The sequence below is a fragment of the Apus apus genome, chromosome 4 (genome assembly GCF_020740795.1).
Source record: "Apus apus isolate bApuApu2 chromosome 4, bApuApu2.pri.cur, whole genome shotgun sequence".
NCBI lineage: Eukaryota > Metazoa > Chordata > Aves > Apodiformes > Apodidae > Apus > Apus apus.
In genome coordinates, this window is record NC_067285.1 from 104,225,616 (window position 1) to 104,297,704 (window position 72,089).

General features: G+C 39.6%; 2 protein-coding genes across 4 annotated transcripts; one reads left to right on the forward strand and one right to left on the reverse strand.

The window, feature by feature from the left end:
• Nucleotides 1-4,153: 4,153 nt before the first annotated feature.
• Nucleotides 4,154-40,023, reverse strand: ACOX3 (acyl-CoA oxidase 3, pristanoyl). 3 transcript variants are annotated; one of them, XM_051617262.1, is made up of 18 exons: nt 39,925-40,023; nt 35,883-36,061; nt 34,076-34,309; nt 31,374-31,445; nt 30,431-30,520; nt 28,625-28,768; nt 27,708-27,796; nt 17,478-17,574; nt 16,901-17,083; nt 15,414-15,536; nt 13,738-13,858; nt 13,130-13,249; nt 12,382-12,495; nt 11,767-11,882; nt 9,071-9,245; nt 8,537-8,604; nt 7,759-7,845; nt 4,154-5,441 (listed from the first exon to the last, which is right to left on the reverse strand). In XM_051617262.1, the coding sequence occupies exons 2-18, from the start codon at nt 36,048-36,050 to the stop codon at nt 5,322-5,324; spliced, it is 2,121 nt and encodes a 706-aa protein (XP_051473222.1). In that variant the 5' UTR covers nt 36,051-36,061; nt 39,925-40,023; the 3' UTR covers nt 4,154-5,321. The 3 variants fall into 3 exon arrangements, with proteins under 3 accessions (XP_051473222.1, XP_051473223.1, XP_051473224.1); XM_051617263.1 differs by lacking the exon at nt 39,925-40,023 and adding an exon at nt 39,652-39,741; XM_051617264.1 differs by lacking the exon at nt 39,925-40,023 and having other exon boundaries at nt 34,076-34,304; nt 35,883-35,989.
• Nucleotides 40,017-59,133, forward strand: TRMT44 (tRNA methyltransferase 44 homolog). Its single transcript, XM_051617265.1, has 11 exons — nt 40,017-40,458; nt 42,381-42,498; nt 43,199-43,418; nt 44,525-44,593; nt 46,125-46,232; nt 47,798-47,869; nt 50,037-50,143; nt 50,716-50,899; nt 51,588-51,978; nt 53,057-53,173; nt 58,519-59,133. Exons 1-11 carry the CDS (start codon nt 40,017-40,019, stop codon nt 58,749-58,751), a joined length of 2,061 nt encoding a protein of 686 aa, XP_051473225.1. The 3' UTR covers nt 58,752-59,133.
• The last annotated feature ends 12,956 nt before the right edge of the window (nt 59,134-72,089 follow it).

The following is a 72,089-nucleotide window of genomic DNA, read 5'->3' on the forward strand; positions in this document are numbered from 1 at the left end:
CAGTAAAGAAAATCCATTAATAAAGGCAAAAAGAAGAGAAACTTGCTGCCCTGCAGAACTCGTGATGATTTTTTTTATTACAGTGGAAAAGAGGCTTTCAGGCAGAAATGGCAGTGTACAATTTTACTTATCTCTGCAGAAAACAAGCACCTCTGGGAAACCTGTATCCATGAAACTGAAGCTGTAAAGAAGATAGGGCTTCCATCTGGCTCCCTCAACCTTTCTTCTGACACCACTGCCCCTACAAAAGGTTCTGTGAAATAGTTGTGTATTTATCTTGCCACATCAGCATGGGAGATGTGTGCATTCCATGTCCTAATGCATACAAACCATTTATTTTTTTCCTGATAGAAAAGATCTTTTTTTGCTTTAACTGAGTCACATCAGCAGAAATGTCACATCACAGAGGAAACCACTTTGAAATACCCTTGATAGGCAGGTAGTTTGGCAAAGTCAGAAAGAAGGAAAATGCCACTATCTAGGAGAAAAGTCATGGTGGGCACAGTGGAAGCCCTAAGCTGAGGCTTTTTCAGGCCTTCCTGGATTCAGTTTTCTGGTGACAGATTTAGCTGCCTTCACGTGGCAGCTGGACAGATTGCCATGGCCAAATTGTTTTGGACTGAAATTATTTGACAGCCTTTGACCCAGCTCCCCAACCAAGTTAAAATGACACATCCAGCTTTATTTGGCATTTGAACTGTGAGGGAAGTGACTTTTCTGTTCTGCCAAAGGCCTCTTTTACTTAATGTTCTGTAAAGAGGAATGAACTGCATATAATAATGAAATCTTGTGGTAGTTGTTGAATTATTGCCCTATGATTTAGTAGAGAATGAGATGCCAAATTTCATTACATATTTCCCTCTCCATGTTGCAGCTCTGTGAGTTCACATTTACAGTTTCTGCTCCTGTGAGAAGCTGAATGTAGAAAACCTCCTAGAACCTTTGGCTTATTGTTGACTTTAGAGGAAAAGAGTGTTTTGGTAATTTGATTACACAGGTAATGGCCTAACATACAGCTCAGAAAATCAGTCATAACTGATTAAAGAATGGCTATCCAGCTATTAATACAAAAAAATCCTAGAGTTTGGTAACATTTAGTGCAGAGCGGCTCTGGCCCATAGAATGAGCCTGCCTTTGCTGCCCCGTGGCTTTGTACTGGTTGTGAGAGAGCATGGAGATAGAGCCTTTGCTGGCAGCTCATAAAGCCCAGCAACTACTGAACACCTGCACTGAGCTTGCAAACAGCCTTGGTGAGCAACCACCATCACTGTGGCTGAGGGTACAGCGATGTGATGTTACAGAGAGGAAATCCCTAAAGTCTCCTGGCATCCCTTCTTTGCTTTTACTTATTTCAGCTCTGGTGCTCAGGTCTCTGACTCCTGCCACTAACTTTGTGTGTATCCAAGGATCCCATGTGTGACAGTTTGTATTATCATCCATAATCCGGACATTCTGCTGAGTATGCCATTTTTTCTGCCCATAATCATGTTCCTGCTGATGCACTCTCTGCAGTGCTTGCTCCAGTCGAAGGTAGCAGCTTTTTGGAACAACCAGCACACTTTCCTGCCAGTTTGTACAGTCCTTATCGGAACGGAGGGGCTCAGCTTTTATCAGGGAGTTTGGATGCTGACTAAATAGTCATAATATATAAGATTAGCAGGAACAGCTTGGGGTTATACTTCTAGGGAGGTGCCTGTGTATCTGGTCATGTGTTTGGTGGGTATCTTTGGGGCTCGCCGGATCTTCAGTTTGGTTCTGCTGGGACACAGCTGATTTCTCAGGGAGTTTTTTGGATGAAAGTGGCTTGAACTATGTGCCAAACACCTTTGATTTTAGTTCTAGGCTTCAAAGGCCGCATTAATAGACTTACAGTTTATATGCGGGATTTACATACAGCTCTGTTTCCCAGCTGTGAGGAAGGAGGCAGGAAAAGACTCATGAACAGCTCAGAGGTGATGGTGAAATTATATACCTGTAAGACAGTGAAATGATGCTGCTGATCCACTGATAGCACAGAACATGGAGTGACAGCTCAATGCTACTGGTCTCCATATTTTATGTAGCGGGGCATCTCCTTCCCATGTCCCCCTTTCACTGCCAGAGATCCTGGTGTTCCCGCTGGATATTGGGCATAATAACATGCTCTGCCTTCCATCAGGTCTGCACAGACACAAGCAGGAGACACTTGCTGGATTCCTTAGAGATACAGAAATAGATGAAGACAATTGTGAGACTTCATGATTCCATAATACCTAATAATAGGTATTTCACAGAATCATATATCAGAACCGTAGAATGGTTTGGGTTGGAAGGCACCTTAAAGATCCTCTAGTTCCAACCCCTGCCTATGAGCAGGGACACCTTCCACCAGACCAGGCTGCTCAGAGCCCCATCTGTGGAGAACTGGCCTCCAAAAAAGTATGTCTCTCACTGAAATTGACTGTAACAGAGAGACGTAACAGAAAAAGTAAAATGAAAACAAAGGAGAAGCGGTGGCAATACTGTTGGTTGGGGCCGCGGCTGGGACTTCATCCAGAGCTGCACGTGGGCCTGGGAGCGGCCTAAGGCTGCACAGCAAGGGATGCCCATAGACAAGGTCGCTGTGGGTCGTCACCACGCCCATTGCCCCTGCTGCTGGCACAGAGCAGAGAGAAGGAAAGACAAAAGAGAGAGGAGAAGGAAAACCAAGTAAAAGGAGCCGAGCTGAAAGCTGCCCTGGCTGAGACCACCACAGGCTGTGACTTTGCCACCAGACCCAGGTCCAGGGAGGAAAACAGCGTCAGACTCCTCGCCTCTCCAGCGCTCCTGAGAGCATTGGCAGAAAGCTCTTCAGGGCGATAGCGGCGAGTGGCCCTGCCCCCCGTGCCCAGACTCCAAAAGAGCCATCCCCTGTGCCCAGGCACACAGCAGCCTGGCTGCCAGAGGCACCAGAAGGACGAAGGCAGCAGCTGCTGCAGCCGCCCCTGCTGTCCCTGCCGCTGGTGCCACCTACGCTGGATCTGCCACGGCTGCCACAACTCGCCTCACCCCCCGGCTCCAGCAGGACGTGAGCACATCACCATCCAAACCTTTGAAAACTTTTACAGTAAAGTGGTAAAACACATAATCTGTGTGTGTGTGTGCTTCCAGGAGGAGCTTACCAATCGGTTATATGTGCGGTGGAAGCAAACAGGCTCCCAGCCAAGGATGGTCCCACCGAAATAAATCAAAGGCTATCCTGAATATATATATAATTGGTGTCAGAAAATCCTGATAAATAAACAGGGCAATTTTGCCCTGAGATGAGGTAGCTTCGACCCAAAAGCGGGTTCAGACCGCGACACCATCCAACCTTAAATACTTCCACAACGTCCCTGGGCAACCTGTTCCAGTCTCACCACCCTCACACTAAAGAATTTCCTCCTAATGTCTAACCTAAATCTCCTCTCTTCCAGTTTTAATCCATTACCCCTCATCCTCTCACTACAAGCCTTGGAAAAAGCCCCTCCCCACCTTTACTGTAGGTCCCTTTCAAGTACTGGAAGGCTGCTATAAGGTGTCCCCAGAGCCTTCTCTTCTCCAGGCTGAACAGCCCCAACTCTCTCAGCCTTTCTTCATAGCAGAGTTGCTCCAGCCCTCTGATCATCTTCATGGCCCTCCTCTGGACTTTCTCCAGGAGCTCCATGTCCTTCTTATGTTGGGGATTCCAGGATACAGTACGCCAGGTGGGGTCTCATGAGAGCTGAGTAAAGGGGGAGAATCACCTCCTTTGACCTGCTGGCCACCTTCTTTTGGTGCAGCTCAGAACACGATTGGTTTTTGGGCTGCAAGCACACATTGCTGGCTCATGTTGACCTTCTCCTTCACCAACACCCCCAAGTCCTTCAACTCTAGACTGTTTTCAATCCGTTCTCCTCCCAGCCTGTATTTGTGCTTGGGATTGCCCCAACCCAGGTGCAGTATTTAGCTGTATTTATCTTTTTTTTTTCCCATGGGATGATGCCATCTATTGGACATTATTAAAAGAGGCAAAACAATGACAAGAAAGGCTTCTGTGTGGCAGCCTGTAAAGACTTACAGACTTTCATATATTTACACTGCAACAACAGGTGAAACGATAAAACCCCACAAGGACAAGGGTCTGATTCTGCTCAAGGAAAATGCAATACACAGGTATTGAAATTACATTTATTTAATAGTCCAAACCATAATTCATGCCTGATTAGCCATAAGCAATACTAACATTTTAAATTTATAATCTCTTTGGCTTGATAGGATTGCTCATAACAGTAAGGGCAACAGGAATTAGCTGTTAACAGTGCTTCAGTTCATACATACAAGAAAGGAAAAAAATTATTTTTCATAGCATATCTAAAACATAAAATACTCTACATTTTCAAAACTTTATTAGTGTCTTCTCTATCACTGAATAAAAATATTTGACTTAACATTGCTGCGAGAAATATCCTAATATGTTCAATAATGTATATCACTGTTGTATGTTCTTATAAGACCATATTTATAATAATTCAGTCTATATACAATGATGCAGCTTCTGTATATACATGTATATTTCAGGCTTGATCTGGTTTTGGAGCACTGAAAAAGTTATAAACAATCAAGAACATACAGAAGACTTACAAGTTTGCATTACCACCCATTTTATTATTTAAAGATGTATGAATGAGTCTTTTTCAATTAATTTTATCTACAGAGTTATACACAATTTAAAGACAGATTATCTACAATCCCAATCCTCTCCTGATTTGAAAGAACAATCAAGAAGTTTAACACAGGAGCATATGATGAAAATCAGAATAGTTTCACAGACATCAAAGGGGCTGTTGGAAATTATTCCCATCCCTTAATACAGTTTATCACTGTTGGTGTTCTTGATGTCTTTTTTTTTCTGGTTTTGTTTTGGTTTTTTGTCGTGTTTTTTTTTTTTTCTTTTCTTTAAATTCTCTTTTATTTTGCTTTTGTTCAATTTTATTCAAAACCCCTGGTGGGATTTTTTTTTTAAAATTATTGACCTGTAATATGACAGTTAAGTCATATATATATATATTCCTTTATAGAAACTTTGCAAAGCAGTGATCATAATGGATCTTAATTTTTTTATTAAATTAAGTAGATATGAATAGTGTGCAGATGTGTTGCTCTTGCTCCTGTTGTTATTATGCCAACAGCCCCTGACACCAAGTTGGACTTGATTTCAAAGCTATTTTGAAACTTGGCACTTCTCCACAAAAATCTCTTTCATTTTCAGTGTTTGACATATGGTCTCCCTTCCTCTTGATGTTTGAGTCTCAGGCCATCCAGCCTCCCCCAAGTTGTTTGGTTTACAGTCTTGACCTCAATCTGCCTGTAACAGGTTTACTAATACAAAATTCTGCCCACCATGAAGGTCTGTTCAGAGCTTTGCTGCCTTGAAGCATCTCTCCCCATATATTTTTATATAACTGCAAAATAGTAATTAAAAAAAGATTAATTCACACAGAAAGTAAAACAAAGAAAACTTCTGCAAGATAAAATATCTCACTTAGTGGTTGAAATGAGATCGTGATTGAATTTCTATATAAGAAATGGCAATAATTATGTACAGGCAAGAATAAATACAAAGTACAAAATTTCCAAGTACTGTAAACATGAGGTATATGTATAAATCATCTAGACCATCCTTGGCATAAGAGTGGAAACCCAGTAACATCTATAAGTTCTTGTTTTTAACTTGACATGAGTCATGTTATTAAAGGTAGAAATCTGGAACCAGGTTCTATTAAGCTAATCATTGTTCTGTCCAAACCAGAAGACTGTGTCTGAAAGCACGTGTGCATGTCTGTTTCACCTTTATTTCAACACATTTCTGGAAAGTAACATAACTTCTCTCCCAGATGTGAAGTGTTCAATCTGGGCATGAGAAATTCCTCTCTGATAAGCAGACTGTTAATGCATTATCTTCATCAAGGTGCAGTTTTATGTGGAATGGTTAAAAAAAAAGTACATGGGAAGTAAATTCTGCAAAAGTATAATTTCAGCAACATTCAGCAGTTCATAATCAACTGAAGCTTAAGACTTTAAATAACGTTATAAAAGATGAGGAAAGGAATATTCCAAGCAGTAAGTTGGAGTACACTATAATACAACATGAATGCAGTATAAAAGCATATGGTGATGTAAATAGAAAAGCCTTTCTTTTACATCAAAAGATGGCTCAGTCCTATGTATTTGTGATTTAAATAAGTACTGAAATATAATATATTTAATATTAAGTATATTTTTACCTGGATTATGTGGGCTTGTTTTAACTATATATTACATTCCAAGTTTGATTTAATATTTTATATTTTTTTTTTAATCCTGAAATAAATGTGTTTATTATTTTGCATACTTAAGCTGAGATTGTCAAAACTCCTGTGGGGAACTGTTGTCCACACCATCAAAGTTTCTTTTAAAGAGAATCTGAATTCTTATTTAGTGCTCAAAGCTGCCCATAACAAATTTGGAAACTGCTCTGATTGTGAACAGTGGGGGTTGTGGTGCAAAGCACTGCACTGCAGCACAACATAGGTTATCCTGAATCAAAAGAACCTTCCTGTTATGCTTGGATAATCTATTCTTTACCACACTGTAATTTTTACTAAAATGTTTGTATTGTTTTTTAGAAGTTCCAAAGATAACAACAAATAGAAAATTAAATATAGACAGACAGGAGTCAAGGAGATTCATTATCTTCTTTGAGTGAGGGATGTGCAGCCTTTTCCAAATTTCAGTTAAAAATATTTACACAAGTTGAAAACCACAGACGTAGAGGTAGTTCAGAAAACCTTACAGAGTTCTGCAGAACATGGGTTGGGTATCAGTGCTTGAAATTATTTTCTCAATAAGACTCAATTAATCTGCACAAACATAATGAAAAACTTAGTACAAAAGGAATTCAGTAGTGTTTAGAGTCCCATTTGCATGTCTCACAAATGATATTCCTAATATTAATCTCTAATATTAATAAGCCTCTATGGCTTCTGTATGTGTGTGAGCCAAGAGCTAGCCAAAGAGGAGCCTGTCAAATCCATTACATGCCAGTTTCATCACCTGCTGATAAGAATTCTCCAGCTGACTGTTGAGGGGTAGTATCCTAGGAAGGCTGGATATGCACCATATTTTATAATCCTGCCTACAGCATCTCCTTACAGCTTGTTAGAGACAGAATAATGGGTGAAATTGGATTTTTGGCCAATACAGATATTCTCTGAGATGATGTTCCTTCTCTTTAAGTTACTTTTGGAGTTTCCCTCCCATGAGCTCTTTCATAAACATTTTATAAAGAATTTAAATAAATAATTTCTACACCATTTGTATGCACCTCACATAAAGTGAGTGTACTGCATTTATCAACAAAGACAGAGAAAGTCCTAGGCAGAGAAGAAATATACCTTACTACTTCTCTAAGGTATTCAGTTATATACTAAAGATATGTTAGTCCTTAAGGAATCTTAGGAGATGGTATGTTGGTATGTTTTATTTATTTTTTGTTCCTCAACACTGATGCCCCTAAGAGCAAACTAGAGCAATACTGGATGAGTTTCCCATTAAAGTCTATCTCCAACAAATGCAAAATGTCATTTTCTGTTGACATCAATTTAACTCTACTACTTTTCACTGGAAAAGTGTCCTTCTTTTCCTGGGCGGCTGTGAAGTGTCTTGGATATGTTATGGCTATTTACAGGCAACACCCTTCTTAATCCTTAAACCTACAAATTCTAAAATGGGTTTTCTTACCTCTCCAGTAGCTGCACCAATGGGAGAGTTGAGAATGAAGTCAGGAGGAGCAAAGACATCAACAAGAGCAACTGCATCATCCTTTAACTGTTTAAAAAAAAAAAAGTAGTACAGTTGGCAACTTCTGCTGTTGTCTATGGCTACCTGTGAATTACAGAGCAGCATAAAGCTTATTTCCACAAAGTACCAGCTATTGGTACCTTAAGAGAAATCCACAGTAGAGCGTCTTAGTTTATTTTGCTTTTCCTCCCAGGGTAATTTCCAAATGAGACTGTATTTTAAAGGTTTTTGGTTTTTGCTTTTGGATTTTAAAACACATTTTAACCATGGTGGTAGAATCTACACACATATAACCATGTATTTTTGACCTTTAAAAATATAATGTCCTGATTCTTCTTTGAAATTTTGCTGTGAACAATATAATACAGTTTGAAAAGCTTTTGTGTTGAGAAAAAAAATAATAATGAACTAACACAATAATGAAATAATTAGGACTGGACTGCACTATTTCACTGGCTTTCCTATCAAGACTGCCAGTCCATAAATCATAGCATGTTACTTTGTAAGATATACTGTTTTTCATTTTTTGTTAAATAAAAAACTAGGACTAGATTCAGGGTCAATAAGCTACTAAACTTTACGGAAACGTACTCAGAAATTATTAATGTAATATCCTGCTAATTTAGCCCTTGAAGTACAGAATAACTGAAATATCTCCTTTTTAGTATTTGTATACTATATTATTATTTCATCACAACAAACAATATTGAAGGCTTACCCTATAGCAGAGCTCCAGAATAGCATTCTGAATGAATTTACCAGCGTGTTCACCTGAAGCATAGCCACCTGCAGATACATTCACAAAAAAGCTTATACCAGTCAAGATTACACTCATACAATTCTTTGACAAAGGAGTTTATTGGTCCAGTATTCGAGAGGCTCCTGTGTAATTAGATTGACTGACTTTCATTAATGAGCTGACTGCAAAACTGTTAATCTAAGACATTTGGAGCCTTTTGCATTAACAAGCAATGCTACAGCATCTTGCAGTCTGTCCTCCCTTCCGACCCCCAAGCACTGGTTTACTGCAAAACTTGGGAGCCCTCTGTCATCTCTGAGCTAAGAGAGTCTGTTGGGTTAATTTGACGCTCCAGATTCCTGCTCCTGAAAATTCTGTCCAGAATAATTGTTTTACATTTCACAGGCAATAAGAAAATGCTCTAATCTAAATCCTAATGCAGATTCTCTCCCCCTGCCAAGCTAGGACTTCAATGAAGTGACATGCACAATGTATTCAGGGAGCTGATCTCACCTTGGTAGAGCACAGCCAGATGTTTACTTAAAGACCAGAGTCCATACAGAGCACTGAGATTCCTAAGCACTGGCTGCAGAGTAGATGGTATGCTGGGATCATGAGTGTAGTCATGATATCTCTGCAAGACTGTGTGTTCAATAAAAGCAATGGCTAATGATCGGCAGTGGTACACCTTAGGAAACAGAAAAGAAAGACACTGAGAAACAAAACACAAGGAATCAATCCTCAGCTGGTGCAAAATTGCATTGCTCTAGTGAGTTTAGTGGAGATTCGTTGATTTAGATCTGCTGATCTAGTTTGAGATTTAAAAAAGTCTAAGAAGAAACTCTAGGAGAAAACTCCTTCTACAATGTCTTTGAAAAAGTTGGCTGTGAAATGCATGTTGGAAACAACACCAACTTTTCTTTTTCCACAGTTTTCCACTGTGCTCTACTTTGGGTATTCTCCTATAACAATCCAAAGGGGGTGCAGATTTTCTTGCAAGTGTAATTTGAAAGTTGCACCCAGACAGTCTGGGATCAAATGGTGACATCCAAGAGAAGACCATGCAACATCAGGTTTGCTGACTTTAGGTTCATTAATAAACCCATATAACTCTGATAAGATAAAGGCAGTTTTACATTTATTTAGTATTATGCAGAACTTTAAAGGAGGACAAAATCTGCAAAGTAGTTTGGTGACCTATTTAAATCCTACTGCAGTCCCTTCAAGTAATAAATTAAAAATCTGAACATGTTAGCACGAAGGGATTCTGTTTATGGACTGCAATAGATTGCAGTATGTTTTGAAAGAACTATCCAAATAATCCTTGCCAACTATCTGATCAGAAAGGCAAGTCACCAGTTACTTTCAGTAAGGAGCATAAAGCCTTAAGTGATGGTCCTCACACAGGAACACTTGTCCACTTTTATATATTTCACCTTTGCTGTATCATGGCATGTGTCCTACCATGAAATAGACTGCTGACTGAAAACATGCTAGTTGGTGAACAGAAGGGGAATATGAAACCTTTGCTGTTGTGGCTGATTTGTTGGAATGCTGTAAACTGGTGTTTGGTTTTACCCCATTTGTTTGGAGTTGGGTTTTTTTAATTTAGAATTAGTTGATTATTTTTTTTTTTTAAATACTTGCATCACCCTTGCATTTAAATTCACCGTTGCATTTTAAAAAAGCATATTCCAAAGATTACTGTCTCTCTCCTGATAGATATTCTGTGGCATACTTATATCCAAGCTCAGATATGAATGTCAGTTCCCTAGTCAGAATGAATCAATTCTTAACATCACAAATGAAGCATTAAAATTTAATTTCCAATTTTTCTCCCCTATAATTCTATTTCCTCCTTTATTTTTGCTTGCACTTCTATTTTATTTCTACCAAGCTATTTCCATACCAAAATAAGCCAGGGATAGGCTAGGAAACTCTTCCAGGTCTCCCACAGCAAAAACAAATATTACATATTAGTGACCCACTGAGCTGACAGAAATGTTCTTCATGCCCAGAAAGTTTTAAATCAAATATGTACATGTCTGTAAAGCACAGCTTGTAAATAACTTTCAGATGTTTTTTAGGCATGCCATTTAAAAAAAATCCCACGGTCCTGATGATGAATTGCAGGGAAAAAAGAAAACCTGATGACCTAAGGTATATCAACACCTATCTAAAAAGCAGTTGTGTGCCTAAGTTTCTTTAAATTCTATCACATTTGAACATAAAAGAGAACTTTCATCCTTTTGAGCAAACCATTCTCTCTTAACACATTGGCACCAGCCTCCCAAGAGCTGGCCAGCTGACAGGCAATCAGACTTGAATTTCTGACCATTCTCATTCTTAATTTAACTCTTAAGAGCTTCTCTAATAAACTGCTTTTAGGGTAAAACCAGAAAAGATTTCCTCCACTCTACCAGTGGTTGCACACAGACCATCTCCCGTAGAAACTAGGCTGGCTCTTTCTAGGTGTAGAGTTGAATATTCCTTCCTGATTTTTTTAAAGAGCTCCAAGATAAGGTGTACGACACTGACCATCTTCAGGTGACAGATCTCTCTATGCAGTGACAAATGGTAAGTGTTCCTTCCTTGGATGTGAGCCAGCTTTTCTCATGGAGGTAACGGAAGAATTTGGGGAGTTGGTGACATACACTAAAATTTGGAATTATGCCATTCCTAGCTATTACAACTTTCTGGTGGGAGAGTGGATCTGCTCTATGTAGATTGTCAGTGTTTCCTTTCCAGGTTCCAATGCTGTCAGTCTGGTATCTTTCATGAGCACTTTGCACTATAGAAATTAGAGATGGAAAAGACCTATTAGTTTGCCTACCTGCCAGACCAAGATTCTTTCCTACAGTATGTATTTGGCCACAAGAGTAGATGGAGATGTAATAATCAGATGCTGCACTGGATTTAATAGTATTCTTCAGAATTGTGCTATCAAAGTTACAGGCATCACCCAGCACATGTCTGTAACTTTTCTGAAGGGAAATATATTCTGGAAGACTCCTGGTGATGGTAACTGTCCTCTTGCTATCATGTTCAATACAACATATGTGGACAGGAATTACTTTTCATTAGTTATTTGACTTACTCCATTATGCTTGAGGAAACAGTACTTCATTACAGAAGAAGGTAAAATTAACAGGATCTCACAAACTTGGATGAAATAAGTAAATAAAACAAGAAAGCTGAGCAAGTATTACCTGACAGTTGTTTTTTGCCTCAAAATCACTTCGCCCAGACTGCTTCTCTTTGCTCAGCTTTAGGTCACTTTCTTGGAGCAGGTAGCAAACCAGCCATTTATATGCTGCTAAAGGAACTGTGAAAAAGAGAAGAGTAAGCCAGGAAAACTGCAGGGAATTTTCTTTTGCCATTACTAATGTTTCTCTATGCAATCAAAAACAACTGTCAAAAGTAGACAAGCTTAAAGCTTTTATTAATATACTTATAAATCAGCTGCATGGCTTTCTAAACTAAGGTATTTTAGTGATATAAGGTAGTGACAATCAATGCCTCTTACAACAGTTTAACTTGAAAACAATACAGTGGCAAAAAAGCTGGATCACAAATGCTATTTTAGTGGAAAAAAAATGGAAAAAAAATTTCTGAATTGAGACTAGGGACAACAGGACATATTTTAAAATGCAAACTATATTCTTAGTAAACTGAAATGCATACAATACAAATCAAGTCAGTAAATAGCAATAGAACAAATATCTATTAAGTAGCAGAGGCTGAACCTCAAATCTCTGGATGCCTTCCTCTGGAAAGGAATTTAAGAATCTGGAATCAGTTTAACAACAGCAGCAGAAGGCTACCTGAAGAGTCCATGCAGTCTTCAACAGTAATGGCTGTGAATTTCCAGCCAGAGATACGATGATAGTCTTGCAAAAAGTTTATTGTTCCAAAAGGGGATTCCAAAGGAGCTTTATCTGAAATACCAAGGAAAATAAAAATAATTTAAGAGAAATCAGATTCTTTGGAACTAAAAGCCTATGACAAAGCCATGCATGCACTTGATAGGCTGGATGCAATTAGGCCATGATACTAACTTTATTATGGCCTAGGCCAGCCAAATGAGGACTGGCAGACAAGTGCTGAAAAACCTGACAGCACTTTCTACCAGCCTCTTAAGATTCAACCCCTGTTGCTGAGTTTTCCAGTTCTGTAATATGGCAATGAAAGTCACTGCTAGAAAACTGAAACAAAATCATTAGAGAACTATAAAATGTACTGATGTACCGAAGTTAGGTAATATGAAATGTTTTATGTTCAATGAGCAAAGGGTACCCAGACTTAAAGACGATTTTAGGGGTAGTTCCATTGACCTACACAGCACTTCTCAGGGATTAGGCATGGCAAAACATCTAGCTAGCTTCTGCAAGACTTGGGAGGAGTATTTCTTGCAGCAAATATCTGTGTTGTGTGAATATATCAGATGATGGAGTTGTTAGCACATCATTCATGGTCTACAAAATGATTAAATGGCAGTCAATTGCTTTTGGCATGAAATTTCCTCCTTATTCCATTAACTACACACTGTTGGGTCCCACAGTGAAAACTTACCTTTTATGCATTTCATCCAGCTCATTAAGTAGTTGCTGGTTTGCTGAAGCAGGACGTTGTTATCTCCCTCATATGTGCAGTTTGGATCATTGTCATTTCGGATTTCACCCAGACGATTCACTTAATAAGAACAAGTGCACAATTTAATATAATGTGATGCTCTAAGGGAAGCTAAGAGGGATGAGATAATTATTCTATGACAAAATGCGAGTTGTCTGCTCCTGTATGTACAGCTACTGCTACCAACAAATGAGAGCAAAAGCTTGCTGTTTAGCTTATGAAAATTAATATACTGGGAAGATTTTAGAAAAGCGTAGCATTCATCCTACAGGAGGAATTTTCATCTATAAATTCTGCATCTTATTTTTGGAACTGAGACTGAATCGCCTGTACAGTCTATCCAAATGCTAGCGCAGATGCTGCACAGCAGGTTCCTTTCTTTTATGTGGTACCAGGTGTAAAATGAACTGTAAAAAAACTGATATAAGGAAAATACCCTTTTAAAACATATTGATAAAATTCAGACACCAGAACACAACAGCAGCCAAAGGACACATGGACATAATAATTCTGTTTCTGGTCAGTGCATGTAGTACTCTGTAACTTACTGGCAAGGTAACCATGTCCTCCACAAGCTTCTCGGCACTCCTGGGCTGCCTGCTGAGCAGTCCAAGAAGCCAGTGGTTTGCTGGCAGCAGATAAAGCATGAATCTCACGTCCCAGTTCAGCCTTTATGAAAAACAAGTTGCAAGTAAGTAATAACTTCTACACAAAAATAAACACGACCAGTTAAAGTCACAGGTATGTGCACTGCTTAATAATGAAGGGACAAGTAAATGGCAATACATATATAAAATTTCTGAGATCTAAGTAAGGGCAGAGCATATTTTTTCTGCCACAACTGAAAAATCTTCAGCACTAACTATCTTACATGAGACAGCAATAATTTGTGCCAGGTAATGGACACATGGGTACATCTTAGCTCAGATGTGCCAGCTGGCATGGCATTGCAGGGGTTGTTCACTGCTTGCCAACCTCTTCCTTCCAAAGATATCGGGGCAGATGGTTGAAGGTGGCATGTCCACAGAAAGCTTCTTTCCTCTCTGTGACAACAGCAATCCCTCTCTCCCCATTCAGCACAGGCCCGTTTAGAATTATTTACTGCCTTACATGGTTTTCACTGATCTTTTGAGCATTAATTTTACAAAGAGTAGGAAAACTTTAATGTACCTCCTCACTGTCTGTCCTGCACTTAAACTAAATCTGTTGGCCTTCCTTTGAAACGGTGTTTGGAATTCCAGTTTCTGTAAACAGTGTTTACAATACTACCAAAGCTTGTTTAAAAGTAACCCCTTGGTTGGTTTTGTTTGTTTTAAGATCTCACGCAGAATAAAAGGAATTCATAAGGATTGCATTCTTAATACTGTCAACAATCAGATTTTTTCTATCATGATTTTTCTTCTGACAGCCATTCTTTTACCTAAGATTAGTCACTACACTGGAGAGCTCCAGAGATAAAATATCAGACTAAAAAAAATCGAACAGATTATTCTGTGGTTTGTGCAAAGAGAAGAAATTAGAATACCCAGCCATTAGTGCAACAGTCTTTCATGAGCTTTATTTTAGCTGGAAAAAGCCTGACTGTCTAAGTGAAATATGAGCAATAGACAGCCAGTGCGTAAGCCCTAACAATTAACATTGTCAAAAAAATTAAAAATCAATAAAATTTATAGCTGTAAAATTACTTTGGTTGATAATTAGTCCTTGCACAGAGATAGATCAAGCTCTTTCTTCTGTGAAGGGGTAACTTCCAGTGGTCTGACTGGGGATGAGAAATTCAGCATTAAGACTCAAAAGTCTTATTTTTTTCCTCCAAAAATATTTATCCTAATGCATGAATATTAATTGCAAACTCAAGCCAAACTCCTGCCTGTGCAGGAAATAAGAATAGTATAATTTCAGAAGACCTGTGATATATGGCCCCTGCAGCATAATTTTCAAATTATAACCTGACTTTGCATTATCATGATATATTTATGATAAACAGTTCTGCAAAAGAACATAACCTTAAATCCCACAGAAATCGATAAAACTTTAACCACACCATCAAGACTAATTTGCATGTTTGTTTGAATGCAACTTTAATCATTACTTTGTATGTTCCATATTTCTGAGGCATTGCTCTAGTGCCCTTGATTGTAAGGTGGCCTAAGACAATTTATTTAACATTTTCCAGTTCATTATAGTCAGAACTCAGCAAAGAAGAAATATGCAATCATCCCACCTGTCTCTGACTCCTTTGCTTTGTCAATAAGCCTGCATAAAATTCTACGTAGTTCTCAAACAGTGACAGGGAGAAATAATCTAAGGCATATGTAGCAGCCAGGTAAGGAAGAAGACGCCATTGCTGGAATAAAAATGAAATAGATATGATTGCAAATTGATATATATATTTCATATATTTAGCTACATATATGTAACTATCCTATAACATAGAACCAACCCATTTGCTTATACTTTGTTCAAATTTAAAAGCTGTTTTATTGAGAAGAAAACTTAAGAATAACCCCTTATAACTACGTATAACTATTCTATAGACAAGTTACAGTTACACTATTCTACTTAATTCATGTCATGAATTCCTGCTAAAAGTTAAACCAGTGAAAAGTTCACTGAAGCTTTGAGGATCAACGACCTATTTTTTCCTTGTGTTTATACAATGTCTGGCATGTGGTGGCCAGTCATGATTCATGTGTTTCTTCAAGGCAACAGAAGTTGTAACTGTTTCACTTGCTTGTTTATTGCTGTATATATGTTAGTGCTGGTTCCATTCCGTGAACAACAACAGGGCTGGGAGGCAGAGAAAAAGAGCATCTTTGCTTTTCCATGCAACTCAGAGCCCATGATGGAAAACACGTACTTCAGAAAGCTTTTGTGGTAGAGCAAGAAAGGAATGGCAGGTTCAGCAAGCAGAGGTCAGAGAAGAAGTCAAAACTGAGCAAAATTGAGAGGGAATGAGACCCTGGCTTACCCAGCAGAGTCCACCTCTGCTGGAAAGAAGGCCACTTTTGCCAGCTTGTAGAAACCCAAGAAAGCTTTCAAAGTTGCAAGACTATGTGCAAACTTGGAAAAAAACACCCACTTTGCAAGGTTAAACTGGACAGGTTTGTTTTCAGCACCTCTATACTAACCTTTCCCATTCAGAAGATGGGAGTTTTCTCTTTTTCACAGTAACTCCACATACTGTTATTCTATTTTTACAGAGCAAAAGGTGTTTTTTGTCTGCATAATTTGCAGAAAGACACTGGATATTCCTCTCAAAATTAGTGCTAGCTTAAGGCTTCACAACAATGAATTGATTTCTATACTTCTAAAGAATAGAGGCTAAAAAAAGAGAAAATTAGCATAGCAGTAAAAGAAGCACTGACATTTTTAAACAGATACTAGTTTCTACATCTGCAGTACTTTCATGTGTGCATGGAGGACAGTGTTTCTCTGAAAAGTTTACTGTTACAGAAGACAAATGTTTCTTGGTACTTCAGGGCAATATGAATATTTTGGGCTTTGCTATTCCAAGATCTCTCATCAAAAGCCTGGTAATGCTAGTAGAAGATCTTGGGTTGGAATGAACACCTATAGCCGTTCTAGATTGACACTTCAGATGACAGCTCTAATTCCACTAACTTCAGTGTTGCAAAATTGATCTGCAGCAGCTCTGAATCTGAGTTTAATTATATAAATGTCTACAGATGTGAATTCCAAAGTATTTACCTGTGTTTGGTATTCAAGAATAGGTATTTCTTCATCATCAGTTGGTCCAAACTGATGGCGAACTGCAGAGAAGCGAATGGCTATTGATAAGACAAGCTTTAAATTGGTTGAGGACATGGTCGTGATCATAATTCTGCCAGTTGACAAGGATCCCAGAGCTGCACTAAAACGTGCTTTAACATCCTAAATGAATAAAAGGCACAGACTGAACGGTGAGGCTAACATTTCATTTGCATCCCCCATAAAGATAGGACTCAGGTAGCGTGATCAGAAGCACAGAGGATTGGTCAATTTTGTTTCTTGACACATTCAGATAAGGTGTTCATGCAAGACTCACTCTAACTATTGTGTGATCAGTGAGGCAGTGCAAAGAGCAAGAAGTCAGTAAAATCAGTAAGGTGAGTTGAGTCACCTCTAACAGGTAATTAAAAAAAAGCATTCTGACTATCTCATGTGAAATTGTCAACAGTCTTGAAGTCCAGGTACCTAGTACTTCCCAACATGCTCTAGCTCTTAACCTACTTAGACCTTTGTATATTTAATGAATATATTAATGAAACAAAGCCTTGATTCATACCTTGATTGAACTTGAGTACTTCCCCTCAGCTGTGATATCTCCAGCTGTATTCACTATGTTTTCTTTAGGTATCCTGACATTGTGGAACATGGCAAATCTGTTTAAACAAATACAATGTTTAAATGTAAAATCTACCTTGACATACTCTGAGGTGTCAATAATACAAAAAAGGTCACAACAAAGACAAAAGTTATGTATTAACGACCACAGACAGTTTGACAGACACTTTCACCAACAGCCCAGAAACCTGAACCGAATTCAGTGTCTGCATGAGTTCAGGTAAGCCACTTAGCTTGATATCCCAGCTATCAAAAAGCTCAGAAAGATGCACAACTTCCTTCTCCTGCTTATAACCTGACTGGGCCATTCTGACTTCTAGGAATTCCCTGCCACAAACAATTCTGTTGAACTATGTGCTCTGCTGAAGTGTTGTACAGTCCAGTCTGCAGACTGCTTTGGAACAGAGACACTATGTATTTTTATGAGCCTAAACCACAGAACTGTGAGGATCATTCCTCAATACAAATGAGGACACAGCTGAAAATAGTGTCCTGAGAAGGAACACAGTGGAGAATTTTCCTTTGTTTAAACTTAAACTAGGATTTCTGTTCCCTGGAATGTGGCATCTTAAAAAGGAAGAGCAAGATAACCATTTCGAAATTGTGGCACCCTTAGCAGCCATAAAGAAGGAAGTTGTTAGAAAATGTCCTGAGCATTCATATTCTTCAGGAAGAAAGTGTATGAACTGTTTCACGCAAATGGGCAACACAGCTTGGGACAATAGCAATAATATCAGCTCCACTCACAAATACCTTAGTATCTAATAGCACTTGAAAAGCTGTATTTGTAATCAAAGTGAATTCCTTTTTCCTGCCAACACAGGCTGATCTACTTAATAAGGCTCATGAGAGCCAGGTCTTTCACATTAATAAGCTACATAAAGGCTGTGCTGCTGCATGTGCTTTAAAATTATGAGGTGTTTCCAAGGAAACATATCTGCATACTGAATTTATTCAGCCTTAGAGATACACAGAAATGTTGGACTCAGCCACAGAGAAAAGCATGCTATCCTAACCAACAACCAGTGCTTCTTGGTCTAAATGATGCTAAAAAGCGCTTTATTAAGTGCCAGTTCCAGTAAGACAACACTACTCTCTTAACAGAAGCAAATTCAGAATTTCCCAAAATCTCATTTCCATCTTTGTTAATATTTTTTCATATCAGTGAAAATGAAAAAAAACTCATTCAAAAGAAATCTTTTGGTTACATTCTCATTCTCTGTTCAATCACAAAACTAGAAACTCCAATATTTTTAAGCAATCGTATGCATGTTAGACAGAAGTTTAGCTTTTTAAATATTATTATTTATTACTTTAATTACAGGAGGTGTGTGTGGCAAGGTTTAGCACTCTCTTTTACTAGTTACTGTACAGCCATAGAACTACAAGAAGGTGGTTCCTCCTTGGAGTTTGCAATCCAAACATAAGGCAAGCAGTCACAAATGTGTTCAAGCAAACAGTGAGGCAGACACTAACTACAGAAGACTATTTTCTTGGTGTGATACCTTCCTGTCACAGCTGTTGGCAGCTAAGCATTGGCATTTTTTTATAAGCCATTAGAGCAAATGAGAATTTTAAGGAGGAATCTGAGTGATGGAATGAAGGGAGCTTCATGGATGTCTATAGAGGATCCCTCTCAAGTAGGAAAAGATGCATAGAAGTAAGCAATAAAATATTATTTGAAAAGCTATTGAAAGGGTGATAAAACCTGGAATCATAAGCTAGACTAAAGACACATGGAAAACAAAAAGATGATTGGTGACAGCCAACACAGCTTCACCAAGGGCGAATCCTGCCTGACTAATTTGGTGGCCTTCTACAATGGGGTCATGCTATCAGTGGACAAAGGAAGAGCAACTGATGTAATCTACCTGGACCTGTGCAGAGCTTTTGACACTGTCCTACATGACATCTTGGTATCAAAACTGGAACAGTACGGATTCAATGGATGGACCACTCACTGGGTAAGGAATTAGCTGGACAGTTGCACTCAAAGAGTTGTCCAGAGGAACAGCAGTGGTGTTCTCCAAGGGTTGGTACTTGGACTGGTGCTGTTTAACAGATTTGTTGGTGACATGCACAGTGGCACTGAGAACACCCTCAGCAAGTTTGCTAACGACACGACTGTGTGATGAGGTCGACACGCTGAAGGGAACGGATGCCATCCAGAGAGACCTTGACAGGCTTGAGAGGTGGGCTCATGCTAAGTGCAAGGTTCTGCACCTGGGTCAAGGCAATCCCAAGCACAAATACAGTCTCAGAGGAGAATGGATTGAGAACAGCCTTGAGGAGATGGACCTGGGGGTGCTGGTTGAGGAGAGGCTCAACATGAGCCAGCAATGTGTGCTTGCTGCCCAGAAAGCCAACAGCGTTCTGGGCTGCAACAAAAGAAGCATGGCCAGTAGGTCAAGGGAGGTGATTCTCCACATTTACCCGGCTCTCATGAGACCCCACCTGCAGCACTGTGTCTAGTTCTGGAGTCCCCACCATAAGAAGGAAATGGAGCTCCTGGAGACAGTTCAGAGGAGGGCCACTAAGATGACTGGAGGGCTGGAGCACCTCTCCTATGAAGATAGTATACTGAGAGAGTAAAAATGAGAGAGTTCAGGCTGTTCCGCTGAAGAATAGAAGGCTCTGGGGAGACCTCACAGCAGCCTTCCAATGCCTGAATGGGGCCTACAGAAAAGCTGGGGAGGGGCTTTTTACAAGGGCTTGTAATGAGCAGACAGGGGGTAATGGATTAAAACTGGGGAGCATTAGCTTAGAAATTAGGAAGAAATTCTTTAGTGTGAGGGTGGTGAGGCACTGGAACAGGTTGCCCAGGGAGGCTGTGGTTGCCCCATCCCTCAAGTGTTCAAGGCCAGGCTGGATGGGGCTCTGAGCAACCTGATCTAGTGGGAAATGTCCCTGCCCATGCAGAGGGATTCAAACTAGATGATCTTTAAAGTCCATTCCAACTCAAACCATTTTACGATTCTATGATACAATCTTTGGGGCACAGATTAGGAAGAGATTTCAAAGCTCCAGCTCTAAGACATTCTCTTTGCAAATAGGTTTTTGGAGCACATTTAGTCCTGTGTGTAAGATTCATGGTCGTAATGACAATTAACAAGATGGCAAATTGTCCTTTTGTGTTTTACACTGTAATGATCAGTTCATTTAGCAAAGCTGTGCAGTTGTAGAAAATTATTTTTACTGGTACATGCTTGAAACACTAGAGTTCTTAAAAGCAAATTAAAATCTACTCATATATAAACCTATATATTAATAATCTACTTTTAGAAAATTTAAGTCTATTAATATTGAACATGTGGCAGATACGTGCCAAACAAAACAGGTCCCAAAATGACCTAAACAGTTTTAGCCACTTTCACCTGTTGTGATAGAACCCCAAATAGTGAAATCTAGAAGAACTCTTTTGTTGGATAGAGATAAAAATCTTACAGGAAGTTTTATATCTGTCCAACATAAATATAATGTAGGTAATTCTGTACCACATAAAAGATTACCTAGAATTATTTTGATTAAAAACCACTCTTACACTCTTCTCTTAATAACTTCTTTTTGGCATCTAGAGATCCAGAATACTACATTTCCAATCTTATTTAACAATTTATTTTTTTGAAATCAAAATTAGTTCAAGTAAGTTTTTTGGAGTTTAGATTTTTCCCTTGATATTTTCCATTACAGATACATTATCTCCTTTTTTTTTCCCTGTAAGTTGCTATAAAAATAAACACATGTAAGATGTCAAATAATTTAAGAAACAAAAGAGAAAGTCAGAAATATAAATTAAAAATCACATAAATTGTATAAAGAAGTAAGATATATTGCTTGTAAGCACCAGTGTTGAAAATAAAAGCAGAACCTTACAGGATCTGGGGGTTAGGTGATCTTGTGAGATCATTACCAACTGCTGTCACTGTCCTTCTCCAAGAACTTGGCTATTTGAAATTGTTAGACATACTGGCCAATTTGAACTTAATATTTGAACATATTAAAAAATAGTAATTAGATTTAATTAAGTCAGCAATCACATCTCTAATGGTTATTAGCCTAAAAAGCACAATTAATAGTTATGGACCAAATCTGTCAACGCATTTATGGGAAAAGTATTTTTAAAGAATTGAAGAAATATCTTACAATACTGCAACTGTATACTGAGTCCTGGGGATATCATGTACCAGCAAGTCTGGAAAATGGCTAAATTTCATGTGGTGATGACAAGTCCATAGGTTTGAAAGCTACCCTGCTTAGGGCCTCTTCTGCATAGCAAATAGTGTGATTGAATTTAAGACCTCTCAGCAAGAAAGACAAAGAGCTTTAATATATATCATAGGGCTCTACAGCAACAAGCCATTTTGCATCATGTAGCCCACAGGTTTCACATAGATTTCTACCTAGATTCACAGAACAGAATAAAGCACTATTCCAACAGTAGCATTCTTGTTTGGGTTCTTTGGCCAGTAGCTTAGGGAACATTTCAAGCAAAGTTAATCTAAATGACTTTAAATCATACAATAGTAATCCATCTGGTGTGCAGTAAAGCTGATAAAAAAGCAGCAGCTGAAAAAGGTGCTTTTGCCAATACTAAATTAATAAGCTGTTACCTATAGTACAAATAGCTCAAACATACTTTGGTGAATTTCAGACTTACTAAAATGCCTTTCCTGCCAGATTTTGTTATTGACTATGTCAGAGATGGCGCAGTGACAGTTCCTTCCATCCTTCCAGCCAGAAACAGCAGGTGAATAGTATTGGAAGGCTGTGAGTCAAGTGATCTCACGGCTGTTTATGGGATACAATAAACCTTGTGAAGAACAACACTTCAGAGAATTGGTGAAAAACTTGCAGAAGGAAAGAAAACAGCCACATATTCCAGACTGAAACTCACAGAGAGGTTAGAGTTACACAGAAGATGGGGAAAACTGCACAACAGTATTTTAGCTCTAGTTTCTACAATTGAGGCTCTAATCTAAGAATGCAGCTCTGTAACAGTAATGCTCAATAGCAACGATAAAACAACATAGCATTTTATAGGCCTCCTAATCCTATCTTAATGGACTTCATGGACACGCAGAGACCCACTTGCCCTAGTGTTCTTATAGTCTAAGTGCCAGTCTTGCCAGGAGTTCTGGATGTGCAGACTCTTGCAAGTGTTGAGAGCTGACAGAGCTCTGCTAAGGAAGAAAAACGGTTGGTTGAACTTCACTGCAGACACAAGGCTGTATTTCTGTGGATGATAAAACAACCAGGGGACCAGATCTGAATGTACCTCTCCCCATTAGCACCATCAAGTGCCTGTCAGTGTGAACTGGCTATGGCTACATAGGTTTGTGGTACTTGTGAGTGACAAAAGTGAGGGGATAAGGCAGTACTCTTTAGCAATCTGACTACATCTTAGGAATGTGCACAGCATCGTGTGTACCCTTAAGAGTGTCCAACCTGGACTGTAGAAACTAAGCAGAGAAGGCAAAACACAGAAATATCAATGATCCCACTGCAAAAATCTGTCTTGACTTACAGTGCAAATATGCAAGATCTGTGCAAAATACTTGCTCTAACCGTGAAAGAGTTGCTGTTTACAGGACTTAAGGATTGATGGCACTATATTCAGATAATGTAAATACAGGCATTTTTAACATTTATTTTTATTTTACAGCTGCTTCATTACTATTTCAATTGTTTGTGACTCTGGTCAGAGGCTACAAGACAACAAAAACATGAAACAAGCATAAGCTTGTTTATTTTGAGATGCAAGACTGATTTCTACACTTGCTTTCTTATTCACATCCCTGTACAGTCCCTTTCCCTGTACTGAAACAGACTCTTATGTGGCCTTGCAGTGAACTAGACCTGGCTAATGATATGGTTGAAGAAAGTAAAATTTGATGAGTTTTTTGGCAGATTATTTTTCAGGCAGTTCCAGCTCCCTAGCTGAGTCCCCTACACAGCTACACAAATGTTTGTCCCAGCACAAAGAAAAAGGCAGTGTGGCAGCAAACAACCGAAGAAGCTCAGTATGGGAATTACCTTTGGCCTTAAACTAGCAGTAGAAGAATCTTAATGTATTATTTGCACTGATAGTGGAATAGTAACAAAGAAAATAAAGGGAAAAAAAAAGAATTAACCATTTAAAAATAATCTGTAAAATCCTGGAGGCTGTGTGATGTATGCCATCTTTGCCAAGGAATTGTACTGAGAACTTTCAGAACCTGAAGTCTCTTTCCAGAAGGGATTCTTTTGCACCATTTATTGCTTTACTGCCCAATAAGGTCCCTTTTACCCATATCTTCTAGGCTGTTTTGTTTCGTTTTCACTATCCAGAAAACTGCATCTGGCCTCAGTGATTGCTACAGAACATGCAGAATGTGTTAGTGTGTTACTGTGGAGAGACTGATCACATTTTAATTGTACATGAAAGGCTGTTAAACAGCTAATAAAGACCTTCAGTTTTCCAGTCCATCATTATAAGTAGATAGAGCTAACAAGTCTTGCCCCAGAAAGATCCTTTTCTCCCCTACAAACAATCCTTCTAAAATACATAGCTTTCTGCCTGGCAGTGGTTTGCAGTATCTTTGATAGCTTCGTTTCACTAGTTTTTCCTTGATCATAGGTTCTGTCTGTTCAACAAACTGTACACACATTATCAGCAGATACAGTCAATGAGTTCAGAGCATGCTTTACAAAGACAGGTGTGTTAAGCATCACTTCAGAAACACAATGGATTTTCAAACTTTTCCCCACTCAGATTCAGCTGGGCATCATTTGTTTCTGGAGCGGGGAAAGCAGCAATGTGCTGCTAGTTACAATTGGATGTGAAACTAGTTCACCACCAATTCAGTGGCAATCACATACTGATGTGCACCTCAGTAAGGGGTAATTTTGGCAATACTACATTAGCCAGGGCAGACAAAAAAAATAACAACACCAACAAAGGGAAGAAACAGAAATACACATTAGCACTTTCCCAAACTCTTGCTTTATGTCCCTCCACTTATGCTTGCTATGCATTTTATGGAAAAGCCCCTGGATCCCTAACACCCAGTTTTTTCAGTGGTTGTTTTTTTTCCTCAGTTACTTCCATTTTGAGACCTCAATGAACAGTACATTTCCAAGACTGCCAGAGTACTACTAACAGGTGGACATTTTTATATTATAAAAACAAAGACTACAGCTCTTACACCCCCTGGTGGCAGTATGATTTATTTTTTGGTAGGAAAACACTAAACAAGTCTAAACTCGAAATCCTGGAATTCTATTTTCAGCTGGTTTTATAGCGATTACACAAATTACTGTAAAAGACTTGAGAGAAAGGAAAATATTTTAAAATATTTAATCCTTTTTTAATATTTTTCTTTTTTTCAGAGTAACTAAAGTTGTAAAGACTTGCAAAACCCATATGACTTTCAGACATTCCAAGTATGAAGCTATGAGAATTATTAGGAAAGACACACTTAGAAGGAGTAGGCTAGTCAATTGGATTTACTCTGCAAAAATTTCCACATTACTTCTGAAATTCTTTCTCTTACTGAAAACATTACACTCTGCATTGACAGGAAACCAGCCTTCAGCCAAATGACCCAAGAGATGAACTGTTTTCCAAAACCAGAAGGGACAACTACAATCACCTACTCTGTTTTCTTACACAGCATTAATCAAGGACACTTTCCAAGGAAACTCTGGAATTTCTTCCCCATGTCCTACTTAAGTGTCCAGGTGCTTAACTTTCTGTATCCATATTGAAAATTATTAGAATAAAGAAGTAGAGGAAACAAATCTGACATCTCTGTCAGAATTATCAGACTCTGATCTTCACTTTCACCCTTTAACCTGAGTGTAATTCCACAGATCTCTATCTGGTTTACTAGGTGTCTATGGTAGTTGAACAACACATTCAAAAAAACATGGCAAAGCATGCAGCAGAGTCTTAACACTTGTAGTCACAGCATAATGGAATGCTTTCCCATCACTACACACAACAGGTTTCTATCCTGCAGGCTGTGATTTCTCTGGGATAAGCTAGGATTTAAGATTACTAAACTGCTTAGCAGAACACCCTGACAAGGCAGTGCCTGGTGAAATGCCTTCCCGTGAATCTTGGCATTTTGCAGATCATGCAACCAAGAATCCATTATCCAGAGTGGCAAATCTTGTAGTCTCTGCAAACAAATGCAGAGCTATAAACCTACTACCTCTCCAGTCCCCACTCAGGCCTTTTTGTACCTCTGAAAAGCAATGTGTGCAATCCCTGACATTTCTGACAGCTCAGTATGAGCAGGAAGGCTACGAAGAGAAAACTAGTTCTCTACTTCTTATCAACACTGTTGGCACCTAGCCTTAGATCTCTCCACAGAAAATAGTTGAGGTAGATGAGGAAAACACACTCCTAGAGTTTTCAGCTAAATGAAGGGTATCTATTGGTAAGCTTGGGCTCCCTCGTCCCTCTGTCTGAACTCTGCAGCTTTCTAGTGTAGGGACTGTCTTAATCCATACTTAAAGAGATCTAGGTCTCTGATTTGGGCTCCTCAGGCACTGTTGTTTGCAGAAAATAATATTTTTCTTAGGCAACATATACAACATAAACAGAAAGATGCCCAAAGTAAACAGAAGAATGCCCTACAATTGCTTTAAATTACATGGGATGTCATAACTAAGATAAGGGTACTCCATCTGACATCATGATAGGAAGTAATTCGTATCTTTTAATTACAGTGTATTGTGTAGATTACCATTTCAGATTTTTCAGTTATTACCAATATTTTAAGAAATGCTATATTTTCCCAGATCAAAAAATAAATGGATTTTTAAAAGATGTGCATTCTAATCTCACATACTCTCCTCCTTCCTCATGTTGTGCATAAAACCATGCTGCAAGCTAAGAATGAACAGCAGAATTTTAACATTTCTACAGAAATAAGAAGCTGAATTACATTTACTCAGGTCCATGTTGCTGTGCCACCTGGTGGCTACTAGCTTGTAATGCAGACAAAAGCAAAAAACCACCAAAACCCAAATCCCCTTCTTTAGCAGACCTTTTTTCCCCTTTTTCCTTTATAAAACTTAATCTTCTAAGTGTTTGGTGTTGTTTTTTTTCTTTATTTCATCTGTGTCTTCAGGCAATAGAGCATCAATAAGAATAAGATATGTATCATAAAAGTTAGTGCTATTTTTGCCACTACAGGGTATTTGGAACATCAGGAGGAAGCTGGTACAGACAACAAACGACAGAAGACCTATGACCTTCTGGAAAGCCAGTCAAAGCCATTACATTTGAAGGCAGGAAATCTCAGGGTGTCTATCCTTTTTTTACTGCAATGGAATATTATGAAGGACAACATATCTGTGTCACACAGGAAGAGCTAAATTCAAGGCATTTTGTGACTCCTCCCTCCCCATCCCCTTCACCAATTTAGGTCTCTGTCCTTACAAAGCTCTGTATCTAATACAGGGGTTTAAATAATAATTTTTACATAATGGCTGTTTTCCTGCAGAAATCTACCTACATTTCCTCACTGTCTCCCCTCCCCATCAGATGCCTTTAATTAGCACAGTAGAGACCCAGTAAGGCTACTGAAGCCCAGGTACTATTTTATTTCGACTGTACAGAGAGAATACATTAAAAAAGCCAACTAACCTCCTTACCTTCTGCAGTGAACAGAATTAGTGCAGAAAATAAACAAGATACCTAGTTTCTCTACTAGATCTCATTAATCTTACATTTTTACTAACAGTAAGCCTTGTCTGTGGACCCCCATTAGCCTTCCTGTGGGCTGGAAATGGACAGACAAAATAATTAAGGGCTTACACCAAGATGGGTGGATGGGCTGATTAAGTGCTTTCCTCTGAACTTAACTGATTTTGGGGTTGTTTGTTGTTTTTTTTTCATTATTATTGTTGCAGAGTCTATGACTGCAAGAATGCTTGGGGATATTAAAAGAGTATCAGTGGCACTTAATATTCTAAAAAGTGAGAGAAGACTATGGTTATTTGGATTTAAAAGAATGAAATTCAAGATTTTTTCAATCTGGATACTTTTTAGGAGTACCAACAATTAAAAACCACTGAAGAATACCTCAGAAGCAAAGACAGAACTAACACAAGAGGATATTTGCACTTCTACAGTGTGATACAATCTAGAATGTCTCTTCCTTCAAATAGATTGACTTACCCATTATCCAATCCATTCAGGCCAATTTTCTTTCCTATGTCACCTACCATCACACCTGGCATTGGCAGGAGAGTTTTTGTATCTCGAATCTGCATAAAAGTGGAATGAAACATTATTTCAGTTGTGGAACAATGAAAGTTATTGACTTCAACTTCTCAAACAGTGAAGATATTCCCAACTTCTGTTACTAATTCTAAAGAAAGCTCTCTGTTTTTTTCAAGCACATAATCCTGCATATAACTTGTATTCACATATCCTCTCATTCAGGACACAGATCCCTTAATGAAAATTACATTGGCAATACAACACTAACTATGACATCACTGTGTTAAACATGCCTTATCACTGGTGATTGCTGTCATGAGACTAGCATTGAAATCTTGGTCAGGTGCACACAGACATAGTAGGAATCTACATAAAATCAGGTTTGAGATATTCTGATTTTGTAATAATTTCTGTTCAGTCTGCAAATAGTTGATTTTACTTTGTACAACTTCTCCATTGCATTGCCATATTTTCTGATGCCTTTAATCCTATAAGCTGATCTCTGCGGTAGAAGCATGCAGTTTTCATGTAGATCAGCCTGTGGCACTGGCAGACTTAAATAATCTTAAACCTAATTCAAGATTTCGGGACTTCATTTAGCACAGGTTAGTTCTAACTACATAGGTATTGTTACAATTTGGAAGCTTTTCAGTTCTTTTTTGGTTTTCAGAATTTTTTGCAGAACACTGGCTGTTTAACCATGACAAAATGAGTGAACATTTAAAAACAGTACAGTTGTTACAATTGCAATAAATGTTGAAGGCATTAATTAAAGAATCTGCTGGTCAGATAAAAATAACAGCGTAACAGAAAGTCTTGAACCCACTCTGCCCAAAAGGAAAGAAAAAAGATGAGCAATATTTCTACCCTACCTGTACAAGAAAGGAATGCAATCCTTGACATTGTCCATCAGGGGTATAAAGTTGGGCGTACACAACTGCATGAGTGGCATGTTTCCCCATATTACCAACCCAAAATTTTGCAGCTTCAAAGTCAGGAGTATTGATGATAAACTCCTGTAGCCAGAAAAGAAAGTAGCAAACTATATAAATCATAAAAATCAACATACAGCTATTTTATTTTATTTTTTTCATGACCATGGTAATGTTTTGAAAGAATCCAGGGTTTCATTCTGTACTCCACTGCAACAGCTGAGACCTCTCTTAACTGTACTCGACTTTGGAGAGAATACAAGTAGCTAGGAAAAAATTAGAGCTGAAAAAGTTCACTACTTCATTGTAAGCCTGAAATTCAGCCTTAATTGCTTATTTAAGCAGTTAAAAAAGTAAAGCAAAATTACAGACACAGAAGCATTTTCCTAGACCTTAAGTTAAGCTGACCTGTGTTCCCATGTGAGGGACTACGAGGGCTGTTTCAGCTGAGGGGGGGAATCTATGCAGGGACCCCCTTCTCCTTCTGCAGCTCTGTGTGGAAAGGAAGCCTGGTTGACAGTGTGAAAAGTAGCACACTTCTCATTTTGGAAAACTGGGGCACCATGAGTAGTGGGAATTTTGAATAATACACATATCCCTGGAATTTAGATATAGCTTAGATTCCAAACAGTGTGCTTTCTAGACGTAAAAGAAATCTGAACCCAGAGCTTCCCGATCTTAACAAAGATGTAGTGATGTCAGTCACTTTAACTGCCATGCACTCATCTCTAGCATAAAACTTAATGTCTTTAAATGGAACTTTTAATGCTGCTAAACTCACAAGGTTGTTAATTTGTTTGTTGTTGTGTTTGTTTTTTTTCTGGAAAGGGATCTGACTGTCTCTGCTGCATAAATGATCACTGAATTGCTTGTGCGTTAAAAAATGCAGACTGAAATGCTGTCCTACTGAAGTATATAAAACCTTATGTTTCACATCTATCATTCTCATTTCTCATTCTTTTGAAGGTACTTCGTAACTTACAGACATGAGTGACACAGTTAGTTGACAGTATCAGCACCCAGTTCTTTACAAAAAAATGCCACAGTCTTTAGGGGAGATGATGAGCCTACCTTCTTGGGACATTAAATATCACATTTTAATTCAACTTGACATAAATCAAGTATGTAAATGACAAGGTTCTATCAGCCTCATCTCTTAACTTCTATTTTCTTCTCCCTTAATGTAAAACTAAAATGAATTCCATTCATTTACTGAAAATGTTAGGACAATGAATTTATTTCTGCAGCAGTGTTGATTAAGAAAAAATAAATATTAATAGTAAGAAGTATCCTAACACACAATCAGAAGCTAAATAACCTACTTGTTAAAAAAAACCCAGACATTTCTGGATTTATTGTAAATATTGATATACAATAGATAACTTATTTTATTTTATTTCTGCTGGAACGGAATAACTTTCCTCTTCTTTAAAACTATTCTGTGTATTAAGTGCACTGATTTACAGTAGTCAAAAATGCTAATGTAGAAGACTTTTGTTCTGAAAACACTTGAAATTATGTAGGAACGTACTCATCTGTTGAAATCCCCACCATTAACTGTGTAATTTGCAGGAATTCCTTTATTTTCCTTATAAAGAAATGTAGATCTCTTCTTTTTTTTTTAACATTTGGAGTTGAACTTGATTCTTTCTTGTTAATCAAAGAAATCCTTGAACCATTTTGCCCTGTTAGCAAATAACAGTGTCTAATAGTGTCAATCATTATTCCTGTGCATGATGGACTAACCTGAGTGCTAGGATCAAACGTGGCAGTAGTCCGTATGCCTTTGGTGTTAGTTCCATGGCTGAGTTCAGTCAGGGCAAAGCATCCAAATATCTAAATAAGGAGATATAAGGCATGGTTGAAGAGGACTTTACTACCGCAATCAGAGTAGTAACATTTTCAAATGACTGCAAATATAGCTATTGGAAAGCAACCTGTAATCGCAATAAACCAATCAAACACAGCCCTAAGGCTACGAAGGACATCATGGCTGCAGTAGGGTAACAGGTACTTTTTTCCTTCTCTGATGGCTGTCTCATCCCAGCAGGTACAGATTACTACATCCACCAACTAAGTTTTCAGCTGTCTAGGTTGGAAGAACTGTTGTGTGGTGAAAATGGGCAAGTTTGCTTGCATTACAAGCAGCTCTGGGAACTTCCAAAGTCAGGAGAAAAACTGAAGGAGGCTGTTCATTTTAAAAATAAGGAGTAGCCTCCATTATTGAAGGGGGTACCTTTATATCAGATCAATGTATGCATACTTTTGGTGTGGAGAACTGGCCTCCAAAAAAGTATGTCTCTCACTGAAATTGACTGTAATACAGAGACGTAGAAGAAAAAGTAAAATGAAAACAAAGGAGAAGCGGTGGCAATACTGCGGGTTGGGGCCGTGGCCGGGACTTCATCCCGAGCTGCATGTGGGCCTGGGAGCGGCCTAAGGCTGCACAGCAATGGATGCCCATAGAGACGGTCGCTGTGGGTCCTCACCGCGCCCATTGCCCCTGCTGCTGGCACAGAGCAGAGAGAAGGAAAGACAAAAGAGAGAGGAGAAGGAAAACCAAGTAGAAGGAGCTGAGCTGAAAGCTGCCCTGGCTGAGACCACCACAGGAACAAAGCAAGGCTGCAGGTAGTGCCACAGGTCTGAAAATAGCCAGTTCTCACAAGGTATTAAAAAAACCATAAATTACCTCCATGTTATGAACCTGTTTCAGAATGTCTGCAAACCTCATATAAGCACTCAAAACTGAACCTCCGAACACCTGTAAAAATTGAAAATTATGAATGAAATCAGTGACCCCATGATGGAAAGCATAAACTGCACAAGCATAATAATTTTTAATAGTGATGTTCATTCAGGATGCTTGGGAAAGTAGGCTGCATAGTAAACTACTACTTACACTACAGCTGAAGGAGGTAACTCGGGATGTGATCTGTCAAACATACACGGCCAGCTCATGCTGAGCTTCTCGTCCACCATCACCCCCCCCCCCCCGCCGCAAGTCCTTCTGTTCTGGTTTGCTAATTTGCTGATGTGCTGGTTTGGTGGGGTTTTTGGTAGCAGGGTAAGGGCCACAGGAGGGGCTCCGGTAAGAAGCTGAGAAGCTCCCCCAGCTCCAAAACCGGCCAAGGAGGCATCAGAGAGACAACAGATGTGCCTCAGTGATTAACAAAGAAAAGAACTCGTATAACATCTGAGCAGAGAAGGAGGGGGGAGAAGTGTGCTGGAGGAGAAGAGCAGTGCTGATGGTTGGTGAGGAAGAAGGGCAGAAGGTGCCCTAGCAGAAGTTTTCCTGCAACCCACGGCGAGATGGCAGCTGTGCCCCTGCACTCCTGGAGGAACCTGGTGGAACTTTCCCTGAAGGCACCAAGACGGGTGAACTTGGCCACTGGACTTGGATTTTGTGGCCAGTGGATTTGCTGCCAGTGGGCTCTGATTGCACAGCTTTGGAAGACTCCGCGTCAGGGAGGTGGCTGATCCCGAAGCAGCCTGTGACTCTGTGGGAAGCCCAGGCTGGAGTAGCTCCGGACCTCGTGGGGAGGACTCATGGAGAGGTTCATGGAGGACTCTCTCCCATGGGAGGGACCCCCTGGGGAAGCAGGGACAGACTGTAAGGAATCCTTCTTCCTGAAGAGGAAAGAGCAGCAGGAACCACCAGTCTGTGAACTGACTCTAAACCCCATCCCCTGTCCCCCCGTGCTGCTTGGGGGAAGGAGGGAGAGAAACCAGGAACAAAGTGATTTCGGCCCGGGATGAAGGGAGGGGTGGGGTAACATATGCAAGCACTGCTCTTTGTGTTGTCTGTGTACTGTGTGTGTTTGATTAGTGTGAAATTAAATTATTTTTTCCCCAAGTTGAGTCTGTTTTGCCCAGGACCTTAATCAGTGAAGAACCCTCCTTGTCCTTTGCCTCAACCCATGAGCTTTATCCTCCTCATCCCAGAGTGTGTGTGTGTGGGGAGTTGAGTGAGCAGCCATGTGGCTGTTCCTTTTGTTGTCGTGTTGTCCCAAGCCACGACACCTTCTCCTCAAGGCTGTTCTCAATCCATTCTTCACTCAGCCTCTATTTGTGCTCGGGATTGCCCCAACTCAGGTACAGAACCTTACACTTGACCTTGTTGAACTTAATGAGATTGGCATTGGCCCACCTCTCAAACCTGTCAAGGTCCCTCTGGATGGCATCCCTTCCTTCCAGTGTGTCAACCTCACCACACAATTTGTTGTCAGCAAACTTGCTGAGGGTGCATTCACTGCCACTGTCAATGTTGCTGACAACGACGTTGAACAGCACCGGTCCAAGTACCGACTCTTGGGGAACAACACTTTGAAGGCTTTGCACAGGTCCAGGAAGGTGACATCAGTTGCTCTTCCTTTGTCGACTGATGCCATGACCCCATTGTAGAAGGACACCAAATTAGTCAGGCAGGATTTGCCCTTTGTGAAGCTGTGTTGGCTGTCACCAATCACCCCTTTGTTTTCCACATGCTTTAGCAAAGCCTTCAGGAGGACCTGCTCCATTATTTTGCCGGGCACAGAGAGAGGTGAGGCTGACTGGTCTGTAGTTCCCTGGGTCTTCCATTTTTTCTGTTCCTGAATATGAGAGTTGTTTCTCATTTCCAGTCAGTGGGAACTTCACCAGACTGCCAAGACTTTTCAAATATGATGGACAGTGGCTTTGCGACTTCATCAGCCAGTTCCTTCAGGAGCTGCGGATAAATCCCATCAGGTCCTATGGACTTGTGCACCTTCAGATGGTCTCAGACCTGCTCTTCTACAGTGGGGTGTAGTTCTTGCCTTTGACATCTATGACTGGGGTGGTGTTACTAGAGGCCTTGTCAGCGAACACTGAGGCAAAATAGTCATTGAGTACCTCAGCCTCCTCTACATCCTGCATGACCAGGTCTCCTGTTTCCTTCTGAATGGGGCCCACTTCTTCCCTTGTCTTCCTCTTATTGCTGACATACCTATAGAAACTCATCTTGTTGTCCTTAACATCTCTGGCCAGATCAAATTCCTTCTGTGCTTTGGCTTTCCTTACCTGATCCCTTGCTACTCTGATTACCTGTCTGTACTTCTTCCAGGATACCCATCCCTGCTTCCAATCTCTGTAAACCTTGTTTCTATATTTAACTGTGTCCAGGAGCTCCTTGCTCGTCCATGAAGGCCTCCTGGCACTCCTGCCTGCCTTCCTCTTTGTTGGGACATACTGCTCCTGGGCATAAAGAAGTTGATCCTTGATTCTTCTAAAGAGTTACACTGAATTCAATTTTTTAAAACAAAGGATTGGGAAAAGGCATAGTTTTAACAAAAGAGGCAGAAAGCAACAGAATTACGGTATTACAAGACACTTAAATTCAACTATACATCAACATACCCTTTGAACTGTACTTACACCACAATGTAAGAAATACTGGAGAGACAGAGACCAATCATACATTCCAATACAGGTTGACAGGTGACAGGTCTTCACCGGGTTCTCTATGATCTCCTGCTGAGTAAGAAACTCATACTCAAAAAGCCTTTTACAGCGCAGGAATGTCAGCTCCTGGTACTTCTCACGACACAAATCTTCTCCAGGATGATGGGCAAAGAGAGGATCACTTTCCAGAGCAGAGAAGATTCTGTTCTTGAGGGAAAAAGAACCTGACATGAGAATATTAATCCAAAAGAATTAATAAAACAAGTGAATGTTCTTCTAGGATAATCAAACTACGATCAGTTGATAGAAGATGTAAATTTAAAAGGCCAAAACTCTAGAGAATTAAAAACTACATTTAAAATGGTCTGCCATTATGTATGCAGTTCATGCAGATAAATTTTATGAAAGCTCCTTGGTCATGAAGTTATAAGTGTAGGACTGATTCACTCTGAATGTAAGAGAACAATATCTAAAACTCACTTTTTTTTTTCATAGCAGCTTTGTTATTTCACTATATGAAGTTATTTCACTATATGAATTTCACTTTCTAAAGTGAAATGGCACTCAATTGAGAATAAGATAAAACTCCAGGGGTTAATTCATAATATGTCATAATGGTAAAGCTATTAAGCTACCACAACTGCTGTTCCCAGATGAAAGCAGAAATATTCTCCATATCTATCATACGCAACTATCATACGCAGCCTTTCAAAATGTGCATCCTTTAATTTGGATTATTTTTTTTCATTAGATGATAATACTATGGCATTTGTGACACAAGATATCTGTGTCTTCAAGATATCCACAGCTTTTTGTCTTTCACGTAATTTAGAAGAAAAAAACAAACAAACAAACAAGAAAAAGCAGTGCCTTGGGCAAAAACTTCTAAAAACTTTTTTTTAAAGTACCTTCCTCCTCTCTGGAGAGAATGACACAGTAAGAAGAAAGAAAACCAGGAGATTTCCTGTTCTTTTCTTTGAAAGGTAGTGTCATTCACTTTCTGCATGAACATCACTATTCACCCATGCAGCTTTGAAACTCCCTCAGACAAAAAGCACTTGTGTTTTTTCTATACTTTTAAGCGTATCAGTCAGATGCAGGACATGGCATTTTTGTTTTCTCTAATTCACATTCTAAGCTTTTAATAAATATGGTGAACATTCAAGATTAGCTTAAATCCATGTAAACCTATACCACTTTCAAAAAAACCAGTTCTTTCTCCTCCTACCTCTTTAAGCTGTGTATTGCCACACCATGGTTTGTGCTGCTATTCGTCTCTTATTTTGGTAGGGATAACTTTCAGCAAGGTAAGCATGCTAGTCTGTTCAACAGCAATGCCACATAAGCATTAATGCAAGTACAGAAGACCGTAGGAAATTATGCCAGGTCAAAGGAAGACAGAAATACTGTGTTTGACAGTAGCATGAACTTAGCTGAGCTTAAGTGCATTGTGAAACCATGGGATGTATGATTTAATGAAAACAGTACAGTAAAGAAATATGGGAGTTCTTTTTCAGTTTGACATGAACACTAAAGTTCTGTAATGTAGCACCTGCTGCTCTCCTCTGTACTGATGTTAGTAATGAAATGAACCTTATGAGAAAGCAAAGCAGGGTGCTAAAATGTTCAGCTCTGTTCTTAAAACTGGATATGCAAACCCCATTTCTTCATGCTCTGTATCTACAGAGTACCATTAAATACTCTCCTTTTGGAAATCCCATACCTTCTTCTACTGCTTTCTCCAAAATTAAAACATGCTTCCAATTCTTGCAAAGTTTACCTTAAAATGGATGATGTCTTCACCATATAAGAACATTGCCATCTCCTTCCAGTTGAAGGAAGCTTTCTGACGATATCTGCAAAGTGGTCCTTTAGGGAAATCTGGTAGCAAAGTATCCCAAGAGCTTTGGTTGCCAGTGCCTTCTTTCACATTCAGTGTGGATGCCATTGTTAGCTAAACTGCACCAAACAAGAAAATACACATCATTAACTGAAGAACCACAAATGTCTATCTTTTAATAACAAAAAGAAATCAAAGGAGCTGTTAATTAAATCCATAGCCTTGTTCCAATGTATGAGTACAGAAGTGCTGAGCTCACTAAAAGCTTGCCTTTCCATTTTTCTTATTCAGTTGGCTTGGCAAAAGCTAAGAAAAAAAAGCGCCTTTGATAAAATGTAAAATGGTATTTGTTATTAACATATGAGCTAAACCTTTTAAAATAAGCAAAATATGAAACAGGTCACCATTGGTTAATACTGCATAATAAGAAAGGGAGGATGAGAGAAAAGATCCAGGCAAGAAAATAACATGTCTTAAAGAGCATAATGGAATAATTGTTAACCTCACTTCTAACTTATATGCAAAATAATAAAGTATGAAAGCACCCAAACATGCATACACTGTCCTGTTCAAGTGCAGGAGACACCTGTATTATCTCCACGTTACTAATTAACATTTAAACAACTTTTAACTAAATGGCATGTTGGTTATAAGTTAAGGTTTGTTTTTATACAAGTGAAGTGATAAGCTACTGTTCATGCATAAACACGAGAGAGAAGACAGCAGGGAAATAGTAGGAGTTCTACTATTATCCTCCACTGGTTGTATATATGAAAGAGTGAGTAATAAAACTTTAATTTCATATACAGCAATTGCAATAAACAAATTTCTATAAAATTCTGAACATTTGCATCTCCTTTGCCCAACTGAATGTTGTCCAGAACTGAGTTAGCTCCCACAGATCCACTTGGCTATGTGAGCACTATGCCACGTCAGTATATCTGCTGAGCCATATAGCTCAGGAACAAGCAGGCTTCTTTACATAGGGGAAACATAAACAACCGTATCACAGAAGCACTGACTGGTTTGTGTTGGGAAGGTCCTTAAAGATCATCTGGTTCCAATCCCCCGGCCACAAGGAGGGATGCCTCCCAGTAGACCAGATTGCTCGAAGCCCCATCCAACCTGGCCTTGAACACTTCTAGGGAAGGGGCATCCACAACTTCCCTAGGCAACTTGTCCCAGCGTCTCACCACCCTCATGAGGGAAGATGTTTTTCATAATGTCTAACCAAGTTCTACCCTCTTCCAGATTAAAGCCATTACCTGTTGTCCTATTACTACATGCACTTATAAAAAGTTTTCATCTTGAAGGCACACTTGAACCTTGCAGAGGAATCTTAATTTTGAATTCCAGCTTCCAATGAGATTAAGGAGAATAACAGTTGTGGTCATATCCCCGAGTATGTTATAGCCTCACAGTTGCATGCCTAAATTAAAACCAAACTGATCTAACTAAGTTTCAACCATTCTTGTAAAAGCTACAGGTCCATACATCTCTTTTCAGAGCCAACAGCTACAACATTGGTTTTATGATAGTAGTTTGCTGACAAATGTCTAAGATGAATCACTCAAGTATTACATATTACATATATATATTATATATATACTCTTCCATTACTTTGATATGATGAACTTTCAGAATTGTGAAACTAAAACAATATCAATGTGTTGTCCATTGCTAATATTGGCTTGAATAGAACAGGCAAATAGGACAGGCAGGAGGCCCTGTCTGCAATGGGTCTGCAAAGGTACAGATTAAACCTGCATAAATAAGGTAAAATAAAACTATCATAGTAGCGACTTCTACAAAACACATAGGACTACAGAGCTTTTCTTCTACATGTATTATGCAGTTCTGGAAAACTGCAAACACATAGGTATGCCCTTTAGTATTGAGAATATTGCCATACTCAAGAATCAATTTAAACCAACATAAAGTATGAACTTTGCAACCGTACTTAAATTCACTTTTCCTTCTTCTTCCCTAAAGCTCAAGTTACCACTTGTTATGTGGTAGCTTATAATGGCTTTTGTTTGTCTTCCTGCTGAATGTTTAATACCCTTCTTTCTGTACTGAGTTGACCTTAGACCCTTGTGTATGTGATCAAAACTGTCAAGGCCTCATGAAGTCCGCTGGCATTTTGTTGTGCCTATCCATGGGTCGTGAAAGTGCATTGCAAAACTTGACAGAACGAGCACGGGTTCATTATCAGCAGGTACAAGCACACAGGTTTTGGAGAGAAGAGGAATCTCGCTTTGTGTTAGAACTTGCCACAAAGAGTGAAGGCTTTCATGCCTCTGCTGCTTCCAGAAGATGCCGGAGTGCCCTCTGCTGCTACCTGCCCATATCGCACCCAGCAGTTTCTCTCCCCTCATGCAGATGGCAGAGGCCCGAGTTATGCCCGTAAGGTGCAAAAATGATCGGGCAGGGAACAGAAGCTGGCCACGCTATGAGAAAGGGGACAGGCTGGAAGAAACAATTCTCAAAGGTACTGGGAGGACATCCAGGCCCAGAGCTGCCCAAGGGGTCAGTACAGACTAAGAACATAATAAAGTACAGAAACTACTAATTTGGCATTTTACTTTTTCCACCACTTCTCCCATCTTGATCTATCTCCTTGCTAAATTACATTCTTTCAACCTAGTCCTTTTATGGATGTCATTCTCTAGTTCTGGACAGTACAGAGGCAGTAGAAGGGGGGTGCAGGTAGTATTTCTCCACGTGACTCCTAAATTGGTTTCTGGGAAGAGGCAGCTCCAGTATTGAGCAAGAGGTTTGGAAAGAAAGGAGGGTTTGGATGGGCAGGAAGCCATTGAGAAAGTGTCTTTCAACCTTAAGTCAAATAAACATACATTACTCTTCTAACTGGAAAACAGGTACATCAGGCATAAGTTCAAGCCTTCTGGCTCAGAACAGAGAAAAATTTACATCAATGCATTTGGTTATTGCATCTAACTTTATTTACATTGCTAATTAATGAGACTGCTGAAAGAAGAAAACTTAAGTGTCTATTAAAAGAGATCCTGTACTTACAACTACAATTTATATACCTAGCTTCACACAGTTATAATGTAATTTGGCTCCAAGCAAACAGTTTGAAACTAATTAGGAAACCCAAATCAGGCAATTACAATAGGAAAGTAACAAAGGACTGCCCTAAAGAATAACCTCAATGTTAACGTCAGCCTCACCCTGACATTTGGAAATGTGCCTGCAGATGCAGCAGTAATAAATAACACACGTTACTTTCAACTTCCTGAGAACTGCTGCGCTTTTACCGGGAACACGCTGAGTTGAAAACCTATTTAAGTAGAAGGTGCTCCTGCTAATAATTCAGATTCAGGCCTGGACAACAATGGTATGTAAAGCACGAGGGAACAGTTCGGTTTGCACTGTAGTAATCAATTATCTTGCGTAACGGCGGCACAGCTCAAACTCTTGGCAGCATCTAAAATGACTTTACCCATACTCTGTCAGAAATACCATTACTTGCATGTGCAGAGCTACTAGAAAATAAAATAAAAAGCTGGTAATAGTAGCTGCCTAGAGAAAGACAACACCGGAGAGGTTAAAGGCAGGGAAGTAAACACCACTTGCTTTCAGAGCCCTTTGTGGTTTCACTGCACAGCCGCTACTCGAACTGCCCAACTTCAGGCGGGGCCTCGCTTGTGCCGGAGTGAGGGAAAAGAAAGACTAGGCAATGTACCGGTTTTTACGCGGAGGTACCGCAGCCGCTGTCACAGCGACACAGACTTTCTTCACACAACAGCTGTAAAAACAGTAAAAAACCCTCCGCCTAAGGTCGCTTCTGGGAGCAGCCGGTATCCGGTATCTTCCAGCAGTTTCTCACACGGCGGCTCCCAGAGGGGGCTGACAGGAGCCCCGCGCCTCCCGCCCGCCCCGCCGTGAGGCCAACACCCCGCGCACCTCGGCCCGGGCTCCAGCGCCACGGCTCGGGGTGGAAGGACGGGGCACCCACCTGCTGCCGCCGCCGTCCCGCCTCAGGAACTGACGAGAGCAGCCTGCGACGCGCTCCTCCTCCTGCTCCTCCTGCTGCGCGGCGGGGCGGCGATGGGGCTGGTGTGCCGGGCGGCTGTGCGGGATGGCGGCGGCGCGCTGCCTGCCGGCTTCTGGGAGGCGGTGCGCGTCTGGCTGGAGAGGCCGCAGGTGGCCAACAGGCGGCTGTGTGGCGCCGCTGTCGAAGCGGAGGGGACGGTGCCGCTCGGGGAGGACGGGGAAGAATCTCCCCTTCCCCCCGCCGTGTGGGGAGGCGGGAGCAGCGAGGGGCAGGTGGGGGGGCGTGCGGCGTCCGTCGGGGCTGCGGAGCTGGGCCGGCTCTGGCGGGAGGTGCGCGCTCAGCTGCCGGCGGGGCACGGGCTCCTGCTGCCGGCCCTCGTGCCCTGCGCTGGGTCGGGCCACCCGTCCCGTCTTCGCGCCTTCTTGAGGACGCTGCTGCCCCGGGGGCGGCCCGGCGGCCCGCCCGGCCCGCCGAGGAGGGAGCTGGCGGTGCAAGGTGAGCGGGAGCCCGGCCCCGAGGCGGCGGGAGGGGGCGGCAGGCCAGGCCCTGGGCCCCGGCTGCTGCGCCGAGGGGCGGGAGCGCCCGCGGGCACGCAGGGCTGGGGCTGGGCCGCCTTTGCTGCTCACCTGTCACACCCGAAACTCTCGCAAATGACATAAACACCGCTTTTTTTTTTTTTTTTTTTTTCCCCTACTTGTAGAAGCGGAGATAGATTTTTGTGCCTTGCCGCGTGCGTAGATTTTGTTTTCTGTTGTGCGAGGAGCTGTCAACAGTTGAAATACATATTAGGTCCAACACCTGTACGGCTCTGGGTTTTAGCAACCCCCGCTTCAGGTATAGAAGGTTGCTCGTCTCTTTGTGTTCCTTGAAAAGAAGAGACGGGGCCTGCCATCCTGGGAGCTCCTGTCATGAGTAAGCTGCCCACACAGAAGTGCTGCTTGTACTGCAGGCCTGACTGTGGGCTTGTAAGCCGTGACCGTAGCCTTTGAAAATGCAGAGTTAATGAGCAAAAGTGAGCAGCTTGGCCAAGCTGAGCTGTTCGTGTCAACTTTCTTATGGTTTAATATTGCTTAAATGTGAAGCTTGACTTGGGTTGGGCTTTTTACATATGGTAAGATGCTGCAGTAAATCCTGCTAATGTAAATATATAGACTGCAGGTTGACACCTTTTTTAAGATAAATTATTGGAAGCAGTGTTGATGTGGATTAAATTCTAACAGTAAAGTTTTTAAAAGAATCAAAATTCCAGAAACACTTAAATTTACAATTCAAAACAACCTATAGTAATCTATGACTTAGGAGGCTCTATCGGCCTATGATTCTTACTCTGATGCCTTAAAAAAAAAGAAAAAAGGATGATGCTTTAAAAAGAACTATATGTTGCAGTTTTGATTTATTTTTTCTTTTGATGTTACGATAAGATGTTCCTGAGAGAACTCCAGAGAGCCTACCTATAGGAAAAAGTCTATGAGAATATATTTTTAATTAATACGTTTGAATTGAAAGTGTTAGAGGGTTGGCTAAGGATGGGCTGAGATTGCAAGACCTGGTGTTTTATTTTCTGAGACAGGAAAGAATAATTAGGAGTAAATTTTTTAGTCCACTGAAATTTATTTACCCAATACAGTGTTCTTAGTTTGGAAATTTGCATTTATTGGAGTGAATTTTTTGATGGCAGCTGAAAAACCATTTTAAAAAATGAGAACTTGAGGTATTCTGAAGAAACTGACCTGGATAAACCATAGCTAAAAAGATTTTATTTATTTTTAATAAAGTAATAATGCATAGATATCATATGCTAAAAGGAATACAGTCAGTGCTTTTAAATCCCTTTATAGTAAGGATATAGGTAATAAATTAACATAATACGATTTTTTAAAAAATCCTTAACATGTGAGTAGTTTGCTTTATTGTGCCATTCACATTGCAGTGCAGTCACCTTTCTTTTTATTTGTAAGTTATTCCAAAAGGACACACACTCTGGGTTTTCACTTGTGTAGGAGTTAATTATGGTAGAATCATTATTGATATTAGCTCATGTGAGAAAAGTTGCAAAATATCTTCTTGAAATATGGGTAGGCACCTAAGGGCTTTGCCAGTGGTTTGTCAACCCTTCTCAGCTTTTCCAAAATCTCTTGTGTTTGGAATCTGTCACTGAGCATAAAGATTTAATTCCACAGGTGATAAACACAGTTAAGATCAGTAGCGTGGTTGGCTTTTATTTTATTAAAATAGTAAGGTTTAAAGCAAATTAATATTCTTACCGTCAGCCTTAGCATTGTGGTTCTTCTTGTGTTGTCCTAGATCTTGCCTCACTACTTTGCACTTAACATAGTAAGGAGACAAAAGTTTATTTTGGTGCTAACCAGGATGGTTTATGCCATGGAATAATATGTCACTGTTTACCTAATTCTCAGATGTTTACAATGGAACTGTGACCTTTCTGCCTTTGGAGGAGAACAGTGAAGGAAAATACCAGATTAAAAAGAGCAATATTTATCAAATTCAACTTACACACGTAAAACATGAGGAATGGTAAGTGCTGGGAGTGAGAGAGGAGGCAAACCCGGAGTTACTGCAGTGATCACACCATATTTCAGTATTGGTGCCTAGGCAATTTGGTTTGTGTGATTTCCTGCTTGACTCGTAAAAGACAGTAGGAGTGTGACCTTGGTGCATAGTTTGCAGTTAAAAGACACATCTACAATACCCCCCCAAAATGAAAAACCACTCTGTTTCACCTGTGAGTGGATACGTTGTACATGTGTGTGGTCTAGAAAAAGTATGTAAGTGTGCTCCAGCGTTCTGATTGTCTTTGTGGCCCTTCTTTGGATTGGCTCCAACACCTTCATGTTGTTTTCCGGGGGGGACTCCCAAACTGGACACAGTACTCAAGGTAGGGTCTTACAAGAGCAGAGTAGAGGGGGACAAGCACCTCCCTCGACCTGCTGGCAACGCTGCTTTTCACGCAGCCTAGGACACAGTTGGCTTTCTGAGCTGCAGGTCCACACTGCCAGCTCACATTGAGCTTTTCATCTGCCTGCGCCCCCAAGTCCTTCTCCTCCAGGCTGTTCTCAGTCCATTCTCCACCCAACATGTATCTGTGCTTGGGATTGCCCCAACCCGTGTGCAACCCTTGTTGTAATCACTTAATTTGTTATTTTTTCTCTCTTTGAAGTAACTGAAATACCGAAATACACTGTATTTATGCTAAGTTTTTCTTTTATTTTTAAAGGTCTTTGTCTATTGTAGCTCCATTTCCAGAAGACTGGTTTTCAGATGGAATTGTATATCCCAAACTAGCATGGCTTGAAAATGAACTTTTGTCCAAACTAGCTAAATGGTGTGTGGAGCAAAAGTCCAGTGAGTTTAAAAGTACACTCTCACTCATTTCTGTAGCAAAATACAGCCGGGTTTATCAAGACCTTAAAGAAAAATACAAGGAGATAGTAAAGGTAAGTTAGCAATAAATGCAGTGATAATATGGCTTCTTATATTTTTTGTTTGTTTACTGAATCTGCTTCTTTAATTGAATTTTTTTTTTAATAAAAGACACAATTTAACCAAAATTTATGTTTTGTGTTTTAATGTTTGGGTTTTTTTTTCTGTGTATGTGAGGGAAAAAAATTATTTAGTATTTGGAAGAGCTGAACTAGAAAAGCAAGATTTGAAGCCAAATTCACACCACATATCCGGAAGAGTTAGGTATTTTTCAGAATGTACCCATTCTGGTAAGAAGTAAGCAGTTGATCCGTAGGTGTAAATGCTAAGTCATCCACACTAGAAGGCAAAAATAAAGCACCATTTGAAAGAGTCTGGAAACAGCAATGGTTAGCAAGTAGTTAAAATGGGTAAATACTTTTGTAAAACATTGTGAAGATGTTGAATGGTTTTACTGTTCTGACATTGGTGTACTGATAAAAAAATATATATGAAAGGAAAATTGGACTTGGGAGTAAGGTAATGGTTCAGTCTTTATCTCTGCAGTAGACTTCATGTAGTGTTGAGCATTTAAATCTTTGTTTCAATACCTCATTTGCAAAGTAAGCATAGTACTTCGACTTGCTGTCTTCCTACTTCAGATTTTGGTTCTCCATGTTCTATTGTGCCAGGATAATTCTATTCCTATTACATTGTGAAAATAAATTTATAAATGCTCATGTTATCAATGTTGCACATGACAGGAGTAATTAAAGTATTTTTCTTCTGAGAGCTGAGCAAAAGGATGCATGCTCTATTCCAGAACAGACACATCAGTTCACTTGTGAGCTTCACATATAGTACCATAATATTATTGGAAACTTCATTGATTAGAGGACAGCAGACATTCTTTATGCCATTATTGTTTTGTATGTCTCACAAAATCAAACTTTCTTTGTGTATATTTTTAAGGAGATTAAAATGCAAAATTTGTGAAGTGCAGAAGCCTATTGAAATGGACGAATGTCCAGATTCCTCTATTTGAGCAGTTTTTGAAGTAATTTCAGATGGAACAAAAAATGTTTTTCCTCTTTTATTTTTGTTTTTCCTCTTTTTTTCTTTTTTTTTTTTTTTCTTGAAGGTGTGGCCTGAAGTAACAGATCCTGAGAAATTTGTTTATGAAGATGTTGCCATTGCCACTTACTTGCTGGTAGGGGGCTGTTGTGCCTAATAATTTTCTATAAAATTCTATTTCCTAATTAAAAACCTCTTTAAAGAAAGTCAATATTTTCATTTCGCAGTTTTTGCATTTTTTAAAATAGAATGTCCTGAAGTTATTAGAGGCTTATAAGGCAAAAGGAAGGGGGTAGGTGAAAGATTGTGAGTTTTTTGGGATGCATTTTTTGTTTTGTTTTGGATTGGTTTGGGGGGATTTTTTGCTTTTGTTCTCAGTTAAGTAGAGAGACTAAATTTTTATTACAATGTTTTCAAGCATAACTTAAAGTGGAATTCATGTCTATAATTCTGTTAATGATGTATTAATTTTCTTTGTTAGTACTCTCAACAGCATTTCAGGCATTCACATATAGTGAGTGCTTACAGATGGCAGGCTTTTTATAACAGAATTGCAAAAAAAATTAGTGTGACAAAACAAAGGGAAAAACAGTTGATTTGGTTTTTTATACAGTGCTATACCACAATGAAAATTGTTTAGAAGGATACTAAAACTTCTTTGAGAAGATACGATGCAGTCTTCTGTCAAAGGAAGTTTCATCTACACAGACAGGATGTATTTTTTTTTAAGTGATTAAATGAAAAAAGCACTGATGTAGCAGAAAAATAGTGATCAGGTGGACTGATTTGGATATCAGAAGCTGTTCTTTTACACGTGTTTCTGCAACTTGTTAATTTTTATGCTAAAGGTTTTTCACTGCTTTGCCTTTGATAAAAGTTCAGCTCAAATCTCATCTTCAAATGCATTAAGGCCAACTCTAGATGCTAGGAATGCAGATAAATGCTTGATGCAGTTTCTGTTTCCGTGAAGATTTTTTAAAGTGTCTGAGGGACCCTGACTGACCTAGGCTACTCTTAAAACCTTCATTGTCACATTGGTGTGACAGAACTCCTGTTTATCATCAGATAAATGAACTTGATGAAGTGGCCAGACAGTTGGACTAGATGATTGCTGTAGGTTCCCACCAGCTGAACTATTCTGATCTATGATACTGGCTTGTGGAAAGAGCTGTATGATAGACTTACCTTTTACCATTTCTGCCATGGTGATAATATTAAATGTTGAAAATCAGAAAGTTAGTTGTAGCCACAACAAAATTCTGTAATGATGCCTTGAAAGTGTTTTGCAAATATTTATGAACGAATGTTAGATTATGATCGTAGTGATAATGTCTTCTAGCTGGTGTAGCTGTAGTTTTCAACAAGTTATTAGTCATCCAATAACTGCCTTATATAAGTGGAACCTTCAAGTACAGTGTTAATAACCTAACCTCCTTGCAAAAGTTTTCAGATACCTCTGTGATGATATATAATAACTCATTATTTATAAGTACATGTAACAGGTGGTTAAGATAAGGTTAGTTATTTTCTCTGTGAGTACAGGGGGTGTCGTCTGTCACATCTGTGTTCTTTCCCAGATTTCTCCCTTCATTTTCAATAACCTTTGCTGCTTTCTTATGAGGAGACTGGAGAGCAGAAGTCTAAAATGTTTTCTTTTCTTGTCTTAGATTCTTTGGGAAGAAGAGAGAAAGGAAAAAGGTTTGACAAAGAAACAGTCATTTGTTGATCTTGGATGTGGAAATGGTCTATTGGTTCATATTCTAAATAATGAAGGGGTAAATACAGTGCTTTTTAAAATAATAACTAAAAAATAGAGAAAGTCAATATTCTTGTTATGCTTCACTTTTACCTGGCATGCAAATAGCCCAAATACAGTTAACTCATTGCTCAAATAGGATTTTATCACTCTAGAAAACTTTTAATTTAATTTTCTATCTTTATTAGTCAAATTAATTTCAATTCAAGGCTATTTTTGTGAGGTAAGAAACTAAGCGGAAAATAAAAAGTAGTGGTGTAATTTAGTTATGCTGGTGCACAAAGCAAAAGGAATGAGGAATCTTAACATAGAGGTTATCTTTCACAAGAGCATTTAAATGAGATATTTTTCATAAACTTAGTACTATTGAAGTTGAGTTCTGTTTGTGATGTCCTGGAAATCACTGAATCATAGAATCACAGAATGGTTTGGGTTAGAAGGGATTTTAAAGGTCCTCTTGTTGCAGCCCTCTGCATGGCCAGGGCACCTCCCACTAGACCAGGTTGCTCAACATTTTTTCTGTTTGTAAAAACAATCCTGGGATTTGTTAATTTTGAAAATGCCTGACAATATGCTGTGGGAATGAGCATGTGGCAACAGCAAAATTCAGTTTATTGAGGTATAGTTTCTAGAACAACAACAACAAAGGTCAGTAATATTAACCAAAACTTCTGTCAGTTTCAGAAAATTGTTATTTTCCACTTTTGGGAGCATATGGTAAAATTTGTAGAGGAAATGAGTATCTCCTGTTCAACAGATGTCATTGGAGGGTGGGGGGAAAGTCCAGGCTCTCCTGACACAATCTCTCCATTCTTGTGTGGCCTGAAAAATTTGATCTGATACAAGATGCTGTTTTCCCTGTAGATGCTTCTTTTAGTACTTAATGAAGTCATCACTGCTGCAGCACTGGCAAAAATTGCTGACTGTCAAAGAATCCTGTGTGTGAGAGTTTTATGAGACTTTTTTAGTATGATTAGTAGTATTATTAGATTTTAGTATGATTTTGGTTAGTTCTGCACAGGGTTCTTGATATTCAAGTACTATGATTTGCATATTATTTATTTCTTGCTTTAGTTTTCAGTCCTATTTCCTCTTCCCATCAGGTCACACAAGGAAAGTGTGTTTGGACTCCAACCACCTAATGACTTGAGTAGTTGAAAGGTGGTTCTCCCAGCAAGGGCTGCTTAGAATAGCACACTTCTCTGAGGCCTGTGGGTTCTACAATAATACCTTATGAAATGGTTTGATTTTTTTTTTTTTTTAAATGAACAAAACCCAATACTCTGCTTTTACTTTTGAAAATACCTAAATTTTCAAGAACAGTCTCAAAAGGTGTGTCCAGGTAAAATTTAAAACCAGACATATTCTTACTATTTCCTAGTCCTTCCCTTCATTTTTAGAAGGCAGAGAAGGGATTAAAAGTGTTCAGCTTCTGCCTGAAATGGTGAAGCTATGTTTCACTGTGTGTCTGAATTTTAATATGAATTAAATAATCAGTGTTATTAAGTAAATGTAGTGAGCCTGTTTGACAATTCCAGCTAAAAGTAGTACCTTAAAATGATGTGGTTTTTGTTCAAATTTCAGCATTCAGGCAGAGGAATTGATGTGAGGAGAAGAAAAATATGGGACATGTATGGACCTGAAACTCATTTAGAGGTATTATGCAAATGTATGTCAATCTGATTGATTTGAAACTACTCATTTGTTCTTTGCTTCACTTGCGTTGGTTCAAATGTAGTCAAACATACTGGGTTAGAGAAAGTAACATCTGATATCCTTTATGTCATATATTCCTTTTTCCATCCCTGTTTCTTTGTTGTGGAAATCTATGAATTTTGTACATTTATTTCGTATTAAAGTCTGGCTATTCTCAGTTTCTTGGATTTCTTTACTCGTGGGTAAATTGAGCATCAGCTGTCCCTCTCTGCAGGGAACAAAATAGAAAAGTATGGGGTTTATTTGTCCTTTTTAAATGGAAAAAAAAAAAGCAACATTCCCAGATAACACTTGGAAAAGCCAGACAGAAACAATAAAAGATCCAAAATATGCATGTAAGGAAGGGACTAATTTATTTGAGAAGGAGTTAATGAACAGGAAGAGTGAAATAATTTTGCAAGGCTCCTGTGGCTTCAGGAGAAAGCAGCTGCTCACAGCCTTTTGTTGTCCTCAAAGCTAATTTTGTTTTGATCTTTACTTAAAGCAGGAGTTGCAAGGTGAATATTGCCATCTGTGACACCCAGTGCCAATGCTAAGAATATAAATGCGTGGAACAGGTGGCACTTTGCATTGCCAAACTGCTGTCAGACATGGTGAATACAAATTTAATTACGGGTGACTGTCAAAATATGGAGTATGGCACTGATAATTCATGTGATGCCTAAACTGAATGATCAAAACTGAAATGTAACGTGGGAGTAACTTGTTTAACAAACCGTAAGAAAACACTTAGCAAACACTTGATTTAACATCTACTAACCTGCCAAAAAGAAATTTGTTATATATATAATCTAGAAATATATAGAAATAACAAAAAATTATCAGTTAATGTGAACAATAATACACCATACTGATACTTGAAACACAGTGGTTTCTGAAGAGGGGTATTGAAATGTAATGGTGGTAGTCAGAGATTCCTGAAATTCCCTGTTAAGTGTTGGTTTTGTGTTTTTTTTTCTAATGCGTATACAGATATTATTTTGCATGTGAATTTTGACCTCATAAAACATGCATTTTATATGTAAAATGAGAGTAGAGGCATAATTTTCAGTGCTTTTCCTGAAGGTATGTGGAGATTCACCTTTACAACTTTTTTCAAATCTGCCCAGTAATTGTTTTGAGATTCATACTTGGAGAAGAGCTGTGTATTTCCATAGTATCAATATCTTTCTTTGCTGAACTTAGTGCTGGGTAAGAAAACTTTCAAGTGTGTGTGTGTGAGAAAAACAAACATTAAAGGCACTCTAGAACTTTTAAAAATTAACCTGTACAAAAAATTAATCCTATTTGGAGGTTAGTTTTTTTAGGTTTTTTGAGTTGTTTTCTTTTTTCAAAGAATATTCGGACAGGATATTTTTGAGGCTAATAAGTATTCTGTGAGTCAATACTGTGGTGGGAAGACTTCTGTGCTGATGTCTCCTCAATCCATATATATTCAATTTCCACAAGGCAAAATGCTACTTTAAAGGCCAACAAAGAAGCCTTCCTTCTCCAACCTATTGTTTTCTAATTTTGCTCCTGATTTTGCAGGTAGTCTTGACACAAGTTAGAAGAGGGTGGAATGGCTACATAGACAGGAGGGAAAGTGTTCAGCTATATTAGGTTTATTATATGGGAATGATAGGGTGTGAAGAGTGGTGTTCTGTATATTGCAATTTGATTTGAGAAAAGTCTGTGAAAGAAGAGAAGATAGTAGTGAAGCTCTGTTGTGTTTAATTGCTGTGCAAGTCTTAGGACTATATCACATAGCAAATTAAGTGGCTTTCTGGAAAATTGAGTCCAGATGTCCATGTGATGGGGAATGGCAAGAAATCATAATCCAATGTATAATGTGTGTTTACAAACACTTTAGGGTGCCAGGTACCTAAATCAGAATTGTTATTCAACTCTTTGACCAATATTTTGGGGGAAACTGTTGCTAAACTACCTATTTGTAACCATAAAAATTTACTATCTGGTAAAACAACACATTGAGGAAAACGTTGTTGTCTGTGGTTCTCATTGCTTGTGTGATTTTATATTATTACGTAGTGCTTTATTAACAAATAAAATGCATTTTAAGAATCCTGTAATAAAATTCACTTAATGAATTGTTTGGTTTTTTTAGGAATCTACAATTGTGCCAGGTGACAGTCATCTCTTTCCAGATGCTGACTGGCTCATAGGAAACCATTCAGATGAACTAACACCATGGATACCTGTAATTGCAGCTAGGTATTTGGGGGAGGGAGAAGGAAGAAATTAAAAGAAGTAACAACCACAAAACATAATAAACTATATGTGCTTGGTGAAAACTGTCACTTTTGTAGCCACTCCTGCTGTCCTTGCAGGACTTGCTGCTTTTGATGCTAAACCTTTACAAAATGTTTCTGTGGGGTAGCAGAGATGTAGTATTTACTCTCTCACGGAATTCATACAGCATTTTGCTTTTGAAGTTCAAAAAACAGAACTGATTTTTATTCTTAACATGTAAATCTGTTGTTAAGGTTTTTTTGAAGTTAAATTTCTATTGGTTCTGCCTGACCTTGAACCATTGTACAACCAGCTGCAGTAGTTTAGTATCTAGAGATGTAGTCCTGCTAACCAAACTGGCACAGTGATTTGTGAAACTGTATTTTTTATTATGCTAATGGATCTACTGAAAGAGAAACATGTAAATATTATTTCATGAAGCACTGTCACTTAATAAAAATTTCCATTATGGCTAGGATTTGATGGGCTGTTTGCTAAATGTGCATGTTCTCTGAAGTAATTTTCCATTCAGCAGTTTGTTATCCCTCTTATAGGTCTTCCTATTCCTGTCGCTACTTTGTGCTGCCATGTTGCTTCTTTGATTTCCATGGCAAGTACAACCGAAGACAAAGCAAGAAGACTCAGTACAGAGAATATCTTGATTTTATTGTTCAAGTGGGATTTGTATGTGGCTTTCATGTGGAGGAAGATTGTCTTAGAATTCCATCAACAAAAAGGGTAATTTTGGACTGGGCAGGACTTTTCTCTTTTTTTTGTTGTTTTTTTTGTGTATTTGTTTTAAAGCTGCTAGCTGTCTGAAACATATGGATGTTTGTGCCTTGTTTTTTGTTTTTTACTACTGTTTTTAAGAGCAGACTCTTGTCAGTTATATCACTTGGGAGAAATGCCTGAAGAGAGACTAAAAATACTCATTGTTTTCTTGGGTAATCTGCACTTAATGGCCTAGGTACAATCCTAAAGACAAGAAAGAGTGGAAGGTTTTATGGTTATATCTTATGCCACCCTATAGGATGGCAAACATAGAAAACACTTTTTTTTTACTCAATTTTTCCAGCTGCCTGTGTTGCTTATTTGTACTTGATTTTGCTGTTTTTCGTGTCCCGTGAAATGTTTTCAGAGTAGGAAGAGATGTACAGTTTCAATTTTTTAAATAACCTGAGGATCAGGAACAGTCTTATTGTTCAGGGATTCTATGGCAGCATGGATTATGGTGTGATTACTGCATTTCTTCTCTGGCACCAGTATTTGAAAACTAAAATAAAAAAACTCTCATATGTTAATGAGCATCGAGTTTGAATGGGTATATCCTGTAGGTATATTTAGATGCATAATACATGCATTTTGAGGGCGTATTTCTAAGTGTTGGACTCTATAAATAGTGATGTACCTTTTTCTGCTAAAATAGGTGTGCCTTATTGGAACAAACAGGACCTCTCCACCTACAGAATGTGCTCTGATTGACAAGCAGATAACACAGTTCATTAATAATCGTCCCTCCTGTGCTGTGGTCACATGTGACAGAAGACTTGGATTTCATCATAAGGATCAGTCTGATGGTGTATGCCAGGAAGCAGGCTCAGAAATTCCTGAAAATGAGTCTGAGACTGCTGGTACAATTTGGATGCCTGGATTTCAACCCAGAGAAAAAGTAGAACAAATCAGAAATTGTGCTTCCCTCCCTCGAGATTTTGTAGATGATGTGGTTCTCGATGTGGCAAACTTGCTGTTAAATGCAACCCCCCAAAAATCATGTTCCAATATGCATGGCGAAAATACAAATACCTGGAATCAAGGAGGTGAGGTTGTCTTTCCTTTGTATTATCTTTTGCTTTTGTTTGCAGAGATTGTCTTCTCTAATCACTTTACAAGTTTGTAAATATAGTATGTCAAATAGATTTTAGGAAGTACCCAGAAAAGTACAGCAGCATTCTAAGGCTTTTTTTCCCCTGCTGTTTTATTGCCTACTGGGACACAAATAAGGCATGCAAGTGTATTTTGAAATTTGTGTGAAGTTTTTTCCCTCTACACTTAAACACTAGGACAGACTCCAGTTTTGGAATGGACTTCGAGGTAAGTGGTGGAGGCACTGTCCCTGGATGTGTTCAAGGAAAGGCTGGATGAGGCACTTAGTGCCATGGTTTAGCCAATGTGGTGTTGCTAGGTCATAGGCTGGACTTGATGATCTTAAAGGTCTTTTCCAGCCTTTGTGATTCTGTGTGATTTATTAAAAAAGGGTAAATCAAAAAAACCCAGAACTTCTCCCCATTTACTGAAATAAAACACTCTACATCTCTTTGGGGATAATATTAAATAACGTTTTGGATAGTCACATAACAATTAGCAGTATTTCTGTAAGAATCTTTGAAGGACTGCTTTGACAGGGCCATTTGGTTTAGTTTAGTCTTAGGAAGAAAAAGAATAGAAATTGCTCTTAATTTAGTAAGCATTCAGTTATTTCTCACTACTATTATCTTTCCATTTTCCTCCTTTTTTATTACTTGCTGTAGTTTTTCATATGTTACTGTTACAGGAAAACCTTTAAGTCATTCTCCCTTCTCTCGGACTACATGTGTGTAAAAAGTACTTATCACAACAAGGGTTATATGCAACTGTAAAAAAATCAGGGAAAATAAAATGTATCTTACTCTGGAAATTCGAACTTAAGTCCTGTAGAATCAAAGCTGCCATTTTACAGACAATATACATATCAAATATATAGCGTGCCTGAAAATTACCAGTACTAAGTTGCTGCAGTAGTGATACTGATTCATATTAATAGATTCTGCTTATAATCATTAATTAATACAGAAGTTAAATTTCCTTAGGATTTATATATATATACATTTTTAAAAGGTACACCTTTATTTATTGCAGAAAGCCTTTCTTTGAAAGAAGTAGCAGAACACCTAAATAAAGAGACTTTAAAAAGGCTAAAGAGTGAATACGGAGGCCTGCAGACACTACTCAAGAACAATCATCAAGTATTTGAAGGTAAAGGAGGAGTGGGTTTTTGTTGGTTTTTTGCTTGTTTTTTTCTAGTAATCTATTTTATCTCTTCTGTATGCAGTTAAAAAGTCAACTGAAAAATTACTATGGTGGTCTGTTTTTTTAACTGCTTTCTATACCTTTGTGGAAAGGTATATGCTATTGTTTGACTTAAAGAATTTTTCTTTTTCTGATTAAGTATTTAGGATTTTGGGGCTGAGAAATGCATAACAAGTTCACTAAAACATGTAAATGATACTTAGTCTGGCCTTATCAAGTCCCACGTTGTAAATGCTAACACAAAATAAAACAGGGCTCTATAAGCACATGTAGCTGTGAGGCTTGGTGTGTTTAAGCAGCCTGTAGTAGCATGGCAGAAAGAATTCAGTACCATGTTTCAGTAGTTATCTGGGTTGGTCAATTGCAGTTTTTTCTTCTCCAGTTGGAATGATGTGGTGGTGGGTTTTGTTTGATTGTTTTTTGGGGTTCTTTTGTCATTGAGTCTTGAAAAAGTAAGGTCTAGCTTTGCAGTAATATAAGGTCTGCAAGGTTTAATCAGTATTTAAGGTTGCTTCAGATTTGGAAGTGTGTTTTACCTTGTATGTCCCAACAGTTTTACATCAACTGTAAAATGTTGATCAACTAATCCATGGCAAAGCATCTTGAATGTGCAGCCTTGCTGCTGCCAGTGATTAACTTAGCCAACTTTAGCATCCACTAAGGAATTCTGTACACTTTTACACAATTTTTACAGAAAGCCATACTGAAATAATTTTTAATTACCATCCATTGAAAAGAGTTGGTCACACTGCATTCATTATGTGCCTGAATTTGATACCCTGTCATTAGGGATAGGTGGAATAGAGTTACAGCCTGTAATATGGAGTAACCATTTTAGTTTGGCATGGATGCTGTCTGCAGATTACCTCTGAAGAAAGACTAGGATTAAGGCCAGATTTTTCTCAGTAGTTTACATCACATGGAAACTCCCTGGGGCTTCAGTAGAGACAATTTGATTCTTTCCTTTAGTAGCGTGTCACCATAACAAGAGACTTCTATCAGCAGGTGGTCTAGAAGGACTTTGCTTATGCCAAAGAGAACAGAAAGGAACATTGCTACAGTTCTGTCATCTTTACTGAAGTGTGGGGTTTTTTTCAGTTAGGGACATTTAAAACAGGTGAATGCACGCACACACACACACACAAAAGAAGGGCCTAAAAGTAACCAATCTGTGGCAGTTTATTTTGATCAGGCATCTTGACCAATACTAATTTTTTAGAAAAAAATGTGCTTCGTCATAAATAGCCCTGTATCTGCTAATTTTTCTTCCATCTTTTGAGAGAGATTTTAAAGCTCTGCTGAACCCACTTCTGGACTGGCTTTGTAGGAACTCAGATCTACTTGTGTATCACAAGGAAACCTGGAGGGGTGAATTCATCCAGAGCTGTCCCAGTGATACTAAGCTTTTACTGGACTCACTGCCTTTTGAGTAGTGATTATCAGAATGTGGGGTGGTACCAGTTAACTATGCTGTCAACGTTTGACTCAGTTTGACAACAATGCTCTTGATCCCCTCCCCCTCCCACCCAGGTAGGGAAGAAAGGAGAGAAAAAAAAGAGAGAGACTTGGCTAGATTGAAAACTGAACCGTGCAACTTTATTTAGAATGCTAATATGTGATATAAGAGTGTGTGTGTATATATATATATATATATATATATATAGTGATTATACAAAGGTGTGGTAGAAGCCTCTCGCCTCCCCCCACCCCCAGCAACTCCCACAGCACTTCCCTCAGACGAGACAATTCCGAGGAATCCCAAAGCTGCTCCTGGAGAAAGGCAGAGAGTTACGAGGGTCAGGAGGGCTTGAGGTCGATGGGTCGACGATGATGGGCAGATGGTGTTTTCCCAGACACCGGCCATGAACAAAAGAAAGAGAAAGAGAGAGAAGAAGGAAGGCAGACAGAGAGGCGAAGCGAAGCGGCGAGAGAGCAAAGCAGGAAGGAAGGAAGTTTTCTTCTGTCATCTCCGACCTTCCCCCGAGCCTACGTAGATATATGGAATGGAATATCTCTGGCCAGTTTTGCTGTTCGTCTAACCCAGCCTCCCACGGGGGGGCCACAAATCCCCCCGTAGTGTCTGAGCTGGCAGAGCAAAGGCACAACCTTGAGGGCCCAGCAATTACAAAAACATTCCAGTGTCTTATCAACCTAGCAGAACACGCAGTTGCTAGTTGAAGAAAGCTCACTGAAATGAAAAAAGGAATCAGCAAAAGAAAAAACTGGTTTCATCCTGGCTCAAACCAGGACATTCCACCCCTTATTCCATACCATACATTACGTACAGGCTCTATACCTTACCAGTTGCTAAATCAAGAGTTCTCTCCCAACGTCAAATTACCCTGAGGTAATTATTGTACCTCACCATCCTCCATCATTACACACCAAGTATGTCCAGGTCCCTGAGCAAAAGCAATACCCCGGACAGGTTTACCTTTGCCTGAAGCAGGATAGACCCAGACACTTTTACCCAACAAGTTTCTTTCACATACCACAGGGACTTTATCCCCATCTGTAGTATGCAAAAGGTCTGATTGAGCAGCCCCAGCCCGATTGATGGATCCTCTGGTATTAACTAACCAGGTGGCCTTTGCCAAATTTTTATCCCAATTTTTGAAAGTTCCACCTCCCATTGCCTTTAGGGTAGCTTTCAACAGACCATTATACCTTTCAATCTTCCCTGAGGCTTGTGCATAGTATGGGATATGGTATATCCACTCAATACCATGCTCTTTAGCCCAATCAGTAACCAGACTATTTTTGAAATGGGTCCCATTATCTGATTCAATTCTCTCTGGAGTACCATGTCTCCACAGAATTTGCCTTTCAAGACCTAAGATAGTATTCCTGGCTGTGGCATGAGGCACAGGATATGCCTCCAACCATCCTGTACTTGTCTCCACCATTGTAAGCACATAGCGCTTACCCTGGCGGCTCTGAGGCAGTGTGATGTAGTCAACTTGCCAGGCCTCCCCAAACCTGTACTTTGACCACCTCCCCTCATACCACAACGGTTTCAATCGTCTTGCCTGTTTAATTGCAGCACACGTTTCACAATCGTGGATCACCTGCGCAATAGTGCTCATGGTTAGATCCACCCCTCGATCACGAGCCCATTTGTATGTTGCGTCTCTGCCCTGATGACCTGGAGCATCATGGGCCCATCGAGCTAGAAAGAGCTCATCCTTGTGTTCCCAGTCTAAGTCTACTTGGAACACTTGAGCAGCCTCATCTGCTCGTTGGTTGTGTTGATGTTCCTCAGTGGCTCGACTCAGAGGTACGTGTGCATCTACATGACGTACTTTTACCACCAATTTCTCTATTCGAGCTGCAATGTCCTTCCAGAGGTCAGCAACCCAAATAGGTTTACCCTTTCGCTGCCAGTTGTTTTGCTGCCACTGCTTTAGCCAACCCCACAAGGCATTTGCTGCCATACACGAGTCAGTGTAAAGATAGAGTCTCGGCCACCCCTCTCGCTCAGCAATATCCAAGGCCAGCTGGATGGCTTTGACCTCTGCAAATTGACTTGATTCACCTTCTCTTTCAGCTACTTGAGCAACCAGTTGTGTAGGACTCCACACGGCAGCTTTCCACTTCCGGCGGTTCCCTACAAGATGACAGGAGCCATCAGTGAAAAGGGCAAACTGTTTCTCAGTCTCTGGTAGATGATCATATGGTGGAGCTTCTTGAGCTCGTTTCACCACTTCTTGTGGTGGCATTCCAAAGTGGGTGCCTTCTGGCCAGTTTGTAATTGCTTCCACAATACCTGGATGATTAGGTTTCCCTATTCGAGCTCGCTGGGTGATTAAAGCAGTCCATTTACTCCAAGTCACATCGGCTTCATCCTGGCTCAAACCAGGACATATGCCAAGCTATGAGTGGGTATAGGTATGACAGAAGGTGTGATTGAAGCAGAATATGGCAACTTATAAGCAGCAGATTCTTCCCTCCTAATTTTCACTAATACTTTTAATCTGCTTTCTTCTTTCTCTTACTAACTTCCTTTTATTCTGTTACGTTTACACATCGAAGGGGATGAAAGAGATTCACAAATGTGTGTGTTCAGTTTATGTTCTGAACACAGCAAATTAATTTTAAAAAAAGCAAAGTGCCAAGTCTTTATTAGCCAATGATGATTAATTGTTGATTCATATCACAGAATCAGAGAATGTTAGGGGTTGGAAGCGACCTCCAAAGGTCATCGAGTCCAACCCCCCTGCCAGAGCAGGACTGAAAAAACTAGGGCAGATCACTCAGAAAAGCTTCCAGACAGGTCTTGAAAGTTTCCAGAGGAGACTCCACAACCTCTCTGGGGAGCCTGTTCCAGTGCTATGTAACCCTCACAGTAAAGAAGTTCTTCCTCGCGATTGAGTTTGAATCTGTTGCTTCTCGTTCTGTCACAGGGCACAAGTGAAAAGAGCTTGTCCCTGCACTCTTGATGCCCAACCCTCATGTATTCATAGACATTAATTACATGCCCTCTCAGTCTTCACCTCTCTGGACTGAAAAGCCCCAGGTCTCTTAGCCTTTCCTCATATGACAGATGTTCCAGTCCCTTAATCATCCTCATAGCCCTCTGTTGGACTCTCAAATAAATCCCTGTCCCTCTTGAACTTGAGAGCCCAGAACTGGACACAGTACTCCAAGTGAGGTCTCACCAAGGCTGAGTAGAGGGGGAGAAGAACCTCCCTCGATACGCTGGAGACACTCCTCTTAATGCACCCCAAGATAACATTGATAACATATGAAGGATTAGACTTGTCATGTCTTCAGTGCAATGTATTTTTGGGTCAGTGAGCCATTGCTTTGCAAGAGCATTTCTGCATAGTGAAAGTAGTGGAGGACCCTTACTAGATTCTTGCTGGTAACCACATTTTAAATGTGGAGTAATAAAGTTTTGAAGACTGGAAGGATTACAGTTCATGAAGTTGAAACTTCTTTGTCAGGACTTGCAATGTAAATTCAGAGGATTTTAGTCTAAATGATCCTAACTGCTATATTTAAACAAATAAATAAACTTCTACAAGGATGTTACTAAGGTGCCTCAAACTATTCAGCATTGCAGTGAAACATCTCATGGGGAAATCAATCAGTTCTAGACTGTGTCTATATTATCTCAATTTGTTGTGCACTACTTTCTGTTTCTGTACAAATGGCACATTTGGTTTTGCCTGAGTGATCCATTTGTAGAACATGTACTTGTTTCACAGAATGTCACTATGCATTTTTTCCAGTATAATTCCCATGGCTGTCTATTAACAGCTGCATTCTTGTTTGTTTTTAAATCTTAGTTCTAAATGGGAGAGTTCATATTCGTGACTGGCGAAAAGAGAAACCATCAAGGAAAACTAAGCCTGAAGTGAAACGGCGCCTTTCAGCTGAAGCATTTAAAACACGTCTCTGTTGGTTTTTCATTCACCATCCTGATGGTTGTTCTTTGTCTGCTGAATCTTGCCCGTATGCTCATGGGACTGAGGAGCTAAGGGAGTCTCATATTATTAAAAAGAAAAAAAATACACAGTGATAAAATGCTGCCACTTATATTTAAAATTGTGAATATAGCTGAATCTGTGATTGACTTTGGGACTACTTACTGCATGAAGATCTGTACAATATAGAGGGTTTTCCCTCATTCCTGTGCAACTTATTTTCCAGTCTGTACAATGTGAAGGGTTTTCCCCCATTTCTATGCATCTTATTTTCCAGTTGGTGTACAAGTTCTCCTGTTTTGAATTATTTTTTCATTAACATGGAAAAGGTATAGTAAAGTATGTATCTACTTTTAGATTTTGTTATGGCTTGTCTAATATGTGTTTGTGTAAGTAGAAAAGTTTAAAAACTTAATTCCTGGGACACTTTTTATGATCCTCCATTAGATTAAATGTACATGATGCAGCATTTTCAAACCCTGAAAACTGGCTGGTTTGTACCAAATTTTCCAGGAGGGTTTATGGTTTCTTATGTCTCACAGTGGTTCTTGTGAGTCAGAAGTTGGAGGGATTTCATTCTTCCCTGACCTGACAGCTTCCTCTCCATGTTACTGTGGAGTACTACTTTATATTACCCTTCCTTTATTTGTCAGATCCGAGTCTTCCTTTCCTTCCTTTTTGTACTGATTCAAAATTAGTGTTGGTTTAAAGAATAACTTCCTGGGAAATTATTGTGGGGCTCTTTAGGCCATGCTGTCCTTTACCTCTTTAAAGTAAGGAGTAATAGTAGAAAATGTATTTAATAATATTGGAATGGTCGTTTTTTTGCTTATCAGATGACAAGGGAATGTCTTAGCACCTTGAGGAGGTTATGATTTTCTTTGGTAAGATTATTAGTTCATTTAAAAGGTTCAACTTAGCAGAAATTGCAGTTACTACTCAGTGACAGTCATAGAACTAGTGTCGTAATTCGTATGTGTCAGCTGCAAAGTACTTGTAAAGCTCTGAGACAAGGAATCATGTTGGTTCTGGCCTACCTTGTATACAGAGTGTGGAAACTCTACTGAGACAAGACTTTGATTTCAAGTCCTAGTGAAGAAAGGACAAGATTTTTAAAAAACCCACAACAACAAACAAACAAACAAAAAATTACTGAAGTACAAATGCGGAGGAGAAAGAGGTCTAGGGGTAAGAGTGAAGGAGTCCTGCAAGAACTCTTTCAGAGCTCAAGGCGTCTGAAGAACAAGGAAAGAAAATAATGGAACACAAAGCATATGAAAGATGACAGCAGAAATACTTTTCAAAACAGTTGCAAAGCCACTTCTCTCAAACCCTGACTTTAAGTCAACAGGTTGCAGTCTGTTGCATGCAGAAGAAACAGGGTCTGAATCTACTGACTGCCAGGGTGGGAGCAAAGACCTGACTGAAGTACTGTGTGTTTCTCCTTCTCCCTTTATATTTCTCTTCTGATCCTGCAAGATTAGACTGTCTCCTAGATAACAGTGACCCTGATAATAGCAGCAATGCCTTACTCACAGCTCACAGACTGCGTTATCCAATATGCCACATAGTACAGCTAGCTGGCCTACCTCTAACAGGAGCTGTGGTGGACTCTTTAAGTCTTCCCCATGGCTCTGATCTGCAGTGTTGTATTCTGTGTCCTGAATTTAGCATTAATCAGTGCTGTGTTTCAGACATTACAGAATTTACACATTTTAAAAGAAGTACCCTCAGTGAGTCACACTCGAAGGGGCAAGTTAGATGTAGTTCAGTTAAGGTTATTGGAGTAAGAGAATACAACTCCTATGAAGCAGGGCAGCACAGTAAGGGAATGCAGTTGGTGGCATAGTTACTGTTAAGAATCTCAATAATTTGTTTATTGAGGGGATGAGTTAAGAAAAGCCATGGAACTGTATAAACTTATATGTAACAAAGTGGTGATGTTGCCTTAGTTTTGCTATGTGCAGAGTAAGTAGAATTCCACAAGATGTGTATTTATTGTGGTAAACATACTGATACGTCTCATGAGAAGGCCACTGTAAAATTAGGTTCATGCTATCTCCAGCTGGAAACTGTTTCCTAGTGGTGAAAGAGCAAAAACACTTCCAATTCTTTTCCAGTCATTGGTGTTGTCCCTATGTCACCATTAGACGCAGGTTCGACAACAATGCTCTCGACCCCCTCCCCCTCCCACCAAGGTAGGGAAGGAGAGAGAGAAAAAGAGAGAGACTTGGCTTGATTGAAAACTAAACTACACAGCTTTCATTAAACACTAATGATAAGATATATACAATTATATACAAATCTATTCAGATATGTGCAAAAGCCTCTTGCCCAGCAACTCCCACAGCATCTCCTGAGCTGCGAACAGTCCCGAAAAGTCCCGGAGCTGCTGGAGAAAGCAGAGAGTGATGAGGGTCAGGAGAGCTCGAGCCTGGGGGTTGATGGTGCTGGATGGACGGAGTCCTCCCCGGATGCCGGCCATGGATGGAAGAGAAAGGAAGGAGAAGCAGGAAGGAAGTTGTCTTCTGTGATCTCTGACCTTCCTTTGAGCTCACCTGGATATATGGAATGAAATATCTCTGGCCAATTTTGCTGTCTGTCTAACTCGGCCTCCTACAGGGGGGGTCATAGATCTCCCCGTAGTGTCTGAGCCGGCAGAGTGAAGGTGTGACCTTGGAGTCCCAGCACTTAGAAAAATATTCCACTGTTAGCAGTCTTAGTTGGAACACTCTGTTACTAGTTAAAAAAAGGCTTACTGAAGAAAAAAAAAATCAGTAAAAGGAAAATTTGCTTAATTCTGGCTCAAACCAGGACACCCTAGTGTTGCAGCTTGGGGTAGGGTATCTATGACTTGAAACTGGCTTGCAAGTAGTCAGGGTTGAGAAGCTGGAAAAAGGTTGTTTTGGGTTGTTTGTTTTTCTTGATTTTTTTTCTTTCTTTCCAATAAATAGGGAACGAAGTACCTGCTTGGCTTACTGAAGTCACTCGTGTACACATGCTCAAGGTAGTGAATTAACTTTAAAACTACCTTTTATATTATTTGTGCAATGCTATGACAACTAGTGTAGCATACTCTGTTACTGTAGTACACTGCCTGTTTGGAGAGACTTTGTTTCTGAGCTCACCAGCATGCAGGTCTGTCTCAGATGTGTGATGGCTGATCTCCTTCCTGTTTGGCATCCGTGCAGGTGGCAAGCCAGCCAGCAAATCTTCTGTACTTACAGAAACTTTACTGTTACTTGGAGAAGTGGCAAGACAACATTTTTGTATCCAAGTGCCAGCTTTATATAATTCTGCATCTAAATGTGACGGTAACTACTGAATGTGTAAAATAGCTCTGCTTTATCTCAGTTATGTATCTTGTTGCTTTTTCTGTGTTCTACAGTCTTAAAATGGTATTAATATCATATTCATCTTTGGCAATGGGTTAAGTATTATACAGAGTAAGAATCAGCTTTGCTCTTGATAAAAAAGATCTTGCTCCACAAGGCATACAAGCATAAAGTCTTAATCATTCAGGTGACACTGTAATTTTACTCCTTACTTTATTAGCATCACTATCCATTAGTTAATTTGGATTTATTTGAAGCCTGTATTATAGAGGGAAAATACTTGGTGTTATAGATACCTTGTATGAGTTAAAATAATGGAGAAGTTACATGTCAGGTTGCAGTCAGAAATGCTGGAATTTGGAGAGTTTGTATTTCCACGTGTAGGTGAGCTACAGTTTCGCTAAGTCTGTAGGAATATTTAAATTAAAAACAAACAGAAATCTGTCCTTACATTCTCCCTTAAACCTTAGCGAAGGACTGAATTTTAGTTTTTCATCAGATCCCTGAAATGGAAAAAAAGATAATCATAAAACAATATTTTTACTTATGGAATATCTATATATAGCTTCAGAGCAGTCTATTTGCTGGCACACTTTAAACCCAGAAAATTTTCTCTGTATGTATAATTTGGATCATCCCACCATCCCACCAGGAGGGAGTGGGGGAGCAGCTGCGTGGGCCTTAGTTGCCAGCTAGGGTTAAACCACAATGAAGTCTTAACAGCTTGTCTGTAAGACAGGTAAAATACAGGTCTCTAGGTATGCTTTGTAGTAAAATTAGTCTGCTTCTTAGGGGGTTTCAGGCTTGTTTGTTCAGATACAAAGATTTAAGTGATAATTAACTCTATCTTCAGTGATTTTAGCATGTTTTTATGAGCTGTAATCTAGCTTTAGCTGTATGAAGTAGACAAGAGTGAACAGTCAATAGCTCTGCTTAGGGCATCATAATGACAAGTATTTCAGAATCAACAAGAGATTAAGTATAAAATCTGCAACAGTCTTACCAAGGAACGGCTAAAACAAATATTGAGACAGGTGCCCCACTAAAGTGTCTAAACATTTTGCATCAACTGAAGTCAGACATTATGTTTTGTTATTGATGGTAACTTCTGTTTATACAATTGAAAGAATAATTTAATACAAAAATTCCCCCACAGTACAATGCCGACGTGTTACTACAGGAAGTACTTTTCACCATCACCTTTTCTGCTGTTGTGTTGCACTGTAGTGCAATCTGCTGTAGTGCTGGCACATTACCTCTTACAGAAGCCTGTTGGCACTGTGTATATGTGGTAATGGTTTCATGACTGAGCTTTGCATGTTGTGAGTAGTTTTTAGTCAGCATTGTTATTTGGACCTACTGAGTTTATGCTTTTCATTAATATTACAACTGAATGGTCATATGGTACAATACATACCTGCTTTAGTGCTCACTTTCCATCTTTCTGTAAGAACTGCTTTAAGCCACTTCTAACTGGGTGCTACTACAGTAATGCCAGGTGAAATCTGCTTAGCAAAGCAGCTGCTCTCTTCCCTCTACAGTTTTATTTTAACAGGCTTCAACAGCTCTTAATGGGTGAGTGTAGCTTTGAATTCCTTTGTGGAAGTTTTGTCCAGAGATCAGTGGATCCATCTGCGTTAGTTCCTGCTCAAGGGGCAGGTGCTGGCTTCTGGAGCCGAGCGCACCTGCCACGCTGCAAAAACACCCTCTTTCAAGCTGCCAATCAGTTATCTTGTCTGACAGCTAGCCAGACACTCTATATAATCAAAACAATCTTCTCCTGGAAAGTCTGCCCTGAATTTCGAATACTTTGGTAATTGCTTCACTGTAGTAGCAGTAAGGAACTGTCCTCACTGTTAATTGGTTATGAGTGGGGTGTACACAGAGATGCAGCAGTTGTGAAAACGGAGTCTTTTTGCTCTGCATTGTAGGCTTTATGTTAGTAGTTTTTAATCCAGTGAATAAACATGGAACTGAGGGAGGAGGGGAAAATAGTTTGCTCTTTTCTCAGGTACAAAATATTGAGAGAACAGAGTTTTCAAGCTGCTTGTCTTTTGCCAGTGCATCATGCTTTTACTTTTGCTTTCAATGTGCAGCCTTCCCAGGGACAATGCTTTAACTCTGCAGCACCATGTTATCTTCACTGGTGCTTGCTGTATCATCAGAAAATCAATTCAGAACAGCCATTGCTATCCTTATTTCTGTTATATAGTGGAACAGTATAGACATAATAATTTTTTGCTATTTTATTTAATGTTTTGTGAGATTTTTTCAGAGATTTTAAATGCCATAGTGAACACGTCTTCTGTTAGCAATGATCTGATAAGCCTGTGACCACAAATATTGACCCTTCCATGGAGTTTTAGCCCAGTAGTCATATTATTTCTTATATTTGGAATCTAAGCAGATAGGGGGAATGCTTTAAAGTGAAAAAAGTATTTTGTTTTTTTAAAAGCTTTGATGATTGGGTATTTTTGCCGTTTCTTTCATTGTTTTAGTGGGATGTCACATCATAAAGGCTGTTTTTAATTTTAACAGTAAAAAAGTGCAGAGGATATTCATTAATGGTCTGTGAAAGTACCTTGGTTTGAGGGCAGAGTCACATGAGGGGTATTGTCTTATTCCAGGATGTTTTGGTGCTCTGCTGCTTTCCAGCATCGCCAGCAGGTGGAGAAAGTGAAAAAGCTCCTGAGACAACTCGAGCAGCAGCTGCACCTCTCCCAGTTCAGCAACTCCTGGGGCTGCTTCTCCAGTGCTGGGAAAGGTGGGCTGGTGGTTGCAGTGCATTTCGCTAGATGTTGAGGCAACTGGTTCTTGCATCATTCTTCCAGGGTATTCCTGTATTTTCCCCTTGAAAAGATAACCCGCATTTACTTCTCTCTAGGATCTTCCTTCTGTATAAATATAACTGCCTAAGTGAAGTAACTGAAGTATAATACAAGTAAGTGCTGTTATTTTGATAATTTCCCTCATTAGATGAAGAGAGACCAAATTATTTCAAGTAATTTCTTGGCAAGCTGAAATGCCAATTTTTATTAAGAAGCTAGGTATTTCAGTAATATTACACCTTTTTATTCCCCCCCCCCCCCCCGAAACATTGCTTTCTTTTCTAAAAATACCTGTGGTGTTCTAGGTTTTGCAGTGGATGGGTTCTCCTTCTCTGGTTAGTTAGATGATCCTGGAATTGTCCTAATACCTCCTGATAAATAGAGAGAGATGGCATAATCTTTCCTTTTCAAAGAGTTCTTGGAATTTCTGTACCTGTAGTGGCCAAAACAACAAAGCAGGAAAAAGCTGCACAGTGGTACAAAGTGGTGTCTCCTAGGGGTCCTTATGTGAAGAAGTGACTTAATGATACAGTTAAACGTTTTTGTGAATTCTCTTTTTCCTCAGTCAGTCAACTTTTGGAGGTAGAATTACCCTTGCAATAGGAAAATGTGTCTCAAGGTATTTATGAACTTCATGCCCTCAAAAAAACCAGTATAAAACTAAGTGAGTAGCTAACTGCTAAACTCCAAACATCAGTAAAAATAATAGATATGCCAGTTTGCTTACAGATGTTCAGCAGGCAGGGGTGATCAGCAAGGGGCTGGCTGAGCACAGCCAAAGTTGCCTTGTTAAAGTGTGTGTCAGACATCTAATTACTGGTAGTTCAACTTGCTGCATAAGGGAGCTTGTCATCCTCTTGGTCTTTGCCACCAGATATTTAACATCAATTTGCATCTGACACAGAGCTTGCAAAGCTGATGTGCGTGGTGTCTCAGTCACTGAAACATTCCCTCTGATTAAACATTGACACTTTTTTCAGAAAATATTTATTCTTCAGATTGGCATAGGAAGTTCCTTCAGTTTGTACTGCAATGGTTTGTTTCTTTCTTTGATGACATGGCATCATATTGTGTTGCTGCTAAGGCTTTGGAAAGGTTCATAAAGAGATTAGGAAGCATTAATGTGATTATGAGAGTAAAAGAAAATGGGTGACATTGATATTGGCTGCCATAAGAGCAGCCAACCAAGCAGTAATAGTCCCTCACCTGGGCAACTGGAGAAGGAACTTCCACGGACAGCAATTTAGCAGAGGAATAACTTCTGGGTAAAGAGATTCTAGCTTCAATAATAATAAGAAATACTTCAAGCCAGTATAAAAGGTACTAGATGGTCATGAAATAAAGTTCCCATGTTGATCTATCATATCACATCACTGTCAACCTGGAGACATGTTCATAGAGCATCACACAGCATCGCACTTCAGTGCATCACATTGGGAACTGGCCCCTTAGTCATTGCTTTGACCACAGGGCAGCTGGACAGAAAGGCCCACTGCTCCCATGCCTCATTTATTTACCACCAGATTCTGGTGTTATGCAAAGATGGAATATCACTTCTTTTCTCCTATAGGTCCAGAATCATAGAATCATAGAATCATTAAGGTTGGAAGGGTTCTTAAAAATCATCATGTTCCAACCCCCCTGCCATTAGCAGGGAACCCTACCACTAGATCAGGTTGCACAAAGACTTGTGCAGCCTAGCCTTAAAAACCTCCAGGGCTGGGGCATCAAGAACCTCCCTGGGCAACCGATTCCAGTTCCTCACCACCCTTACAGGGAAGAATGTTTTCCTAATATCTAACCTAAATCTCCCCTCTCTCAGTTTAAAACCACTACCCCTTGTCCTATCACTATCTTCTCTGATGAAAAGCCCCTCCCCAGCTTTCCTGTAGCCCCTTTCAAGTACTGGAAGGTGCTATAAGGTCTCCCCAGAGCCTTCTCTTCTCTAGGCTGAGCAGCCCCAGTTCTCTCAGTCTGTCTTCATAGCAGAGGTGCTCCAAGCCTTTGATCATCTTGGTGGCCCTTCTCTGGACCCTGTCCAACAGGTCTATATATCTTACTTGTGCTGAGGGCATCAGAACTGTATACAGTACTCCAGGTGGGGTCTGACTAGAGCAGAGGGGCAGAATCCCCTCCCTGGCCCTGCTGGCCACACTTTTTGTGATGCAGCCCAGGACAAAACTGGCTCTCTGGACTCCAGCACACACTGGTGGCTCATGTCGAGCTTCTCATCTACTACCACCCCCAAGTCCCTCTCCTCAGGACTGCTCTCCAGCCATTCTTCCCCCAGCCTGTATTTGTGCCTGGGGTTGTGCCAACCCACGTGCAGGACCTTGCACTTGGCCTTGTTGAACTTCATGAGGTTGGCACTGGCTCACTTCTCCAACCTGTCAAGGTCCCTCTGGATGGCGTCCCTTCTCTCTTGGGTGTCAACCACACCACACAGCTTGATATCATCAGCAAATTTGCTGAGGATACACTCAATCCCACTGTCTATTATCTCCAACAAAGATGTTCAACAGCACAGGTCCCAATACTGACCCCTAAGAGACACCACTTGTCACCTGCCTCCATTTGGACATTGAACCATTGACCACAACTCTCTGGGTGCAGCCATCCAGCCAATCTCTTATCCACTGAGTGGTCCATCTGTCAAATCCATGCCTTGTCAGTTTGGAGACCAGGATGTCATGTGGGACAGTGTCAAATGACTTGCACAAATCTAGGTAGATGACGTCGGTTGCTCTGCCACCATCCACCATCTCTGTAGCCTTGTTGTAGAAGTCCACCAGATTGGTCAGGCATGACTTGCCCTTAGTGAAGCCATGCTGGCTGTCACCAGTCACCTCTTTATTTTCCACGTGCCTTAGCAGACTTTCCAGGAGGATCTGCTCCATGATCTTTCCAGGCACAGAGGTGAGTCTGACCAGCCTGTAAGAGGAAGAGGACCCTTTATTAAAGCTCTGCAAAGGCAATGAGTTATTTTTTCTTTAACTTCTTCAAGATACAGGATCAAGCCTTGCTGAAGATTCCTGTTCCTTTGAACGCTTTTGCTGCCATTACTCATCTATCACAGCACTCCACCTCTGCACTTCAGTAGATTATGGGCTTAGTTTTGTAAAATCCAGACATATTTTGTAATTTTGTCAATAGGCAATCAACTTGGGGTAGAAATACTCTTCTTAAATGTGGAAATGTCTTTTTATGTGTGTTTCCTCCACAAATTATGATTGTCAATGCTTAATCAGTGATGGAACAGAATCCGGCAGCTTCACGCCGTTATTTTGATGAATAGAGGACTGATGTTTCTGATGAGAGAAACAGGTTATGCCCCAGCTAGTTTTTTGAAATACTTTTCTCTGTGGATCATTGTTAGACCTTCTGTAGGGTCAGGATAAGTTTGCTGCTCTTTGCACAGGACCAAATTTCTGCCCAGCATTGTGACATTCCACAGATAGCGTCTCTACATCTGTGGACCATAAAACAAGGAATCAGCTGTGCATTCTTGGCAGAGAAACCTATAGGTTGTGTTTCCTCCTCCCAAGTGGGTGTTGAAGAGAATGAGAGAGAAGATAGGTCCCACTAGATGAGGACGACCAAAGGTTTTTAAAGAGAATGAAAAGCAGGGTTGCACTTGTATTCCTTGGATCCTTCTGAAAGAGATAATTACTGCCTACGTTGCTCAGTATATGTCCACAGGACTAGTTCTGGTTGCTGGGTGGCTGACATGGAAAATAGACTGCACTTTCTCTTACTCAATATGTCAACCAATTCAGCATTTTCCTCCACCAAGTGGAAGGTGTGCAGGCAGAGATGAGATCTAAAGTGTGCTCAGTTCTTTTTAAGACTTTTTTTAGTGTAAGTCAAACAGCTTTGAACAATTCTCCTGTGAGTCATTGTCAAAAGCAAGGTTAGATTAGGAGGCATAAAACTCTTTCTTTCAGAAAAGAAGAGTGTAGCTGCAATAGTCTTCCTTGATATGGAAGCATCCTTCACATGAATCCAGGGTTATACGTAAGCAAGCACTGACACATTATGTGACAGATTTATATAAGGCAGGGAGATATATAAAGAACAATTCAATTGCTAAACACAAATTGCCATTTGAGATACTGTTGTCTCATCTCTGGGTATCTCAGGAGGTCTCCAACTTCTGGCCCAGGGAAATACAGGGCTTCCGTTGGTCCTTTATCATAACTTGTGTGAGTGTATCACTTGTCTTAGGATATTTCAAATGGCACAAGATAATTATGCTTAGATTAATTAATTAAGAACATGTAGATGAAAATAGGAAGAAGTTTGTTCCCAGCTGTTTGAAATACAACCTCTGGAGATACATTACACCTGAAGGATGCATTAGGAGTCCTTCTGCACAAGGGGCTAGTTTTAGAATACTAAGCTGTAATTTTTTATAAAATGTGGATGATGGAGTAAAGATGATGCTTATTACATTTTCAGACTGTGCCACATAGAAGGTACTGTGAGCATTTTGGAGTGGATGGTGGTAAATGAGTGCTTAAAATGGAGATGGGAAGGGTTTTTAATGTGAATTTTGACAACTGTATTAAGAACAATAATTAATAATTAAAGGTAGGAATGAGCAAAAATGGGTGAATTACTTCATTTAAATGTGTGCTTTTCCATGAGATGGTTAGAATCACTTTGTGTTTGAATACTTCAGGTCAGAAGTAGGATTAATACATGTTCAGTACTAAAACATATTCTGTAGGTAGGTTTATAGTACACAATGCATATTAAGAAAGAGGAAACTAAATGTTAAAATCTTTGATCTTGAGCTTTGGTATAGTGCATCCCAAGGTGGGTGAACAGCCAGCAGTAGGCTGATGTGCTGCTTCTTACATTCTTTGAATGAAATTATTTTGATGCAGAACTGAGTCTGTAGCTGGAAAGGACAGTCTCTGGCTGGCAGGAGGTAGTTCCTGGAGGAAGAATGAAAGGGAAAGACAACAATTATAATTTAAAATTATCTTGATTAATTGCATAAGTGATTTGAAATCAGTGAGATGAATTTCAGTAAGTTCAAGTGCTAAATGCATGGAGAGAGATGTGTGTTTGTAGGTATTATTAATGTAGGGTATTATTAATATGACATGGGGAGTTACTGACTGGGTGATGATATTATAATGGATCAGAAACTGAATAGAGATCAATGGCGTTTTCTGCCAAAGAGGAATAAATCTCATTCTGGGATATATGAACAGGAAGATGATGCATAGGAAGCAGGAGGTGAGACCGCAGTTAAAGTAGGTCTGGTTCTGTACACCATGACTTAAGAAGATGAACATGCATCAAAAGAAGGCTGCAGGAAATCCATAAAAATTATTAGATATTTAAAGGTCAAAGGGCATGATCTTCAGCTGATATAAATCACTTCTAGCTCAATAACTCCTGAAGAACCAAGCTGATTCACAGCAGCTGAGGAGCTGATTAAAAGAGTTATTTTTAAAATTTTCTTTGTAATCTAACCTTAACAGTGGCAATTTCAATTAGCTTCCCAGTGCCATCAAGTTTTCCCCAAGGCTTACAGGAAAGAATTATTTGAGTGTCATTATTTAACTCTGTTCTCTCTGATTTTTTTTTTTTAAACTGAGCTACAGTTTCTATTTTAGTATTATTTAAAAATGAACACAGTTAAAATGGAAAAAAGGAAGTGATTTTTAAATACAAGGTGCAATTAACCTCTGCACCCTACTGTCTCTTGGTATCATTCCTGCCAGAAGCTTAATAGGATCAAAAAAGGGTAATAGATAATGAGAAAATCTCCTGACATATTAGAGGAGATTAAAATAAAAAAGACTTTAGGAAAAAAAAAAAAAAAAGGACAAAAAACTACACTCTTTGGGACATAAGACAGCCTTTATGTACCTGAATGAAGAAAACTGGTTTCTCAAAGAGCATGTTGTCCTATAGTTGCCCTTAATGGGATTGTCTTACTTTGAAACATCTCCTGTTACCCCTTGTCAGATGCAGGGGACTGGGGCAGGTGGTCACAGCTTTCAATGAGTCTGGCAATCCTACTTGGTCCTCATTTGAATTCTGTGCAAAATTCTGTCCTCCTGCAGCTGACCTCGTAGTGATGTGTAAAGATGACTTGAAAGGGTGATTTTAAAAAATAGCAAAGGCAATCTTTTTTGTCTGTGTATTCATGTCTGCATATTCATGTCATATTCATCCTTGTTGTTTCAACGTAGTTTATGTAGCCAAGTGTTTAGTTTTTATCGGAGGCTAGATCAGTGGCATGAAGAAATGTTTCTCCAAGGGTTGATCTAGGAAATAGTGGACAGCCATAAAGAAAAGCAACAAAGGAATAATGTAAAAGCATTGCTTGGGTACTCAGGGACAAAATTATAAATGACAAAGCCCAGCTGCAGCTACAACTAGCAGAGAACATTGAAGATAGTAAGAATGGATTCTAAAAATGTGCTAATACCAGAGAAAGTTTAAGGAAAATGTGTTGGTGAATGAGAGCCTAGTGACAGACAATGGGGAGAAAACTGAAGACCTTTTTTTCCTTACTGTTCATAGGCAGGCTTGCTCCCTGACTTGTCCATGTACTAGTACAGTATGGGAAGGAGATGGCATCCCACAGAGGGGAGCAATAGGCTGGAGACTACTCAGAAAGGGTGGATTTCTTAAAATCCATTGGGGTGGTTGGAAGTCACCTGAAAGTGCTGGTGTGGTGACTGTGAAGCTGCTGTCTGTCATTTACCAAAACTCATGGCAGTCAAGGAAGCAAGATTGGGTGCCCCCACCCTGGATTCCTAATGGATGGCTTTCTCAGCAAAGATTTCCACTAGTCTGCTTGCGTGGATCCTGAACTGGGCTGATTCAATACCATGATTAATTTTTTTGTAGTTTTCTTCCCCCAAGCCTACGTGCTGCTCTTTGGATTTGTCAGTGACTCATTCCTAATAACCTAATGCCATTGGAGCTATATTCTAGTGATGAAATATGCGAGCTTTGGTGGATTTCTAACATTGTGTAGGTCTAGGAAATGTTAACTTTTGAAGGGAGAGACTGGATTTTCACCCTTACTGGCTCTTTATAGTGATCCTGTGTAGATCCTTCCTTAGAGTTAATATATTACTCTAATACTTGAATAGCCCAAAATGGAATGCTGTGTAGAGATTTTATTCCTGCACTTTTTAACATGAAAGTTAAACATCAGATGTGGGGTGTTTCTGATGTAATCTGAGTTTTATAGAAACAAGAAACAGTTAACTGAGTTTGGACTATTTGGTTGAGTTTA

Bases quoted from the DNA above. Each gene is read 5' to 3' on its own strand.
- ACOX3 (XM_051617262.1), bottom strand. From the start codon at position 36,050: ATGGCATCCACACTGAATGTGAAAGAAGGCACTGGCAACCAAAGCTCT. The intron at 17,084-17,477 runs GTATGAATCAAG...TTATTCATTTAG, and splicing joins AGTACTCAAGTTCAATCAAG to GATGTTAAAGCACGTTTTAG. The intron at 12,496-13,129 runs GTAAGTTTTCAC...TTGGTATTTCAG, and splicing joins CTGGATGAAATGCATAAAAG to ATAAAGCTCCTTTGGAATCC.
- TRMT44 (XM_051617265.1), top strand. From the start codon at position 40,017: ATGGGGCTGGTGTGCCGGGCGGCTGTGCGGGATGGCGGCGGCGCGCTG. The intron at 50,900-51,587 runs GTAATTTTGGAC...CTGCTAAAATAG, and splicing joins GAATTCCATCAACAAAAAGG to GTGTGCCTTATTGGAACAAA. The intron at 53,174-58,518 runs GTAAAGGAGGAG...TTTAAATCTTAG, and splicing joins CAATCATCAAGTATTTGAAG to TTCTAAATGGGAGAGTTCAT.